The following is a 72,089-nucleotide window of genomic DNA, read 5'->3' on the forward strand; positions in this document are numbered from 1 at the left end:
CATTTAAAATATGCCACAAAACTGTTTCTAATAAACTGTAAGCCATTTTTCTTAGTTTCTCAAATAATAAAATTGCCATAAGCAACCATATACATACTTCGTCTTTGACTTGGCGGCAGAGGCAGCAAGTTATTTAAAATCAATTCTGCTTACGCTGCCAATTCCAACACCTACGATTACAATTAATATTAATTTCATTATTTCGTCGGAACTCATATTAAAGTCAAAAAATCAACAACGCACCATAAATCCAATAAAACAGAATGAATATTTTTCAACTTTACCTCCATAACAATTTTAAAAATATAACTACGCGTGTTTGAGTAGACCTTTTTACCGCTAACGTTTAGATGAAATATTTTAAATGTTTTTATCTGTGTAGTTATATTTATAATTTAAAATTATAAAATTATAGAGTGTATTATTTATTAAGTTCATGTTGATTTTATATAAATAAAACTGCAAATTATAGCAAACATTGTTTTTTGTTTTTTTTTAATAGGCGTAGTGGCAGAGTGTCATTACGAGCCATAAAGCAAATACTGCCTCTAGTTTTTTTTTTATGGATGAATGCCACGATGCTGTGTCACAAATATCTGTGAAATGAAAATTAAAAAAGAGGACTTTGCCGGCCTAGGCCTGCAAGATGTGTATGAAATTCCATTAACGACCTTTTGTCCTAGCCGCACCTGAAACGTCATACTTCGCAGCCTATTATAAGGAACATAACATCAATATTTCATTGCATGTTTGAGAAAATTATTATTTCTGGCACATAGGTCAACCACAATGGTTGAATCATTATTTGTAGTCTCTTTTGATCATATCAGAAGTGTTTTCTAATAATTCTTACTAGCAGGTGTCTATTCAAAATAATCACTCCATGCTTTACTGAAAGTTAATTCCTGAATAATATAGTTTGAGCCTAGATTTGTGCTCTTCCATTTGTGGCATGACTACTGGATATGTTTATTCTTGCACATGTGCAGAAACAATAAAAAAACATTGTTTTCTTTCGGTCTGTTCCCACTATTTTTAATTCTAATAACTATTGAATTTCTTGCATAGTCTTTTAATATTTTAAATGTGGTTTTAATTATAAAAAAAAGTTTTGTATAGTAGTACATAAGGTGGAATGCTATAAATATAAATAATTGCCTTTAGAAGTTTAGATACAATAAAATCCTCAGTCGAAAAATTAACTAAGTAACAATCAAAATAAAGACAAAATTAGTAGGAACAGCAGACTTTTCACAAAATAGTGTACTTACATTGATTATTTTACAGAGTTTCACAGTATGGACAAAGAAATGATACGTCCGTATCAATGAGATTAGAGCAAGAGCGACTTGTTTTATTTAGATTCACAATACGAGACTTTTGGAAAACGATAGATACTTTTGTTCTAATACCTTATGTCAGTTTTACATTATCCTTTCTCCGTGATATGCCCCTTAGTGATCTACAACCGAGTCGACAGCAACACAGGGTTCAGTAGTTAATGTTGTAAATTGATGGTGTATTATTATAGGTATCTCTACTTAATCAGATTTTTTCTTAAGGTACAGCCACAGCCATACCACGTAACAATACACCTATAACAACTATTTGAACTACCGAAACCCTCCTAACCACTCAACCGTCCGGCCCGCGAGACTGTTTTCCTGTCAACCGTCCGAGTTTTTTTAGCGACGCACGCCCCGCGCAGCGCATTCACAACTTTCTACAAAAATTATAACTACACTGCCATCTAATTTTTTTAGAGCTAACTATTTAGTTAGGCTACGTTGTCGCATCAAGAGAATTAGTAAATAATGCCGAAATATTCCGTTAGATGGCTCTGAAATCAATTCATTCTTCCACCCCTTTGGATAGTAAGGTTCCCGCGGACGGTTAAGAGCATATTTTTTTCGGATACTATGCTATCGTCGGACGGTCAAGTGGAGGGCGTCCGTGTCGCGTGGGCGGGTGCACTTTGCGGGTGGCTGCACGCGGTTGCCATTGTAGGTAGAATCTGTCGCACGCGCCCGCAGTAGTAATACTTAGACCAAGAAATGTCTGCAAGTACAACGCAGTTCACACGTCAAGCTTCTATAAAATTATGACGTATAAATAACACTTGCACTGCGTATGCTATTAAAATTTTTGTAGACTTCTCTTGGTCTAACTCTAGGCAACGCTCATACTATTTTGCGTTAACCGCTCACCCGGTCCGTGCAACCGCGCCAGCTAGCAGATGTCCTTTTATGCCCCCAGTTATCAACTATATTTCTCCTAGGTGAAATATGAGTGGACTCATTTTCCGTTGAAATATTTAGGTGTGGACACATTTTCCGTTGAAATATGATGTCCCTTTATGCCCCCAGTTATCAACTATATTTCTCCTAGGTGAAATATGAGTGGGCTCATTTTCCGTTGAAATATTTAGGTGTGGACACATTTTCCGTTGAAATATTTAGGTGATCCTTAAGTAACAAAAGGGTGTTAAAAGTGTTAAAACCCAATGTCTAGACTTCGCCTCGGTGACAGCAAATTCTTAAAATGAAATCAACTCTGCATTCCTCAAACACTGGATAAGTTTCTAGACTTTCTAGCAGTCAACTGTAAGAGATTACCATATCATTTATAATAGGTAATTTATATAGTTTAAAAAATATCCATTGAGTGTAAATGTGGTGTAAAGAAGTGTAAAGCAAATTCGTGCTTTTTAGATAACTAATGTAGATGGCGCTGTATGGCTCTGTACATTATGTGGTAACTTGTCAGACGTTGACCACGAACTAAGTTTGGACTCTATATCGTACCAAAGCCGGGGGCACCATTTTTTCTTAGAGTTTATACTCGTACAATCAATTAATATAGTCGCACCAATAAAAATCTGCAGCGGATTTGATAGCCCACGCAGTGTAAGTGTTATTTATACATCATAATTTCATAAAAGTTTGACGTTTCAAATGACACTTGCACTGCGTGGGCTATCAAAATCGCTGCAGACTTTTTAAGGTATAACTATATTTTGGTTTATAAGCAACTTATTTCGCGCGCTTAAAAAGTTGTGAAAAAAGTAATTAACTGTAAAAAAGTGTTGCGGAGTGCAGAGCTTATTTAAAAATGCTTGATGTTGTCGGGCTAAGTTAGTTCCACCAGGGTCACTGCAGCCGCGACCAGTACTGCTGGGACTCCTGTCCCGGCACGGCGAGCGGGACAGACACGCCGGCGCCTAGGAGGCCGCCTAGCTCTGGAAAATTACAAGATGAGGTCATTAGTAGAGGTAGGTACAAGTTTGGTATACCAATATCGAGATTTACTTTGTTGCATGCATATGACGGGAAGCGCCATCTATTGAAGGTTGAGTCGAGTTTGCAATGTCCCTACTAGATGGCGTTAGTAGTAACAAACTACGCATACTGAGCGACCCAAAGAGGATCTTGGCTTCCGACATTAGAAATCACTACTCTTCTAATTTTGAAACCGATTAATTCACGCCAGTTCTATAGGGGCGTGCATGAACTATAGGGGCCAGCATAGGAGCCGTCAGATTTTTGGCGCGAGGCGTAAATGAGACGTTTATGCTTCCGATGTAGCCCACAAGATGGCACAACCTACTATGCACAAGAAAACGTACATACAAGAACGGTAGAGGGTAGCACTTGTTTTGGCAATGTATATACAAATACAAATACAAAATACAAATGCGTTTATTTCATTACTTTTTACATAAGTTCTTAGGTATAGTGTATAAGGGTTAGGTAGGTAATTAGTCCATCTTAGGTATAAGGAGTAAGTAGGTAAGTATTAATCTAAACATTGTGCAACAAATTGTGTAAGTAATGAAAAAGGTGCGGGTACAGCTTGCTGAATTTAAACCCGCCCATATGTATATGTATATGTATATGTATATGTGCACATGTTTCCGATACAAGCCAAAAGATGACAGACCCTCCAACGCGTACGGTCCCTAATGTCCCTATAGGTATCAATGCCATGTGGTGGCTGCCGGTATTCCAGTTCGTAGCGAGGCAGCCCCTCGGCCCACGTATAGATCTGACCCCTTGTAGAGATCTGACATGGTGGGACTAGCTACAGGTGGTGGGACAGCTATAATAATATGGTTGTTACCTGATGTCGGCGAGGGCTCGTGCTGGTACGGGTGGTTGACGTAATGCGGTGGTTGTCGGTAGCCGAGTTCATAGCGAGGGTAGCCGAGGAACCCGCCCTTGCAGAGCTCCGGGTCCGGTTCGCATACGGGCACGGGCGCTGGTTCAGGCATGGGCGTCGGTCCGTAGCCCATTGGGGTTAGCGGACTGAAGAAATAAATAAGTTAGTTTACAGGCAATTTAAAGTCTTTAAGGTACCATGCAGTTTATGCGTTTAAGAAACGAGTATGAAATAAAAAAACAGTCAATTGTAAGCAGTTTGGTAAAATAATTGCAATCCAAACTTTTAGGTATACCTAAATATCTAGACGTATTTTAGTAGGAAGTGTGTATAAAAATTAAATTAAGTTGGTATCATTATTTGTATTGGCAAAGGTAACATTCCATTTCTGACCGCAGCTGCACTACTGCTCCGATACGTCGATGTTATTGTCAATTTCCATAGTAAAATGAATGATAAGACAATGAATGACAGTAACGTCGCAACAGTAGTGCAGCTGTCGTTGGAAATGGATTGTCACCTTAATATGTACCTACATAAATAGTACCTATATTTGAATTTCTTCAATGCACCTATAGATAAGTACACCAACTTATTGGCGCTTTGAACACGATAACTCAACATGTTTAAGGTTAGCGTTTAAAGGTTTCAAAATCTGCTGCCATTTGGCTCATTGCGCTTGGTGCGCTTTGTACAACATAGTACACCAACCAAACCTATTTAATCCACATACCTGAAGCACTCGGAGCTGCACCGCTGCGCGCGGATCTTTTCAGAACATGTTAGGTTACGTTAGTCAGTGGTAGTAGGTTATTGCTGTGTAGTCATTTGACTTTTGAGGGGGTGACGGCTCTTCCGCATCCCTGCTGCCGAGCCTGCTTTGGTTCGCGCCCCTTGTGGTGACGGCTGTGTGATAGGTTAGGTTATTACCTGTAGGTGTCGATGTTGACGGGCGGCGGGTACTGCGGCTGCGGCGGGTAGCACTCGGGGCTCCGGCGCTGCGCGCGGATCTTCTCCTCGCGCCGCCACTTCGCGCGCCGATTCGAGAACCACACCTTAACGTCGGATTACGTTAACAGGGCGCGCGGGGCGCTAATCATACGTAGAGCGGATCCACTAGGGCAGCAGTCGGCAACCTTTTAGCAGCCAAGAGCCACATAGTAGTTAACGAAGTTGACACGGGCCGCACTTTGGTAATATTTGTGACTTGCGAGCAGACATTGTCGTTTGTCAATATTATATACAAAATAGCCAGGGTGGCTCGCGGGCCGCAACCGAGAGGTTCGCGGGCCGCCTGTTGCCGACCGCTGCACTACGCGAGATGCAGAAAATACTGAATGAAATGCTTTTGGTAAAAAAAGCTGACAGGTGTTTTAAATATATTTTGAGATATTTCATACGTACTCGTGATATTTAGTAATTCTCGTAAACTGAGCTGTCTGGTAACCCTAGGATCGTCGGAGTCTAGAAATAAACCTCTTTATTCTTGAATTATGAAGAAGAGGTTGATGATAATATTAGGTATTGAAACCCCTTCTTAGATCCGCTCTTGTGGAATAAGGAATAATCAAACATCTGTCTTATTCTTCGATGGGCAGATATGCATAATGTATTCCTGTGCAAAAGTGACCTCTATGTAATTTTCAAAAATACTTAATATCGCTAAATATTCAAATCAAATAATAAGTTGGATTATTCCTCATTCTTCAATTTATCTAAATATTTGAGTACTAATTTGAAATTTAATGAGAGATATTTTTCGATATGTAAGGTAATTGAATTTAAAAAGAACATCATTAGAAACAGACTGGGTAATCTTTAACAGATCAGCGTCTTAGTATCAAATTAAGGATTTATTAAGCCATGGGCGGCCAAGTCAGATTTTTATGTTATTTTTTTGGGAGTCGAACCCGGGACCACCATCTTGTGGGCTGTCAATCAGGCTAAAGTAGTCAGAACTCGGAAGATGTAAGTAAAAGAAGTCTTCTCACCTGTATCCTGGCCTCTGGCAGACCGATCTTGGCAGCAAGTCGCTCCCGTGCAAACACGTCCGGGTAATGCGTCCTCTCGAACTCTGAAATGTAAGGTCTACATATAGAAAAATATATAAAAACTAATTGCACATAGGACACACACACACACATTGCATGGGACACTCAGATAGGCCAGAAAAAAATGCACCTATAAATATGTGGTTGTGGGTGTGGATATCCTTTCGCCGGACACTTTCTGTTACCTTGCTGACACACGGCAACAACATAACTTTCTTTGTCCTCAGCAGAAGTGTTCTAAGGATTTAGATCATAGAATAACACCTATAGAATGAAAACCATCGTAATCTTCCTCGCGTTGTCCTGGCTTTTGCCTTGGCTCATGGGAGCCTGGGGTCCGCTCCTACAACGCCAGTAGGCACTATTTTTTACGAAAGCGTCTGCCATTCTGACTTTCCAACCCAGAGGGTAAACTAGACCTTATTAGGATTAGTCCGGTTTCATCACCGAAAAGCTGCTAGTAAATATCAAATGATATTTTGTACAGTCGCCATCAGATATATCAGAGCGGCCAAGGGGTTTACAATATCTGAACACGCACTCTAACGCCTTGACAATAGAGGAGTGTTCAGATATTTGTTAACACCTTGGCTGCTCCGATATATCTGATGGCAACTGTACATAAGTTCCGAAAAACTCATTGGTACGAGCCGGGGTTCTAACCATGCAGCGACTTGATTGCGCCAGGCGTGGCTCACTCCGCGATTTCGTCGCTTTGCTACAGGTAGCTTAAAGTCCATCCGTTCGACCCCAATTTTGGGGTTTGCCATAGGCCGCGCGTGGCGCTGTCGCCACCTAGCGGCCATATCTGTGCTGATCGTGACAGACGCGTTTTGTTATGAGAGCGAGTCTGTATCTAGTACTATTATTTATTCTGTGATTGCGCTAGGCCATCAGCGCTTCACCTATAGAGTGAAGATATTGTAAAATTACCGCGCTCCAAGCTGTCGATCTGCTCGTTAGTGAAGCTGGTGCGATTCCTCTGCAGCTTGCGCTTGAGCCGCAGTCGCGCGGCATCGTCGTCGGCGCCGCTCGAGCCCGCGTTGGAGTTGTCGCCGGACCCCGTCTCGTCGGAGTGGAGCCCTTCTAGGCCTTCCAGTGGCTCTTCTCCTGGGAAAGGAATAAATAACTTAGTTTTACTTTAGACTTCATAATAATATCAGATCTCATTGATTTAAACTTTCACGATTATTAAACATTATCAAACTGCACAACGGTACTTAATGGGACGGCGTTGTCCCCGTGTTCTCGGACCACGATCACCACCACGGGGAAAACGCCGTCCTCGAAACGTCGGAGGTAAATCTTAAAACTTAAATACGCGATTAAGTCCCGTTGTGTAGTTTGACAATATCGGATCTTATGATTAAATGGGGGGACAGCGCGTACGCAGTCCCCACTACCAAAAATTACGCATCCGAGTTATCCACATTAGGGATAATCGCAAGGGTCAACCCAACCGCAGTGCAATGGAAGAGTCTCGCCCTGGGGGAACCGCCTTCTTGATCACGGTATCCCCTATGCCAGGTAAGTATGAGTTCACAACAGTACGCAGCGAGGGTCGTCATTCGTGGAAAAATCTTAACACCGCGATGTACGATTCCGACGCGGAGAGCACAGCGACATCTAGCGGCAAATGTTAGAACTAAATTCCATAAAAGCCGAATGCTATACAGACAGGATATTATGTATAGACAAAGATATTATGTACATATAAAGAATCCTCTCTGTGTAGCAAACCGGATGTTTGAGTCGAATAACACGTTCTTTTTCTCGCTGCCGAGAAAGACGAAAATCAAAATTTCTTTATTCTGCTTCTCTAGATTTTTCGTTCTTCGCGGTAGGCCCTCTGACTATATGTGCCTTAATGACTCATGCAATCGTGAGCCGAGTGAACAATTGAGTGAAAAACCTCTAGTCTTGCATTCTAAATCATTACAAATAAGGTACAAGTAGTTTTTATGTCGTAATCAGATCCTAGACGTCATTTCAAAGGTCATTATTATGAAACGGCGGTAGTTCAAGATAGGATCAACTTAAACTCTCAAAACTTTTTATTATTGTGGAATCGCCAACATTTAACTCCATTTCCTACAACCTACTTAATCATAATCATTTATTTGCACATAAAAAGGGTTTTACATAAAGGTACATAAAGGTAGGTAAGGTAGGTAGGTAGGTAAGGTAGTCAAATATAATGTGCTTAAACCTCGCACTTTAAAATCAAACAATCGGCAAAACCAGTTCCGTGGAATTTGTAATCATAACACCGACCGCTATATCATCAAAGGCGAAAGTTCCAAACTTGCAAGTAATAATTAATTCCCGCAAACAAAGTCGATAACAGTTAAATTTATATGAGTTCGTTCCGTAGTCGGTTTTATCAGGCGGTATGGCCTGTAAATTTAGAACTTTCGCGCGTCGGCAAAATGAGCTACATAACTGTTACCGCGACGATATTTGTGACGTTCTACGGCAAAAGGTACCTTGTGGCGGCTGGTGCTTACGTCGCATAGCGCCGCAATAATATTGGAGCGGCGTTAATAATAGCGTAAGCGCCAACCGCCATAAGGGGTCATCCATTAATTACATCACATGTTTAGGGGGAGGGAGGGGTCAAGAAAATGTGACATATTGTGACATGGGGGAGGGGGGAGGCACAAACTTTGTGACGTCACTTTAACTTCATCAGTAACCGAAAATTTATTTAAGTAAATTATTTTATTCGCTGTACATTTAAATAACAAGTTTTTAAAACGATAATCGTTTTTATTCGTTTAATTTTCTGTCCTAAGCAGTTTTGGTTTATAAAATTACTAATATTTATATCGTCAAAAGTATTTTGATAAAATATTAATAATACTTAGGTACTTACTTAATTCGATTTGGCGATTTCGTCGAAAAAATGTGACGTCACACTAGGGGGGAGGGGTTTGCCAAATGTGACCAAGTGTGACAAGGAGGGGGGGAGGGGTAAAAAACCTAGAAATTCGTGTGACGTAATTAATGGATGACCCCTAATAAGGTACCTGTACCCGTGGGACGTCACATTTGGAGGCCTACTGTCAACCTCTTTGATCGTTTGTTCATCCGTCTATCTCTATCGCTCTTGTATATTTAAGCGATAGTGGTTAATGCTTCATAAATTGCGCCCATAAACATAGTGTTTAATCATAGTATCCGACCGCGTAGCCGCAATAAACCGGGCGTTGTTCCGTCGCTATAATCCTGAGGGCTTACCGTGACAGTTCGACGTGTTGCCTCTCTGTCGCACTTGTAAATTCGTACTTAGGTGTGACAGCGAGGCAATACGTCGAATGTGGTTCGCGGTAGGCCCTCTGTGCCGATGCCGTTAGACCCGCGCTGGTGTAACCGCGAAGGAGATTATGACAATTTGTCCTTAAATCTAGTTGTTTCGTCGCCATAATATCGCCCGTTTCGGGTCTAAGGGTGTACCGCGACGGAGATTATTGACTCAACCAACAACAAAACATTACCTACCTATGACTATGACTCAACTTAAACCTACTTTGTATCTTTAGGCAGGGGAGACCGAGGTGAGTTGTGACAGAGGAGAGTTGTGACATTGTCGATTTTTTGGAATCTATAACTAAAAACAAGGTCGCAATAGCGCGCGTTTGTTAGTTCAAGTTGCGAGCTAACAAACGCACACTGTTGCGAGCTCGCTAACAGTTATTAGATTCCAAAAAATGCGGGGGTGCGCGGGACGAGGTGAGCGAAGTCTCATGCCGTGATTGGTCCGTTCAAAGACACGGACGTCACACAAAGACACTTTTGACTCAAACATGGAGTAAAATTACCGTATGCGTGGCAGAGGGGGTAGCGCGACTATGCTCAGTCTGGAGGATGTTTTGTCTGTGGTTGAGAGTAAAAAAGGGTAGATTTTGTATACCCTTTTTTAAATACCCAAAGATACAGACTATAGGTACTGTACAAATTATTAATATGGCGCTGATGCATTATGACGCTACGCTACGCCCATTACGTTACGCCCATAGACAGTTTAGCTGACCGTGTAGCCTCAGTAAACCAGCGGTATTTGAACATTAAAACACTGATCTTGATTTGACATTAAATGCATCTTCTGTATTGTACGTAGCTAATTCAACAAAATTATCTTAGTTACAAAAATTCACCAGCTAGGAGAAGACAGCTGGCAAAATTGCCAAAACTATTATCAGTATACTTACATTAAAAAAAAGTAGATACTGTTTTTATAACGCGTTCAGTACAGTCAACAACAGAGCTATGAATACAGGCAAAGTGCCAAAAATATGTATACATGACCTTAATGTACAGGCAATAAAGTACTGTATACATATTTTTGTCACTTTGCCTGTATTCATAGCGCTGTTGTTGACTGTACCTACGAGCCGGAGTCTGAATGTGTCCAGAAAGTCCACTGAACTTGACACTTGCAAGAAAAGCGTTATGGGATCATATTGTTTAAACCTGAACGTGTCATCTCTACTAGCCACTAGTTTTCTTGGTGTGTTATGCTGCAGCGTAATCGTACCCTTGAAACGTGAAAAATAATTCTCAGTCTAATAACTATAATAAATAAAAAACCGGGCAAGTGCGAGTCGGACTCGCGCACGAAGGGTTCCGTACCATAATGCAAAAAAAAGCAAAAAGAAAACGGTCACCCATCCAAGTACTGACCCCTCCCGACGTTGCTTAACTTTGGTCAAAAATCACGTTTGTTGTATGGGAGCCCCATTTAAATCTTTATTTTATTCTGTTTTTAGTATTTGTTGTTATAGCGGCAACAGAAATACATCATCTGTGAAAATGTCAACTGTCTAGCTATCACGGTTCGTGAGATACAGCCTGGTGACAGACGGACGGACGGACGGACGGACGGACGGACAGCGAAGTCTTAGTAATAGGGTCCCGTTTTACCCTTTGGGTACGGAACCCTAAAAAACAATAATAGCGAACGATCCGTAGTTTCAACAGTGATATTTATATAAATATTCATTTTCTCAAAGGTTAACTGGAAGAGATCCCATACAAGGCAAGGTATTTAATTCACTCTGTAACTGTGTTTCTCGTGTTTTATTCCTATATACAATAAAGTACCTACCTATATACCTACATACATACATAAATTGACTCCGCAACTTACTAAAACTTAATTACTATTACTAGTCGAATTCCCCCAGAAACAAATAATCTCAGTACAACTGTATATAAACTTGCCGACATTCACAACTTCGCCGACAAATCATAACTCCTCCACACAAATCCGTTTCTAAACAACCGTCGCGATTTTTAATCTACAGAACCGCAAATTCTCAGGCAAATAAATTAAGTTAAAGTGTCAAGATTCCGTGGTACTTGTCTCCGGTGCGGGGGTGAGGCGGCCGGGGGGAGGGGGGGCGTAAAGCGCGTTCATGCGGAAACTGACGATAACGGGGGCCTACCACGTAACCCCGCCACGGTTAAAAATGTATGGCTCAATAATGGAACGGTTTTGGAATATCTAAAATGGTTTGTAGAATAAGTATTGTGTTAGGTAAGTTAGGACGTGGTTAGGATGCAGCTCTACAGAATACAGATTCTTATTCTGTTGATAATTTTAATTGTAAATCTTCCGTGAGATTTAAGTACGTATTTAAAGCGGGTTATCCACGTTTTTTCGATAAAATCTGACTCGACAAGATTGCAAACTGCGTCCAAAATTACACGAGTATTAACTTATTGATAGATAAATAATTTATTGCCACAACAATATCTTTTTAATCTTAATTGACAGACAGACATTTAGTCAAAAACCAACCACTTGTTTGTTTATCTCACGTACACGTCTTAAGGATGACGCTAGACCGGGCCGGGCCCGGGCCGAGGCGCCCGACATGTCATTCTCTATGACGGCTGATCGGTGATCACGTGGTGCTTCCCATAAAACGAGGCGCCGGAAGCTCCGGCTCGGCCCCGGCCCGGTCTCTTCTTCTTCCTCGCGTTATCCCAGCATTTTGCCACAGCTCACATAGGAGCCTGGGGTCCGCTTGACAACTAATCCCATGATTTGACGTAGGCACTAGTTTTTACAAAAGCGACTGTCATCTGACCTTCCAACCCAGAGGGGAAACTAGGCCTTATTGGGATTAGTCTGGTTTCCTCACGATGTTTTCCTTCACCGAAAAGCGACTAGTAAATATCAAATGATATTTCGTACTTATGTACGAAATATGTATTATGTTCCGAAAAACTCATTGGTACGAGCCGGGGTTTGAACCCGCGACCCGGCCCGGTCTAACATGAGTTAAGTTCAAGCACGAAGAACATAAACTAAACGACTAACCTAGTTTTTACAAGAATTGGCATTGAAAGTATGGGCAGTTGTCCAAGAAAATGGAATATCAAAGTAAATTGTGAGCAGAAAATACAGCGGCAGGCATTTGAAGGCGGAATACTGAGAAAACAGAGGTGTATATCAATAAATTGCCGAGTTTACTAATACCGTAAACTCAGGTAACTATAGTCCTTAAGTACAACTATGGTCCAGTTTTTAACGTTGATTCTTAAAGAGCCTTTATGGCCTGTACCCGGTTATATTGATTTCGGAGCTTAGATACACTAATGCTTTTTCTATTTCATATACCTTCTCAACATACTTTGAAAAATATTTTACTATAACTTGAATCTGGACCAATTGTAAACTGTGGATTAAAGTTTCCTGATTTTACGGTATCTTTTTCCCTTAAATATAACTCTAAAATTATTGATATACATTTACCACAAAGAACAAGCTTTTCAGAAATTTTCTAGTTCAGGAGTGGTAGGTATGATGGTATGATTGAAATATTTCATGGGTTTATTTTGCGCCTCGATGGATAACGTCTTGTTCGAGTACTTCGAACACTATTAATTTCCGAATGGTCGAATGGTGGATTCCTTCTAAAGAAATTCTTTTTATTTAATAAGCTTTACTGTAAGTACACATTTCATTTAAATCAGCTAAGGCCATATATTGAAAATAATGATATAAATAAATGTATATAGATACATTTATGTCCTATAAACATGTGTGATGGACTGTTTTTAACGACAGAGACTATAACCTCCTAAGGCCCAGCCATACAAAAGAAAAATCCAGAATTTGCCACTGAAATTTGAACCTTTAGTGCATGGAATAGAGTTGATTTTGGTTTTGTTTGAAAATTATACGAAACAAAACAAATGCGACTCTGTTCCAATTGAATATGATTTAAATCATCGAACTGAATAAGTACTATAGGTAGGACCTTGGACCTTAGGAGGATAATAAAAATATATTTTTAATGCAAAGAATCGTACCTAACGTAAATGTCGAACGCCAACTCGTGGTAGCCGTGCTTTTATTGATGATTTAGAAGTGGTAGTGGTATATAAAGGATATGTATAAATTTGGTTTTCTTACTTTCTTATTTATATCCAGCAATCATACTTACTTTGTGATAGGTTACAATTTTATTCGTTTGAGATGAGGTAGAAAATACGCAATTACATATATTGTTTCATTCGCTATTCACAACAAACTTTGATTAATTAGAACATATTGTAACGTAAACATCGCACTATATTTAACAATATGCGTTCTAAACAGTAAGAATCGAAAACCAATTTACGTATTCCTATCTCATCCCAAAAGTTGTAACACCGCCAATTTCATACCAACATATTTGACAACTTAATATACAATTTGAAACCTCACATCAGACGATGCCTAACGCTACGACATAGGGCATAAAATTCCATGAAAATGTATGACTTGGGGGTAAAATATGATTTGTATCAGGGGCCCATCTGTCAGATGCGAAACATTAATGCTACACGAAGGCGACGTAATGATGTGTAGATCCGTATCAGATAATGGACGTGTCACTATTTATGTCTACTGGGATGACAACAGATAACTGACTAATAAACAGTTGCGGGAAAAATGGCGGCGTCGGCGGTTAAATATGGATATTGCTAAAAGTGGCGCCCAAACGTGGGGCCACGTCGTGTTGAGTTAACTTTGTACAAAAGCTTGAAATTGGCTGTATCATTTCGTGACTACGTTATATGGAGTTAACGTTGTAGGATATACTGAGTATGTCCATGGGTATTGCTTGATGCTGTTTTGTTATTTCATATTTATGACATAATTTAGGTCAGACAAATATTTTTTTAAATCTAATAATAACATAAAATATGACTTCCTGGGAACATACAATTGAATATGGACTTTGCGAAAAGTGGCGCCCAACGTGGGGTATGTACGTATGTGGAATAATTGAATATCTTATTAATGCTTGGAATGACATTCATGACAACGTTTAAATTTGCGTGGACCACTAATGCAATCGATTTTTTTATATTATCATATATTATGATATAGTTTGGAACGAGGCGAGAATAACACTTAATTCTCAAATACGGTATATAAATAAAAACTGAAAGCTTTTTGCAATTAAAGAAAACAAACAACTTTGTTTATTTTCATTGTTTTACTGGCCTAAGTAAACATTTCGAAAGTATTCCGACATCGCATTATTTTTCCCGCTCAACTAAGATGGCGGTGCCAGTAACGGCGGCCTTATCGTGGAAATGTCATCGCTGTGACATGTTTCCCCCAGAGACGCCTCTAATACCTACCTCTGCATTTATGGATATTAACTAATATACGGAATTTTAATTAAATTTTTGTCTTTTGCGTTGAGTAGGTACTTATAATGTTCTTGTTTTTAAAATTAAGAACGGACGTGATATTGACGAAGCTCAGAAAATACGTGTTGATTTTATTTAATTTAACGATGATTTACGATAAAAATGTGTGGCAAAATTAATACTTATTGTGGTAGGTCAAGCAATAATATTTTACAGATCTACTGAACATAACGATAAATAAGTACCTAATAATTTTCTAGTAGTTTTCCTGAATTGAGTACTATGGTCCGACTTGATATGGTAGAGAATTATTGAGGGCGCAAATTTCTACGTAACTGTCACATTTTTTAAGTAAAATGCTTAAACATGTCAACAATTTGGGAAATTTGAAGTTCCATTTTATTTAATTTCTACTATTTTATATCGCAATATATACCTACTTCATAATAAATCATTGATAAGAGAAGTTTAGGTATAACCAATGAAATTCAAAGGTGTTACAAACTTTCCAACTCCATAAACCGGTTCACCGGTGTGCTTTCATAATTGCATAATTTTATTAAACACACTGAAATTCAAACGGCATTTATGAAAAACGATAAGAATTACGATTCCGGACACGCGTCCGCCATTTTGAGCGAGGGCTGGCGTCAAAAAGGTTGTATTTCAGTTCGAGTTCAACCACAGATAAGACATTTTGTCTATGGGAAGGGATACGCAGGTAACCGAGACGAGAGGGTGCATACTCAATGTGTTTAATGTTCATTTTCACAGATAAGTAATCAAAACGGAATTGCGTTTCAATGTACGCAGTAGGTATCTAAGTTTAAAGGGGTTTGATAAAATTATTATTACATAAATGCGGTGTACAGTTTTTAAGAGTGCATATTAATGTATTTGCAGGTTTAACAAAATTAAGCAGTTAATTTAGACTTTATTTGTAGGAACATCAAAATATACTACCCGTTCGTTACAAGTTGACTAAGAAAAGTCTGCAGAGATTTTGATAGCCCGCGCAGTGCAAGTGTTATTTTAAACGTCAAACTTCTATGAAATTATGACGTAATAACACCTGCACTGCGTGGGCTATCAAAATCTCTGCAGACTTTTCTTGGTCTAACTCTATAAAGTATTCACCAAACGAATAAAATACAAAATTTCTCTTTTTATTCATAATCTACATAACAATCACACTTTTTAAAATAATAATTTGCATACATCAGTACCTATATACATCCTAAAACGCCATTCTCATTTTTACCAACATTCAATTAAACCGCAACCACAGACAAAAATGATGAACAAATATCATCGATCCCATAGACACAGATAAAAAACGGGTTTGGGCGGAGTCGCGTTAGTGCCGCCCCGGTTCCTCCCACGCGGTAAACAACACATACTTGATATAGCGACGGCTGTATTCTGGCGGCGGTATAGTACTATTCAAATGGACTGCAATCTGGCTAACTATTTCCATGGAAAAGGTGCTAAATTCTAAAATATCATAGTCTTTTTTTTTCTCTTTATTTTTAGAGCTTGTCACCGAGGTATATCATAGTCTTGAATTTGAGTCTTTTGTGCTCAGAGAAGCTTTGTCAGATCGTGATAGTGGTGCTATTGCTTCTTCTTCTACCTAGCGTTATCCCGGCCTTTGCCAGGGTCCGCTTTCCTACTTGCTTTCCTCCACTTTGCGCGATCCTGGGCGTCGTCTCGTGTGAGTGGTGCTATTGCTTATGCTTTTTAAATTTAGAAAACCCGTAACGATGCGCAGCGTACCTTAATTATAAAAAAAATACCAGGGCCTCCCTTGAAAAAGTTTAGGAACTTAATTACATTTAATTACATATCTACTAGGGGGCTATTTATAAATTACGTCATTTCAAATTATTCTGGGCATCGGATGATGGTAGCATGACATAGGAGGAAAAGGGGGTCATTCGAAGCATGATTTTTGGACGATTTGAGGGGGGGGGGAGGGGTGTAATCGATGACGTAATTTAGCCCCTAGGTCTAATATGAGTAATGCAAATTAGTTGCAAGTAATCGATATACATTTGGTAAGCTAACTTAAAAAAATGCAAAAAGTGAACGCATTTATACTTAACTCGATAAAATGAATTGAATGCGAATGGAACTATTTGCGGCAGAATTGAAGACCAAGACGGCAATATAAATCTTCTATATAAATTTTGTTTCTAATTTATAATATTACTATTTCACTTTGTCACATGTCCATGTGACAAAGTGAACCTACCTATACAAATTTATAATAATTTTTTGTTATATATTTTTTTCCTATTGAAAAAGGCAGTCAAAATTCGATAATACGACAACACGTGCCTTATTCAATATTTTACTCTTAAAGTTATTTTTTTTTAAATTTATTGAGAAAACCAAACAGTCATATAAACATATCAAAAATACAATACAAGATGTACTGCAACAAAAGATACAATAAAAAAGACCTGGAGGTTCATAAATTAATGTTAACTGTGTAAGTACAATTATAACTACTGCATATTAATACCAGATAGAAAAAACTGCTATCAGTACTTAGGTACTAAAACAACTTACGTTTAACTATGGTTTTTAGACTAGTTTTTAGACTATGGTTATATTATATTACATTAGAAAAACTATTTTGAAAATAATACTTTATTTCATTTTGCTTCAAACTCCCTAATGTACCTAAAGAAAATATGGATGAACATTTTTCCTGGCCGATGTGACAGAATACCTTCCAACAAAAAAATATGGTTGTTTGTAAAGTCTGTTTACGGACGATAATTTTGCGACTTTTGCGTTATAATGTCATAAGAAAACGTGGCCGTAACGTTACCATGGAAATCTGTCCACAACGTGACACGTTTTCGTTCATGCTACCGGTGTTCATCGATTTATATTATAAGACGTTATCACGTCAAAAAAAAATTAAATGACCGACATTGTGAAATTAGGACATTATTTATTTATTTTCTTAATTCAATATAGGCAGGTGCCTAATACTTTTAGTCAGTAGGTAGGTAAGCATATCAAATGTTTATATAGTATATATATATTTTATAATCCTGAAACGGGCGTAACGCTTGCGTTATAAGACGATGCAAACAGATTGAAAATATCTCGAGTTGTATCTAAAATATGTCGAATAGGAACACTGTTAGGGTAACTAAGTACTCATCAAACCCATACGCAAATTAACACATGTATAATCGCGCAAAGCCGTAGACAGGGGTTTGGAGCCCTTTGCCGGCGTTTTCATGTTTTATAATCGTGTTTCATGCGTTATTGGCGCCCTTTGTGGTGCGCTCGCGCGGCGGCCGGCAATGCTGTTACATCGCGTTTATGGATGGGTAGATCAAACCTTGGTCTAGACTGCTCAGGTGAATTAGGATACACTAAAATACTGTATTTGGTTAACATTTTACTATGTTCGTTGAGGTGAAATACCTAAGTAATTATTACTATTATTAGGCATAGGCAATATAACTTTTTTACGTTTGGAGAAAATACATAAACAAAACCCAAGTACATTCTTTATTTTTAAAAGATTTTTTTTACGAATAAAATAAAAAAAATATAAGCATGCATTGTTTTACATAATAACGTGTATGTATGTCCCGTATACGTGTACCTCTGAAAAATAACTTTTTATAGATATTTAAATGAATATACTTGAAACAGATATTCAGCTTCCTAAATTCCTCAATATCGTTGTAGTACGGTTGTACTCTGTGTATTACAGGAAGTAAAAAAAATACAGGTAGGTAGGTACATAATTATAGTTTAGTTATTAAACTTAGCTGACAATAAGTACCTATAGTTTAGTTATTAAACTTAGCTGACGATAAGTACCTATAGTTTAGTTTTTAAACCAAGCTGACGATAAGTACCTATAGTTTAGTTATTTAACTTAGCTGACGAATATAATACTATACAGCAAATTGTAGTTCATTATAACCCCGGGTCGTTTAATTGCTCCCTCTGTACACAGGGTCGCCAAATGGACAGTTACACCACGTTCGACTAGGGGCCCGATTCGGATTTTGAAATAGACATCTATTAGATATCTTTTAGACATCACCAAGATACGATAACGATATGTTTAAAAGATCTAACCTGTCAAATTTGACATTTTCGCGATTCTCTACTCTTGAACGATTTCCACAGGATATGACTTAGAGATCCAATTCACATCTAATAGATATCTTACTCTATCTAACGTAAAAGTGACATTGGTTGCCCGAATCGCGCTGGAAAAGAGAACTAGTTGATATCTAAACGTATAACGTATCTAGAATAGATCTAGTACGTGTCGTCTCTTGTGAATATCTTGAAGTTCGAATACGGCATTAGGAAGGTCGTATCTAGATTACAGTGTCATGTTCATACGGCATTTAGCTTGGGTGTGGCTGTCATGTAATTGATCTGTTGCCGTTTTGGTGGTTTGAATCGTGGGGCTAATGCTAATAAATAAATGGGTTGTGTGTAGGTCTTGGAGGATATAACCGAATGGAGACGCATTGTCTGTAATTTTCGGTAAAAAACAGTCTGTCGATTTTTGCGGGAGGGGCACGCCAAATGTAGAGGTAGACGACGTAAAAATAACCATGTCACACAAACGTCAGTCCATGGAATGTGGATGCAATGTGTATGATCATAGAATTTCGACAAAGGGGAACGTTTGTTAATGGCTACTCCGTTTAATTATATCCTCCAAGGTATTAGGTACATCAACAGATCTAACCTACTAGCTAGTGAAGGAGATATGAGTAGATACATGAAATGGGTACCTATGCAGTTGCTACTGTTGCTATAACTATAGGTATGTACATGTACAAGTAGACAATTCGTAAAGCCGGTTTACAATGTTTTGTAAGTACACGACACAATTTGTATTAAAGCTAACTTTCCTTAGTTTATTCCTATAGTCAGAATCAGTAACGGTATCTACACATTTTTTGTCTAGAATATAAAGTTTCCAGTGCGTCACGCACAAAAAAGAATGCCGTGGCAATACGGAAATAATAATTATTATTTTCTTCGTTGTCTGCATCGGAAGGGCTGTAGTGTATATTCAAAGAAAAGGAAAACCCCCAAAAGCTTAGTTCTGAGATAAAAAGATTCGTGCAAAAAAAAATTGCGTTCCACCAAAAATTTTATATCATTGTCAAGGTTCAAGTTAGATATCCATATATTACAAATATCTTTAATCTTCATAATTCCTTAGTAATTAAAGATATTGCAAGCCTATCCAATCCAACATTTTTGTAAAAATGTCATTTGTATAGTCCACAGACGCTAAATTGGATTAGTCCATCAGAATGCACGTGCATACTTCCAGTGGTCAACTCTACCTCAAATAGCCCCTAAATAAAAATGAGCTCTAAACCTCTGTCAATCGAAATTAAACTAACGTTCATCAAACAAAATTTAAATCCATTTAACCAACCATAATTCTGAATCAAAATACCTAACCAATATAGCTACGTATCTATATGTACATATAAACCAGTATATGGATGCCAGGGATGCCCCTTTGATGTGCTTGTACCTACTGTTCGATAGTTATACGTGTGTATACCCTTCTATTTTGGTTGTCTTAGCGTTTGGGCATAAAGGGTGAAACGGGCTAGGTTTTGTTTTAGACGGATATAAAAGGTGTGCTGAGGGATTATGGACTTATGAATTGTGATCCTTTTCGTTTTATCTATGTGACGGTTTTGTAAATCTATTTACAAATTTGTAAGTATGCATATATTATTTCCCTTTCGGTTATTTACTTAAAGTTTACCTAGCTAGCACCTATCATATCAGCTTAATATATTTGGGAGAAGTATTTCATACAGAACAACTTTACTTTAGTTTTTCAATTTCACTATGCCACAAAACATGTGTACCACGTTTTTTTCGTAACGTAAAGTAATCATAATTTTCGTTTTATTTTGTATGATGTTGTAGATTAAATAATATGTGTTTCAGATAACTATTATAAATTCTACAAGCAATACAAAATATGTAGTGATGAATAAAATAAATCCAAAATGAGACTGCTAGGTATTTCAAAGAAGATCATAATTACCTAAAGGAATGTTTCCAAGAACGCAAACAAATACTTAAATTGATATTACCTATTCTACTTTAGACTAATATCTGCAAAGAAATTTGCTACAACTTAAGCTTTAAGTTCAAATAGAATATTACTGGTACTGAAATTATCTATTTTTAGTATGTCCGTTCGACTAGAAAATAGCCTCAAAGAGTAGGGTGATTATGTGGGAGCTGTCTGTGTCCCGTCTGTGCAACTACAGAACTTGCACCATCCTACTAACCCGGGGTTAACTGGTCAAACCTTTAACCCAGTGTCAAATTGTACTGGTAACTATGTTAACTCCAGGTTTAACCGGTTAACCCTGAGTTAGTGAAGTTTTGTGCAAATATTAGTATAAGATTAAAACTAATTGCTATACCCTGTCCGGGTTCATGTTCACATATGTGTGTACCTTGTATACTTATAATGTTGTACATGATTGCATTGATTAAATGATTAAATATCCAGTTTTTACAAGCCTCTGCTACTTTGTGGTACCTACCGAATTTCTCCTAAAGTGCGATTTGAAGAGCGAAGCGATTTTTTGGCGGCGCTACTTTTCATACCTGGAGTGATTATTAAATTCTTATTTTGTTGAGGTATATTTTTTGGTTACATTAGGATTTTTTTGCTGTTTTCAAGAGCTCCTCATTCTGGGCGGAGTAAATACGAAATCAAGACTTATCCCAAAAAAGTCTGAAATTTTCCGTTTAGTTACCAAAATACCATACGTTTTCGTAACTCAGAAGGAGATTTTTGGGACATACAGTGAAATTGCACTTATATTGAGCAGAATCAGCAGCTTTACCGAAACCAAATTTTACTGAAATCTGACGAAGAAAAAACGACATCAAAACAAAAATCCTTGAAAGAACCTTGATCATTAAGTAGGTAACCAAAACAAGTACCTATCATCAAAATTACGATAATACAGGAAGTTGCCAAGAAAAAGCGGCCATATTTCCCCAATCTATAGCGGAATATAGAATATGTCCTAAGTCCTAACGCTCCATTTCACACCACACACACAATACTTAAGACAATAACTCAGACCCAATAAATAAATATTCAACGCGCCATACATCTCACTAATTTAGTGCAACGGGACCCCATAGAAGGCCCCGCGGTTATATATCTTGTGACATTTTTCTTCGCCTTATCTGAGTTCGCCAGACCCAGACGGTTATCCTTCTCCTTTTGGCTACGGTTATCCTGTATATGTCGGCCCCTTTCTTGTGGCATTTATCACGGGGTACGTTAGTTAGTTTTGGCTGTAATGGATTTATTCTGTCTTTTGACCTGCCGTTGTGCCGCTGAAAGAGACTTTGGTTTTACATTAACCTTGAGCGTTCGGGAAGTTTCTTCGTTTTACGACGGTTCTCATTATAAAACAATATTCACTTTACATAGGATAAAAATATCGTAAGGAATTAATTACCCACTTAGTAGATTAACTGTCAACTTTATTTTTATCTCGTGTTTTTCGCAGTTACTGTAATAAAAGTATCGAAACATAGGTAATTAGGTACCTACACAATTATTTAATTTATAAAAATGGTAAGGTTTATTCAAAAATGACTAATACAATTTTATAGGTACCTACATAAATATTATAAGTATACCATTACTGCGAAAAAGTAAAGAAAATGGCCATTAAGAGACTTCGATCTCGTTATCGAGTACACTGAAAAGCAATGAAAACGTCACAATGCATTGAAATTTTCTTTAAAGTTTGTGACGAAATGGAATTTTAAACACAAAAAATACTTGTTAAAACGAAGCGCAGACAGTACCCACTCAAATAAGAATAAATACAGCAGTCCGGTGTTCCGGACACTCTTAAACACGCATAAATAAATTAACATTAAAATAACGAGCGGTCCCGTGTCCCGTCCCCTCGGAGGGGACGCGAAAATAAAATTAGTTCCGCCGCTATCGCTGTAGGACCCTTAACTGGAGCTCAGACGGACCCGCACCCTTAACGTTTAGTTAAATAAATAGTTGCATATTTGAAAGATTTTCTTTTTGAAGGGATGGTGTCATTTTTAGTAGTGTTATGATCGGTTTGAAAATGAATCGTGACTAATTTTTTTTGTGCAATTTTATTGTACCTACATGGTTGTCTGCTTATTAGTGTCTGCTTATTACTTTATTAGTAATAAAAGCATTGATTTTTTTTTCAGACTTTATAGGTATTGGGGTTAATTTTATTCTTAAACTAACGTTTTAACACTTTGAACTCGGTCAGTAAAAACGTTCTAAATTGTCCTTTCCACGTCGTCACGTTTACGTTCACTATGTAATCGTACCTATGTGCGTGACGCTCCGGAAAATATTTTTTTAATACGATATGTCCAACGGGTAACTGTTTAAAGCAATATAAAGATAGCGATTCTAATTAAATAAATATCAATAAGTTACTTTATAGGCAACGGTAAAATTGGAAATCGCCCTCCAATACCTACCTCTGATAATAATCCTTATTTTTTTTGTCCAATTCCCAATGTTGGATTTTGAACTTCGAAACGGCAGCAACCTAATTAAGCCATCGTTTCAACGATTTGCTCACAGACCACAAAGCGCCCCTAATCTAGCTACAATTGCTACAAAGCAGCGCCTCGGGCGAGCTCGGCCGTGACACTTCGCTGGATGGTGGGCAAACATTGTTGCAAACGGTAACCAGCGAGTCAATATTGCAGAAGCTAGGCCGTTGAAAAATCAGCCAGGCTGTTTTGGAGATAATTAGGAATTTATTATTTCATGAGTAGGTAATCATTTCTATCTAGTTGGCAAGATAAGTGTCAGTCATAAAGTTTTGCTGCCTCAAGTTTCTAATATGCCGCGTACCTACAGACGTCGTAAACAATAAATATCAAGAAAGACTGGGCTACAACCGCGAAAATCGAAGTTCACAAATTGCGGGCATCTTTCTCTGTCACTTTAATTACGCCTTTATTGGAGTAAAAGAGAAAGATCCCCGCAATTTGCGAATTTCGGTTTTCGAGGTAGCCCCTCTGGGCGTCATGACCGCGTGACGAGCCTTTAGCACCACCCAGTGAGAGAAAAAATAGCTTCTAATTCATCAGTATTATAGAAAAGAATCATCCAAATGTAATGCGCAATTCAGTAAAATATGAACAGTATGAATTTATCATAATTATTACCTCAAGTTTCCAATGGGCGGGCACAGACGTCGTATACGTCAAGACTGGGCGTCATGGTCGCTGAGCCGTGCGAGTACCGGCGCTTTTACGGGGAGTTGAATGCTTAATAACCATGTGCGGTTTGAGAAGGTTTCGATATTTGAGCTACTTACATTAATGTTGTTACAATTACAAAAATTGTAAATGTACAGATGCCTACTTAGCCATTCAATTCTCAATATCTTCAACGACAGAGATATAAATTATCTACAAACCTAGACAAATTCTGCTAAAATAAAAGACATAGGTACTTACCTATATTTTTAGAATCAGTCCAAATATGTAAAGTTAATTTAAACGAGGGTCGATATAAATGGGTGTCGTGTTTCGGAGGTTCCGGGGCAAACTGCCGAATCCGACACAAAAGCTGACGATTCATCGGAGCCACGACGCCATTCTGTTGTGTCGTCTAAATAGTGTTTAGTTTTTAACTTTATGAAAATTGTATGAATGTTAGTCTATAAGGTACCTATTTATAATATGGGCCTTGTTGCCTGAATCAATATTTAAATATTGATTCAGGCAACAAGGTACAACAAATAAATAAAATATTTTTTATCACATTTAGGTAATTTTGCTGGTTAGGTTCGGTAACTTTGAATTAACTTTGCTTTGAAGTTGAAAAAATTAATGTGTCATTATAATTAAAAATCTCTCATTAGACCATAGACAAATAGCCTAGGTACGATGTCGTGTGGCTAGGCTTTATGCACTTCCACGGCGAACACACGGCTCGTGCACACAGAAGTAGCGTTGAGCTTCGAGCCGCGTCTAGCACTTGAGTGCTTGTTTTCGTCGGAAAAAACACTTATGAGACAAGCATTTTCATGGTCAACCTCACCTCAGCCGTCAAACAAGGGGTTTAATTAGGTCTTGAAAGTGTAAACAATATAATATTTTAAACTTTCGCGTTTTCAACACATATTAACTCACATTATAGACGGGTCTAACGCGAGTCTTTGTTTGAGTTAATAGGTGTAAACAATGATGTGGAAAATAAGATTAATTCATTTGTACATTTTAAGACTTTGTTGTTATTATGATTATCACTTTTGTTCATGTTGTGGAAATAATTATATATTATGTTGTTTATTATGAAAACCGCCGTGTCGCCGAAATAATTTTTAACTTGAAAGATTTTTAGTATTGTATGTATGTTAGTTTGTAAGGTATGTATCTAGGCCCTTAGTTGAAAATGATAAATGATATTTTTTTTTATTTATTGATTTTTCAGACATCAAAAAACAAATAGACATTGATTATTTGTAGTAAACTAAACCTTGATCTTGTTATCTGAATTAAATATTAAATAAATAAATAAATAAACCGCAAGTGCGTGTCGGACAATGTAATCTAGAGACTTCTGTACAAACATAAAAAACGTATTTAACTGATTTGCAAGACCGAAGTGATCCCATAAGTGTTCCGTAAACAAAGTTTTGTACGGAACACTAAAAATGAGGAAAAATCACATTTTACTTAAGTGGATGGTTTGCCGTTGATTGATTAATTGATTATATATATGTAAGTACCTACACAATGGGAAACTTTCAACTGTTTTACCTTTAAGGTTTATGAAACTCTGACAGACAGACATAGTACGATCCAACAGGGGAGACTAGAAACAGGGTTTCGTTCGGTTGGCACCCTCCCACGGAACCCTAAAGACTAAGTTTACGCAAAGCACTTTGACTGAAAGATCAAGGTTATCTCTAAGATAATCAGTTTACGTTTACCGAAGCCGTATCGAAATTAAAAATTCCACAACTCCATTGCAGTTTGTGTGGGACCAGAAAAATGTTCAAAGCTACCTAATTGGATACACAGAGAACCGCTACAAAGGGGGATGTTTGAGATAAAAATGAAAATTAAATCTTCCAACTGGATGGGCAGAGTAATGTTTTTGACGGTACTGTAGGCGAGGCTTCCCCCCAGGGGGTGGGGGGGTGACCGCAAATCGACTATCAAAATGCTGGTGAAAAAAGTTGCCGGCAGACGGCGTGACGGCGATCGTGTTGTTTTTGAGCGTGGTTTGGGTGTGACGCCATTTTGTGGTGGTATCCGTAGGTAGTTTTATATTTTATGCGATCACATAACTCATAATTTAAAACTAATAGATTATTTGTCGCTACATAGTTGTTTCAGTAAAATACATGCGAACAAGCAAAATTTTAAGTATAATATATATAATTCTTCAAAGTATATCGCATTTTCAGTTAGGAACATTTTTCACTGATTGCTGGTTTACACGTGTCATATTATGAGACCGGTTTACACGTGTGGCTCGCTCTTATCGTTACTTACTACATATGTACTTCTAAAAGTAGCACTCGCTGCGCAAAAGGAAGGAAAAGGGAAGGTCTATCTATACTATAGGTATGTATGTATATCTATATTTTGTATCCAAAAGAATAAGGGTGGCAAGCCGATTTCTTGATATGGTAACTGAGGTGCAGTAGCTGCCACTACGTTACATGAGTCGAATTGTGGAACAAAATTCACGCGCGAATGTGCTTTATTTTTCCAGCGATCTTTTATGAGAAGTATTTAGAAAAGTATTTCTAAGGCAAGTAGCCTATTTAGCCAATTATAAAGTTGATCCAAAAATGTTTTATTAAGCTATGAGCTTCATCACATATGTTCCTTGAGTAATTCTAAGCATTTCAACCCTGGGAAGCAATAAGAAATGTGCGTCTACTCGGATTTGTAATGGATTCAAACTTTCAACCCCTTTTTAACCCTGTTAGGGGATGAATTTTACAAAACGCTGAAATTACTTTTCCTGTCTTTTAATAATATCACCAAATACATGTTTATTCAAGTCCCGCGTTCGAAATTTTTTTTGATATCCATACAAACTTTCGACCCCTTTTTCACCACCTTATAAAATTTCAAAAATTTCAAATTGGGGATGAATTTTCAAAAACGCTGAAATCGCTGAGTTTTCTTGTATTTTAATAATATAGCTTTTTACTAAGTTTCAAATTCCTATCTTAAAATATAACTTGAACCCCATACAAACTTTCATCTCCTTTTTAACCCCCTTAGGGATTGAATTTCTCAAAATTGCTTCTTATCTCTTGTACAATTTATAAATGTAATCTAGAGTGCAAATTTCAACTTTCTATCTTTTGTAGTTTCGGATCTGCGTTGATGAATCAGTCAGTCAGTCAGGACACTTGCATTATACCCCACCGACTAGACGCACGCTTCTTTTTGCCTCCCAGGCTAGAAATGCTTAGAATTACTCAAATATCAGATGTGACGAAGCTCATAGCTGTATAAAAAAATTTTGGGTCATGTAGTGCAGCGATACATAACTGATTCCAGTAATTGGATCACCGAACATCTGAATCCTCTGTAGGTAAACTGACCTTTTTTCAGCCTCACAACGATAGGTCGTGAGCTGATATTTTTCTGCTACCTTGATCAGGAAATTGGCTTTACTTCCTGGTGAGTTGGTTGGTAGTTGGAGCCTTCTCTATTTAGGAAATTAAATATCTACATAAATATGTAATTTAAATAAGGTGGTGGTACTAATGCTCAACACGGTCCCAGTACATGTCATCTTAAAACTTAAGTCATTGTCAATAGAGGTGACAGCAGGGTGTCATCTATTGGGAATTAGCATGTTGAGCAACTCTCGCTCGCGGCCATTTGGACTGGGAACCCAGCAGTCGTATATTGTCGTATTGTAGTAAGCTGGACGTTTGGTACACTACGGCACTAACCTTTCTTCATCCCCATATCGCCATTGCACATCTGAGGCCCTGGAGTCAGACGTGAAGCTGGTAGGGTGGGGTCCTGGCATCGATCTGAGCCGGCCAGGGCGCTCGCGGCCAGTTGGACTGGGAACCCAGCAGCCGTATATTGCCGTATTGTAGTAAGCTGGAAGTTTGGTACACTACGGCACTAACCTTTCTTCATCCCCATATCGCCATTGCACATCTGAGGCCCTGGACTCAGACTGTGAAGCTGGTAGGGTGGTGTCCTGGCATCTATCTGAGCCGGCCAGGGCGCGCGCGGCCAGTTGGACTGGGCACCCAGCAGCCGCAGTCGCTCATATACTGGCGTGTTGCAGTCGGTGGGGGGAGGCTGGGAGTTGGTCTTCTCCTTCTGCGCGGCGAGGTTCCGGAGCACTCGGTTGATTGAGGATACCTGGAGATATTTGGTACTTTGAGTATGGTGTTTATAAAGATGTGAAGAATGAAAACGAGTCACTTTGTATTGCAATGTCTCTTCGTATACTCATTGCCCTTGACCTACTTGTGGCCAACAGATAACTATGTCACCTCAAACAAGTTACCGTTCTTCAGCACGTCTGCTTTTACTCTGCCAGCTAACTTAAGGATAAAATTTAATGTGTGTAGTAAAATAATGATTCCATTGAAAATATTCTCGAACGAATTCCATGGTAAGTACTTATGTAACTTAGTTGTAAGCCTATTGCATATAATTATTTGTAGGTAACCAAAATCCAATAGGGTAAATGTTTTTGTAATCCTTAATCACCAAAAAGAAATGATTAATTTGAAAAATGAATTTGTTTTTGTGCAGGCATAAGTTTTGTTTTATTTGCCTTTGACAGATCCTTAGTAGACACGACACGGAGATCTTTGTATCGGATGTCGATAAGGGCGCTGTGACGACATCAGATCAGAGAGGCGTGCTTTAAATTGATTATTAATTTCAATCGGAGCCTGGCAGAATGAGATGCGCTAAGGAAAAAAAAGAGACATAAAAAATAGGATGTTGCTTTATGATATGGGTGTTTTTTTTATAAAATTTGGAGTTATATTTTACAATATACAAATTGTTCATAGAACATATTGAGAGCTAGTCACAGGTTGAACTAAGTCTATTTCCAAATTACGAGCAAGGTACGATTAGATACATTTTATGACAGGCACCTCAAACTCGTGTGGAAAACATTTAATACGTAATGTTTGGTTTTTAACCGGTATTTTTTTTTCACAGTATATTTAGATGCTAAACTGGTCTATCAGTTGGTTTTCAGCCACCGAATCTCAGTAGTTGTATGCATCTTAGACAGCTGTCATAGTTTCATAATTATGACAGTAATGACACGACCACATCGATTCAACTGCACCATCAACGACGCGACGCTCATTTCCTCTTATCAAACCGGTTACTACAGATAATAAGTTTGATAGCAACATATTTCGACCACCCAGCGTAAGGGATACAGAAATATCAAAAATGTCGCCAACTGACAGCGCCAAAACGGACGTGTAACGTAAGTTAGACGTAGGAAGGCCGTAAGACGATAGAAGACGGTAACCCGAGCCGCGCCGCGGTGGTCCGCGCCGCGCGGTGACTGGCAGCTGACGCGATGGCCGATGGACCGAGAAAGCGCGTTCGAACGAGGCTTAAAAAAAGTTTTCCTTCGTTGTCTATGACGATGGTTGACAGTTTTTAAAGTTTTTTTTATTATTTGTTTGTTACGTTTGCCGGTATTGTGCGTGGAACAGGTTATGATATTGTTTAATAAAATACGAGCCTTTATTTGTTTAATTACTATAATTAGGTATAACTATATTGTCGAGTTTAGGAATTAGACACAGGTGTAGGTACTAATTAAAATAATTTTCTTCAAGAGGCAACGTATTTCCGCGCATTAGTAGGTGCGTAGGTATGAGGATTGATGTGCTGTAGAAAGGATAGATCAACATTTTATGTGTAGATATTTTAAACCCGATAGTGTTAGGTATTTGCAAGATCTTGAAGGTAAAAGAGAACGTTGTTGTTATATCAGTCAGTTCAGATTGTCAGAGATCGAATAAAATTTAAAGAAGTCAAGAAAGATTTGTTCGATTAGAAAATTATAACAAGCTAATAATTAATAGTCGACAAACGGACGGACCTTTGCCCCGCGGCGTTCAAGTAGAAAAATTGAGAATTTCTAGAAAGGGTTGAATCTCGAATAAATTTTTCACGCTGATGGAATGGAAATTTTTAACAAGCAACCACCATGCTTGATAGCACGATGCGCCAATTAAATGTTTATTATCAATTGCCTTTCAATTAACAAGTTATCGAGTAATTACAAAATAGCGGAGAACAATGAGTAATAAATAGGGCAGTATTGATTTCAAAGTTGAATTAATTTTAATGTTTAAAAGAGGTTTGAACGCGCACAGAAGTCTGGCCATGTGTGAAACGCGCGCACTGGCCGGTTGTAAAAAATAAAAACTCCACGCAAAGTACAGTCCTGTAAACAGTCGCTTAATTCGAATTACACGCACGGATTGACTTGTTTCCACGACCGTACTTACACCAATTAGTAAATAACCCTTAAATTTGTTTATATGTAGAAATTAAATGTATAAAGAAGTGAACATAGACAATGTGAAGCCAACAATGTGTGCATGCTCATACGTTTTAGTGTTTTTGTGGTTGGTTCACGGCGCATTAGTTTCGGTTGCTATAATTCGGTTTTTGAGATCGGTAGCTGGGAAAATTACTACTGATTGCACTTTAGTTCTTTTTTAAGGATTGTTAAAGGATTAAGTACCTGTACATGATACCGATGTTCTTTTTAGAACTTATTTCCACAGGGATAATAATCTTTTTTGTCCGTTTCCATGGTTGCATCTGGGTCATCCTTTAAAACCATTATTTTATAGGATTTCAATGTATGTGAATATGATTGTTGGTGCCAATAAGATAATTGTAGATATAAACCCATTTTCTTAGAAGCCTACTTGATTGGTAATTAGTAAAACTGTACCTACGTCTGTTATCTCGTCTCTACCGGTAGAGAAATAAATGATTCACGTCATCTCTGTATAGTACATTTTAATAATACAATATCGACCATACACAAGTAAAGGAGCGTTGTAGGCTAATCTGGCTAAAGGGTTAGCTATACCAATAGTGAAACTATTTCACATCTTTATAGCCAAAGCGTAGCAGAGGCGTTCTAGGACGTACCTACAGGTAAAAATCTAAAAAAAAAAGTTATTTTTTTTACGAAATCCTCGATGGGCAAGTACGACTTGCATTTGGCCGGTTTTTTAAGATGAGAGCCACTTTTTTGTATGTATGGAGCTTTTTTTTGGTTAGGTATACATTTAATTACATTATTAAATGACTTGCTTAAATTTACCTAATAATGAAATGCAAAAATAAACTTTCAGAGGTGTAAACAAGGCATCACGTCCTTCATATGTCGTCACAGTCTCAACACTTGCATATCCAACTAAATTAAATAACGCCATATTTACCAACAAAACTAAGCGCAATCAGGACTCTCGCGATCAATACGCGCCCTTTATTTGCGCGTACTTTACAAGATGGCTCGAAAAAATCGCTAAGCTTATTGAAAAGTATTCGCGCCCTGCCTTCACGGGTTCTGAGCAAATATAAGATAATTTTGCCGCTTCACCTCACCCGGTATTTAGGGGCACCTTTCATACTTTTTACGGCGCTTGACGGTACGTTTTTGACGTAATTTATTTTGTATTCAAAGTGCGCTGTCGGAGGTATTGCGTTCGAGATTCTGTTGAAATGGTAAATAATTATGGCCGGTTTGGGTGACGTGTTGTTTATTAAGTATTTCATTTTGTATTCCTTGAATCATTTTTAAGTAGGTAAGGCCTTGGTCAAGTTCGGAATAGTTTAGTTTTCCCGTCAGGTATTGAAGCTATTTATCTGAGTTTCGCTTCATTTCTGGATAGATTTAAACCCCGTTAAATTGTAGGTACAGCTTGTTAGGTCAGTTGGCAGAGCAATGGGCTAGTGATCCAGTCGCGAGTTCGAGTCTCGTCCGAGACAGTGAATTTTCCAGTTTTCTTTTATTTATATGTACAGCTGGTTAGCATCAAATAGTGACAAAGTAGCCATAATATATAATAAAATATATTTAATGCGGATTGTACAAAAAATCATACACACACAACTTTTGATCAAAAGCACACACAACTTTTGAATATAAGAGAAATGTTGTATCGATGTGCTTGTATAATAAATCATACACACACAACTTTTGTTCAAAAGCACACACAACTTTTGATCAAAAGCACACACAACTTTTGAATAAAAGAGAAATGTTGTATCAATGTGCTTTAAAATTTTATTTGCAATGTCATCGCTTTTATGGGTATTTTATTGTTTATATACCTTTACAGGCACGTATCATACGTAGTTTTAACTCACGGTTATATTATACAGTCTGTCCAATAATCGTCAAAATAAAAAAAATCAAAATTTGCTGTCAAAACTTTCTCTACTAGACGAAGTTACTGCATTCCTTTCCAGATTTTACCGTAAAAATGAACTCCTGTTAAAACGCTCTTACAATACGAGTATAGCAAATAAAAAGCAGTACATTACAGGCCTGCATTGTGCGCCCGAGGGCACAAAGCGACCTGCTGCGTATTGTGTGCCGGCACTTTGGGAGTCAATATTTTGGGTGACTCTTAACTTTGCGCCTTGTCAGCTAACAACTGCTGCACTTCTATGATTATTCTTTTGTTTTTGCGCTTTTTTTATCGCTGATTGGATTGGCGGGATGTTCAGGTTGACAATGCGTTGTGTTGGCAATAGGTGCCATTTTGTTTTGATTAATATTTTCAATCAGATTTTGCTATGCAAGCTAGATCTAATAATTACCAAGAGTAAATAAATACAAGAGGGTAAATATAAATCAAATTAAAATACCTACGGACTTTAAAAAAAGGGAGACGTTATAATTCGTAAAGAAAATAGTGGCACATTTAATTGAATAAATTAATACGACATTCATCCTTTTATAATATTAAAATTCACAAACCATTGAATGATTAATAAACAAAGCCACACCGCCTCAAGATCTCCGCCTCCCCGCCCAAACTTAACATGACAAGAAATCAAAACTGCACTTAATTCGCACTTTTCCCACGGAATTTAAAGTATTATATTAATTGTCGATTTACTATTGTTGGCAATCAAAGAAATGGGTCAATAAAGAGTATTGTTTGATTGAGACTTCGGCAGTTTGTCAATACGGGCTCATATTGTAGGTAGCTCCGGGGGGCGGTGTGTCGCCCCCCGTGTAAGACTAAGGTGTACAACTGTATTCAAAGTCATTTGAGGGTGAAATGATATGCAGCGATTTATTAGGTGCTCTGGGTTCTTATCGTGTGAATCGAGGTACAGCTTTGTTGGGACATGCATCAATTAAAATGAGGCGGTGTGGACGGTGTCTTGTGAGGCAGTATTTCGATTTATATAACCGTTAATTTTATTGTTGACTTTTCAATGTTGGAGGTGTTGGCATAGCCCCCTTTTAAAACTTTTGTTATGTAGGTAAAGTGCCTATTGTAAAATTAAGAAAACTAATGAAATGGCAATTGTAAAATTAATAATTAACATTAATAAGAAATCTTTGATAATACCACGAAAATACCGTTAGATACTTTAATTCGATTTATTTAACCGTTAATTTTATAGTTGACTTAACAAAATAGTACCGTTAGATACTTTATTTATCTGTATTGGATTAAAGCCGTCACTATATCCATTTTTACCCAAATCTTAACAATGCAGTCAAGTGAACAAAAAAACTGGAAAATATCCATTCCATTGTACCCGGTGAGGCGTTCAGCGATTCTTGTTATATTTGTAAATAATAAATAAGTGTGATTTTCCCGCCGTAGCCGCGCCTCAGCCGGCAGGACGCGATTTTCCACTAGATGTGTTGCCAGAATAATAAAATCCGGGGAAAAATTCGGACCGAACGGCTGGCGTCAAATTGATTATTGATTTATTTTATATTTGTACATTTTTGTTGGGGTCTTTGTGTATCTAGTTAGTTTATTTGAATGTGTAAGATTCGTGACTATAAATAAAGGATGTACATATTTTTTTAATGGGGCAATGAGGACACTTACGAGATTCTAATATGCTGTTACTCCAAAAGGGTCTTATAAAACCTTCCTTAATGTTTAATTAACAATGTTTGTTTCCAAAATCTGTAACAGTAAAAAATTATTACTTAATAAGTTTGGTAAAAGTTAGGTTTTGTAAGACCATTCATGCGTAGCAATAGAATCTTAGGTAAGTACATTATAATAAGCGATTTTGGTATAAAATATACTTTCTTGTAAGTTTTAAAGACTGATGAAAGAAATGACCAATGAAGATGCATGATGAGTGACTATACTATAAAAAACTATTAAGAACAAAATTACCCATATGTAAAAACCAGAAGACTTTAAATTCTCTCACATAATATTTCTAGCTTGAAATGATGCATTTGGCTTCTTCGGATGTCAACATTAACATCTTTCTTTCAAAAATAACATAACCAAACGAAATATCAAACTCACCTTTATTAATTTAAATAACAATACGTCATTGTTTACCAAAAGTCACCATATTGGTACAATACTGAAGCGAAGGGTCACTATTAAATACCTACATCTTTGAAACTCAACCAAATGGCAAGAGTCAATTGTGTTTACTTGGCGAGGCGGTCGCAGTCAATAATAATTCTACTTTAATGGCGATAATAGTGTATTATTATTATTAAAATAGAATAATAGTGTGTTATTACGGCACGGGGATGACGCTTGAGTGGTTGTGAATGACATTCAACGGTTTTTATTTTAAGTACATTTTTTCTTTTGCTACTTTTCCATTGTGCTGATTCTAGTTTGACGCGTGCTGCTGAGAGGGAATTATACATTTAAATGGAATCATATTTTATGTGAATTATAAAGTTGTGTCTACATCTAGTCCTTGCTTTAAGGATGACTCACGCTAGACCGGGCCGTGCCCGGGCCGAGGCGTCCAACATTGCATTTTCTATGACGGCTGATCGATGATAACGTGGTGCTTTCCATAGAAAACGAAGCGCCGGAAGCTCCGGCCCGGTCCCGGCCCGGTCTAGAGTCAGTTATCCTTTATTAACAGACGTTTTAGAACTTAAAAAAAGCCCTACTATGAGAATTTCCGAGATGATTGCTAATTAGTGATTATATTTACAGATCCGAGTGAAAAATACACCTCTTTTCAGGCGCTATGGAAGCAACAGATTGATCGTTTGAACAGTATAAGTATTACGTGCAGTGATTATGATTGTTTTTTATTATTTTGTAGGTTTATGATTTCATTATAGTAATAAGTATTTATTTTGTAAATAGTATGGTTTAAATTTTCTGTTCCAAAAACGTCTCTTTTGGCCCAGTGGTTGATTGGTAGAGAATGCCTTGATATTTTAATTAGGTACACCAATTGTAGTTATTATTGTGTGTGCAATACAGTTTTAATAAAGAATTAAATATTTGTAATACCTATATTTCTAGTTTATCAATATCGAGAAGAAAAAAATCAAAAACATTGACGCATTGCTTGTGATTGCCTCAATATTATTTCAATTGGGATTGCCAATATTATCTGATAGTCTCGAATCCCAGAAGTAAGGTGATCTAATTAGACTCAGGAACTATATTTGCATTTATAGCAGTGGATAACAAGACAACAATTGCAAAAACGAAACCAAATATATGAATCTTTGAACACAACAGACTCGCAACTCATCCCCCATCGTAATCCGTTTCAATTGAGATTTACAATTGACAAACGTATTGTCAATTCCAATTGATAGTCTTGAATCCCAGAAGGTAATCTATTTAGACACAGAAACTATACTTGCAAATATAGTAGGTAGTGGATAACAAGACAACAATTGCAAAAACGAAACCAAAGATAAGAATCTTGACGCGGTTATTAACGAGCAACACAACAGATTCGCAACTCATCCCCCATCGTAATCCGATCCGAGCACACTTGCGGCGACATATCTCCTATAATTACACCCATAATCACCGAATTAAATCTGCCATCGAAATCAATGAAAAAAACTCATAAATATGCATCAACGATACACTGTCATTTTACCACGCAGTTACGGAAAGACTTATCTCTGTATAAGTTGCGTAGTGACATACGACGTTTTGATTTAAGGAAGATTCAGTCCCTCGAACAACAGTACAGACAAGAACATCGTTTAATACACAAAGCAACTGTGGAGTGTGGACGTCGCATAAAATTATAATAAATATCAATAGAGCGAGACGAACTAAACCTCAATGCGTTAGATAAGGACAGTGGTCACTGCATTGGCACAGTAAATCGTAAAGGTGACAATGCACTGACATGTCATTTAGGGGGCTTCTCATGTCGTGGGGTAAGGACGTCATAACTCATGGCCGAGTGGGGAATTTACGGCTATGGTGATTTGCGTGATGTGTTTAAATGTGATAAATAGACGCCTTAATGTGTGAAATCGGGATTTTAACTGATTTTATATTGAATTGTAAGGGTCAGGACATGGTTTTAATGAAATCAGTATGACTTGTTATTATTATTTTTTGTGTCTGTTAACAATAGCTAAAACTAGTATTTTGGAAATAGAGTTAGACCAAAAAAAGTCTGCAGTGATTTTGATAGCTCACGCAGTGCAAGCGTTATTTATACTTTCATAAAAGTTTGACGTTTAAAATAACACTTACTGCGTGGGCTATCAAAATCGCTGCAGATTTTTCTAGGTCTAATTCTAACCTTATTTGGTATTAGCTGCATATGTATCTTGCATATTACAGTTAATACAATCTATGTACAACTTTTTCTTTATGGTCAGATTATGTGCATGTAGAATTAAATACCTAGTTAAATACAATTCAAATCTCCTTGTAAGTTAAATTAAGCATACCTACTGTAAATCTCCTATGTAAGTTAAATTAAGCATACCTACTGTTATTGTACTTTAATAAAATAAGTAACAATCAAATTGCCCGTTAGGATGAAAGAGATTAGTTGGTTGCGTGGAAGCGTGCTGGGCCCATAACCTATTATTAATAAAATACGTGTATGTTAACCGAAGACTATTTATTGTGTGACAGAACGACATGACAGCAATTCATATCAAAACATATTTAGAACACCACAGTTCCATATTTAAATCAACACTGTAGATGGCGCTGCTGAATATCAAAAAACTACAAAAAACTTATAAATAAAGAAACAGACAACTATAGGTAGCTTTTTCAAGCTTTTTTGTCACCAAATCGTAACCCTTTGCTACGCATCTACGGCGTAGCGACGCTACGCTTACATTATTCATGTTGTCTCGTTCTTAATGCCATATTTTTACATATTTATACTTGCAAAATATGAAACAGTCGTATTTTTTTAACGCCGAGTTTGTTGCCCTTTTATTTGACTCAGCGCAGGCAGGAATTGATTAATCTGTATGTTAATTTGTTTACCGAAAGTTTGCTTTTTTAACATTGCAAGAAAATGGCATAGTCACTCTATAGTGTCATTTGTGTTCATTGTATACAGTCATTTCATGTTTTTTTTTAATATACTATATTTCACGGGCACCTAACATGTTTTACAATGTCTAGAGGAGTGATCTTATTTATCGAATACGTAGTACAATTTTGCTACGAGTAGAAACTCAATTTAAAGACGTGGAGGCGTATTTTGTTATGAATTTGATCTGGATTTGATATGATATATTATGTGTGCAAAGTGGCAAAAATGCCATTTCTTCAAAACGTTCCAGATAAGTTACCTGACATTACAATCAGAATGCCTCTTGGTCAATTTACAGTCGGTTCTAATAATGTTGGTAGGCCCTTCAATATAACGTATAGTACGGAAAGGCCCGACGTTACTCCGATAGGCAAATGCCAGCATAAATATGTACAGTCTGCATGTAACTAATATGGCACGGCCGGCCGGCGGTCAGCGCACATAGCGAACATGTATATTGGACGTATACGTGCAATATTATGTGGACGTAGATATACGTACTATGTGTAGAAATACGTAGCGATACGCGTCTATTTAGCGCTTTATGGTGAAATTGTGTTGTATGTTGGATACTTGTATTATATTAGAACAATTAGAGTTAAGTTATTCAGTTTTACACAGTTTTAGACAAATAAATTTAATTTGTAGGCATTTATTTAGGAGGTCCGTTTATTATTTGGGATGTCGATAAAAACATCCAGTCTATTACCCACCCCCCCTATATGTAAGAGGTGTCATTAGTTACCGCTAGAATAAATGCTTATTACATATTTCTAAAATTAAGTTGATCATTTTGGATCGTGTTGAAATCAAAACTATGTTAGATAAACAGTCCGCTAAAGGACTCCTACAAATAATTAAGACAGGCCGACATATCAAACTATACTCCAAGAATAGATTCCTGCGGTTTCAGAATAGTTCAGGAATTAGGAATGCAAATACCGTAATGAATGGCTCGACTGACTGGCTAAAAGGCCTTTTACATCAAAGGTCGTAAGCGCCACAAACTGGCCTGTCGCTTACGACGTTTGGAACGGTCGTATGTTGCGCATTACCGATTTTCGGCACAAACCATTTGCCAACGCGTTTTGCGCTGCATATTGGTTGCAGAGGCGATTTGGGATATGTTTCCTGTTACAGACGTGCCTAATAAATCCCTTGTACTGACATTAGTAGTTTGTATTGGGTGCGTTTCGTTGCGATACGATTACCAATAGGTAGGTTTATCTATAAATGACTGAATTATTTTGAGTCAAAATGCTTTTTATTACCTTTTTTTACTAATCAAACTAGCAAAGTATGTAACAGTTTGATTTACTCATTAAAGTTATTAATTTAGCTGCGAATTGTATACACTGAAATTTGAATACCTACTTTAAAAAGAAACGGCTAAAAAATAATACATTTAAGTAAGTTTGATAAGTTTAATGCACAGAAATATTTAAATCCACAAACATAATTACGAAAAATTGTTTATCAAAACATTTATTTTATATTACTAATAATGTTTGAAGTAGTAGTAGGTATTTAATATTAATTTAGTTTTTACTCATTTAAACATTGTTTAATAACTGTATTAAGATAATACCCCTTTCTTAAAAATAAACCTAAACGATTTAAAAAATTAATATGTCATCAAAATACGAAACATAAGTACATACTTACCTAATCTAATTTCTAAATAAGGTAATAACTATGAAGAAAAAAAACAACCTTTAAATAAATGCATAAAAACAAATAAATCGTACAAACATCGCAAATTTCCGATAAACGATCGAAACCACAAAATAAATTCGCTTAAAAAACCCTTATATCATCGACATAAAGCATATTTTTGCGTAACTCAACAGCTACGAATAATGGTTGTATAGCTACATGCATAGCATATGCATACAGAGTGGATTAAAATTAAAACTCCGTAAAACGCACAGCATATGCCGGGGGAGTCACCCTAGAGGGGTGTTGCTCAATCCAAAACAGCCTAAGCTTTGCTCTTATCTGCTGTTCTGTTCTGATTTTTAGCAGAGCATTGGCGAACGCGGTAAGGACGTATAGTATGACTGTAGATATGACGTCAAGTTCTTACGAATTCTTATATATGTAGTTATCCATAATGTAGGCGCAAAGTTGCAGAAAGTTACGCATCTACATAAAATCGGCGCAAAATGGTGAGAACTGCAGATTTTGTCGGAAACCTGTGAAGTCAAAGAATATTGAAACCTTTCGATATTTTTACATGAGTTAATGAAATTTTTCGTATTGAAACCAAATAGGAATATTTTCATTTATTTCGCAATCTTCTTTTGTTTTTTATATAGGTACTAAGAGATGATGGTAAATGACGCGAACAGTTACGCTTGAAGCAGGTATGGTGAAGTGGTTCGACCGGGGCTAAAGCTCATCTGTTCAGTTCAGTTTGAGACTTACTCCTTTTTAAACCCAGCTGTTAGGCTAAACGGGATTCACGGCAGACTTCACTTATTTGCGTTCTAATGGGAAAAACGAATGAAACTCGCAAAATGGATTAGATGGTGATTAATGCTGTATCGGGCATTTTAGTGATTCTGACAGGCGATGGCGAGATGACTGCCTTTCCACTGAGGCAAAGATGAGCGGAGATGCGGGAGTCAACCAATAGCATTGATTGTTGAATAATTTTACGGTTTAGACTCACTTGTTTTTAGTCACTCGCGCGACATGTTTCGGAGAGCCTAGGTCTCCTTTCTCAAGCACTAACAGTTCGAGCAGTGTGAGCATTGATTGTAATTTTATTTACAACGAAAGTTATTGGATCCCGTACGCGTCTGCTTATTTGCGCCTAATAAAGTGCAAAGGCGCCCTAAGGAGTTTCGAAAATACTCACTTGAAATTAAACACAAATAGCTTTTGCAATTATACTATCAAATTGAATGCGATTGTAGAAATATGTTGTGTGAAACCATCATCATCATCATATCAGCCTTCTACCGCCGACTGCTGAAATTAGGCCTTTCTTCGAGTACGCCACTTATCTCGGTCCCGAGCCAATCTCATCCAGAAGTGACCCGCAATCTTCCGGATGTCATCCACCCCTCCAGCCAACGGACGCCAGGTACTCATTTCTACTCCAGGTATTCCTTTGTATGAAATATATTAAGGTAAGTTAAGTAGTCTGTATCAAGATAGTGTTAAGTTTACTTGTACTTACTTCTGATACCTTTATTTTGACGAGCCAGTTATCTCAACAGTCTAAGACGGTTCACAAAGCCTTTAGCATGTCACTCACAACCTAAACTAACAATTAACTCAAGACAAAATGAAATTCTCGAGACGCCATTATCAAAGAAGGCCTAGCCGTCCGTTTGAAGTGCAGCCAAGCGCGAGGACCGTAGTGTTCAGATGTTGGGAGATTAAATATGTATTTAGTTAGTTAGATCGAAAACACTGGTTTAACTGCAGTGTTATGTAGATCGAGTAATCTGTGGATATCTCTGTTATACCTAATATTTAGGTACGAACATGGAACAAAGCGTGAGCGGTATAGGACTCGAAATGTCGGGGTGTATTTTAAAATTCATCATCATCATCATCCCAGCCATAAGACGTCCAATGCTGAACATAAGCCTCCCCCTTATGGGGGGTGAATGCCATAATCGCCACGCTTGGCAGGCGGGTTGGCGATCGCAGTCGAGTACCTACACCGAATTTGAGAGACGCTGCTGCCCGTCCACCGGTGGTCTTGGACGTAGTTTAAGGACATAGCCATAATTTAAAAATTGCATGTGATATAATCATTGAAATTTGTTTTACAGTGAAACCTGGATAAGTGAAACTTCAAGGGGACGAGGAGATTTGTCTCACTTAAAGAGGTTTTCCACTTACCCAGGCTCTCAGTTAGCCAGGTACAAATAAATTTCTGTCTCATTTACAGAGGGTCCCATTAATAGAGGTGAGAATACAGGATATATCTCAGTTATAGAGGTGGTCAATAAGGTATTTTGTAATTATCTTTAAATGTTTAGGTAAAATAATCATTGTCCCTAAATATTTTTAAGTCTGTTTAAATATTTCTTATTGCGTCTTAGGAATTTATTAAATGAAAATTTGTTTATTCTTGTTACTTATCAAGATTTCAGCTTTCGTTTTGATAGTTTTAACTACATAAAGTAACTAAATGAAGCTTGAAGTCGTTTAGACACAATTAAGCAAATGCGGAATTTGTGGATAGACTATAAGAGTTAGTAAGAATACGGAAATAGATCAATAAAGTCCAAGTTAGAGAGGCCATAGATTGACGTTATCTCAGATACAGAGGTAATTCGTATAAAATTCTAAAAAAACAATTAGGAAAATGTAATCTTATAAATATAGTCTCAGTAAAAGAGGTAAAATACACTCTCTGTCTCAATTGTAGAGGTAAATGTGACTATAAAATCACAACAACTAATCCCAGTTATAGAGGTTCGTTTTATCTCACTAACAGAGGTAATTCAGTGCTAAAGTGTCGGGACCGTGCCATGAGTCCCAGCTATAGAGGTTTCTCACTTATCCAGGTCCCACTTAACCAGGTTTCACTGTATATTATGGATAATTCGAGTCCAGGGTCGAGTGGAGAAAACGAGGGGAGGTCTTTGCCCAGCAGTGGGACACCAAAGTAGGCTTAAAAAAATTTATGTATAATTATCGCGGTAACCGAAATCAATATCATTTAGATACTTTGGCTGACAATTTTAATTCCGCAGGATAATAAATATTATGGGTGAATTAAAAACATCAGTTACCTACAATAACATACCTACATAATAAATACTTTTCCTGTATTGCGATACAGCGGGGAAATGCTGCCAGCATCTACGGCACCATTCCGCAGGATAGTTTGTAATTATTTATTTTTAGATTAGTTTTATTTATTTATAGATTTAGTTTTTAAGTTTTGTAGGTTAGTTATTTAATTATGTTTTAAGTATTATTTTTGTTTATAGGTATTAAGTTTGTATGCACTAATAAAAATCAAAAGTATTAAGTTATATTACTTTTCCTGTTAAAAAAATATTCGCGGTATCATACGTGTATCGAAATGAAGAAAATCTAAATTGCCACGTAAATACAGAGAAACCCATGCTCAATTTGTTTCGGTATTTTACTACTAGGTAGAGTTTTGAAACCATGAAATATGATATATGGTTCAAACATTTTTAGAGCACACAGGTGCACCCAAAACTAACAATAAACCTGTTGAAGCTATCATCGTCCATCTGCCTATACCCCCGTATCTCACGAACACTCGGTCATTATTGCAGCTTAATGCCCAGCTTACCTCGCACGTGGCCACTTTCATAATAAACCCTGTCAAAAAACTACACTAAAAACTAACCTATAATGTAATAAAGATAAGGTTGAAAATAAAATAGGCTTAGAAATATTATTGGAAGTGCGATTTATCGCGCTCGAGTTGCGCCGGCGCCGATCTCGCTGTTTTTTATTTGATTCTGTGAGAACGGGAATATGATGGACAGGTTTAGGTTAGTGTAGCGTGATTTTGAAGTTAGACAAGTGTTAATATTTATGAATGGAAAGGCTGGACTAAGAGAGAAAGAAGCATGTGTGAAGAAAAAGAAGAAATTATTAACTAATAGATATATCCTGCGCGCTTTTAAGATAAAGATAACGTCTAGATTTGGGCCAAAATAACTATGGTTCATACATTTAATATTACATGTATCTGGGTCTGTATTCCTGTATATGAATGTGTTTGCTGAGGGGGGGGGGGGGGGGAGGGGGTCAACTATCTCTGCAGCTGTCTATGCGTATAATATGCCTTGTAGAAGTACAATCGAACAATTGTGAAATAATAGTGTATCATAACATAACGGAGCTGCAATAAATAGTATAAACTTCATATTTTCAGCAATATTATTTTAAAATGCTTTTACCTACTTCGTTACTAGATTATAAAATAATACAGTAACATTATATTGAGTACCTACATTGTTTAATATTATAAGAGCTAATAAAATTACAAACAAGTCATTCTTTTCATAAAATTTACTAAATTCAATATCAATAAAATATCACAACGAAACATTAATTAATTCAATTCAAACCAACGAATTCTAATTTTATAAACCATAGACAATCCCGACTTTATTAACAACAAACTGGCAGCTAATAAAACGTAAAGAGGTATTGTATCGTCCCACGTGAGGAGACAGGGGTGCCACGGCACAGGCGCGTTCAAAATGCTTACCGAGGGCAGCCAAGAGATGGCGGAGCTAGTCTATGCGCGCTAACGAACTACGCACTCTTATGAGAATCGAGGTCATACTAAACTGGTCTGTCTAAGCTTTTGATAGAAAGAAATGGGAATACACGACACAGTTTATTGGATCTAAACCTTGTAATTAACTCGTTGTGGATTATGAGAGGGTGAGATTACATGATCACATATTAGGGAAGCCGGGACGGGGAAAAATGTTACGCTGATAAAATCGTTGATATGTAGCTCTGGATTTGTTGATACGGTTGTTTGTTTGTACTTTTGAGATTTGCATTTGATAAATTCTGTTTGCAGCTAAATATGTACTCGTAACCGTGTCGATCTAAATACCTAAGTAGATATATAGATGCATATGCAGGCAAAGACGACGTCATAACTTAATATTCCATAGGTACATCAGAACAATAGACTGTATATATACGCTTTTGAATAAAAAAAAACCCCTCCGAATACCCTAAAGGCATGCTTGCTGGTGACGTCCGACATTAAAACCACATGACTGCAGAACTTGCAATTATGTATTTATTTACTCTTCCGATTACACTCAACATCAATGTAAGCCTTAAATCCTTCAAATTGTGGTATTAATTTCCCTCCAACACTTCTTATTTTTAAGTAACATTTCAAACATGTATTACCGAACGAAAACTGACTTTAACTCAATAAGAAACAACGGGATTTCGCTTGTAAGTATACTGACTTTATGAAACTGTGCGTTGCCAAACGAAATCAAACTCTAGACAATTGCAATAGAGTTTATTTTGAAATGAGTGTGTAAAGAATAGGGTAGATGTGCCGATCACGAGCCACACTCACGTCACGTGTCTGCCACGCGTCATCTCCGATAATCTTCTTTACCGGACTCCTTTGTTACAATTTGTTTCTCCCGATATAGACCTAGCTACCCCTGCGAGATCTAAATCTCTGATATGAGCCGTAATGATATTTTAAATCAGTGTTGCAGGGTTATTGGCTTGCTTTATTGCAATGTTGCTGTACGGAGCTAACTTTAAAGTAATCAAAGTTTCGAATTGTATAACTAGGGGTCAATACGTATCAAGTTAAACTATTACGTTACAATTTATCTCAAAATAAACGGACTCTGTATATCTATGTAATTATGGAAGTGTAATAGACGTAAATTCTAATAACAATCTAACAGAAATATGTTAAGTTTTATATCAAATTCCTGAAGAATTTCAGACGAAATAAAATTTACCGACTACAAAAACAAGGAGGAAATTCTCAAATTCACCGCAATCTTTTTAAGACTGAATTTTTTATTAATAAGTTAACAATCAAATAAAGCATTCATTATTGATACAGATGCTTCCAGAACTTTTCTATGCATCAAAATCATAATTCGCACCTTAATTTAATTTTAGTAAAATTAGAAACATTTATTCGATATATACAAAAAAAAGTAAAGAAAAGCACACATAATAAATGCAAATATGACATCGAAAAAAAACAACAGCATCACTGCTCGTTACCGACGTAAAAGTGACAAGAAAATATCGCGACACAATGAAATAAAGTTGTCATCCCCAGCCGAGGGTAAGCGTGCTAAATGCATTAATTTGGCCTGGATTTAGTGGCCCGGAAGTGATTTGCTACGGGAACGCATGTCACTATGCGATATGACCCTACTATTGACCCTCTTACCCTAAATTTCACCGCCGTTCAAAAATAAACTTTTTACAATTACATTAACATTCAGTTTCGGTTGTCGAGTATGGTATTTACAGTTATATTGTTTAAATGCTTAACAGGGTTGAATGTCGTTACTGCTTTTTAGTTAAGGGTCGTTACTGTTAAAAGTTTAACGACAGATTTGACGCTGTGTTATTAGGTCCAATAGAATGTTTAGGAAAAATTACTATCAAATGCTTGTCCGAATTATAAAACATTTAATTTTAATTTATGGTTAAGTGTACGAGTAGAACGCAACCATCATTTGATTGATAATATACATCTAAGTATGTAAATTTTTTTTACCTACCCGATGTAAAACATTTCCTGAATATTATTTTATAGGATTATGAACTTGAATACCTTCTGTGAAAAATTTTAATCGCGAGATGCACTTTTAATGTCTATTGAATTGCTTTCAACCGCTGTTAAAGTATATATCCCGGTATAAATCTTCGGACGCAATAGTAAATAACATGCCTACTTATTGAAAGGTATGTTACTTACTCAGTAACTACCATTCCTCTCAAAATAGTGTATTAAAAGTATTAAGTACACCGTTTATGTTAAGGATACTTGAGCCTAATACCGGCCTAAGCGTCCTTACTAAGTAGTTGTCGGAAGTATCAAAATTGTGGTATTTGTTTGTATTTCAACTTTCTGGTAAAAAAATGAACATTATGAGTAAATCTACATATGACCCATACATGTCCTTACGTCATCACAGCTGTACCATCCAATGATCAGCCGTGTCTCGCAGCGCCGCGCATACATTAACCTAAAACAGAGCCTTACCTCACGTCGCCGTAACAAAATGAGACGGGTTAACCTTCCCAATCGATATCTTGACGTTAATCTATTCAACCTTAAGCACCCTCTTATGGCGTACCTACATAAACACAATATCATCCAGACCTCGATAAATACGAAGACATCAAACGCTCCTATACATACCCACAGGTATATAAGCATATCTCCCCCGCTGATAACTTAAAGACTTTATCCCCTGTACAGGAATTTTTACGGTAACAAAGGCCTTCATATTTTCTTTATTCATACCGTGTCAAAATCGCCCAGCTTCCCCCTTCGGCGACGAAAAAAGAGATAGCCTCCCAACTCTTTCGTTTTCATTAAAAAAGGTATACATCCATCCCGTTTCGCCCCTCTGTTTCGGTTTTATGTTTTTCGCGATATTCTGAGTACCTACCTACTTAATGCGCTGGTTTTTTTCTTGGAGAAAACCTTGGGGGGTGATGGCGCGGATTTCTTAATTAATTTATGTTAAGTATTTTGCAAGGGAGATGTTTGTGAAAGGGCTGGCTTCGCCGAAATGACCGTGACGCTTCGTTAATGGTGCAGAGATGTATTTTTATGCCGCGTTAAGTTTTAGGGTCTTTTAATTATAGGAGAAGATAGCTCACGAAAATTATGATTTAACATTTGTAGCTTCATAAAACGGATAGTGCGATTATGGTTTTTATTTTAAACAGGTAAATAAGTGTAAATCGTAAACACATTTTTAGTTCTACTTGGCTAGAAATTTATAAAAATAAATGAATAAACAACCAAGCACAATTTTATTCTCTCAAAGAATTTTATGACGCTGCCTACACTAGAGAAATCCATCGCCATTATTATAAAAGCATCATCCTCTACATTCGAAGACGATATGTCTAAAGGATGTCCCAGAAGGGAGCGACCCCGTATTCAAAAAAGGGAAAAAATGAAGAAAAAAAGTTATAACGTCATATTGTTTTGCCACGAAGTGGTGGGGAGAGGGGGACAAAGGGGGACTGTATAGTGCCAGGGAAAGATAAGGCGTTATAGCCCCGATGTAATAGTATAGGTAGGTATGCTATTGTGCCGGTCTCTCGCCCTTTAGTATTTTCATACTTTTCAAAGGCGCCCCGTAGAAGCGCTATTTTGCGATTTAGACACAGGGGCGAGCTAAAGATGATTTTGCGAAAATATTTTTGCTGGGAAATGTGTTTTCGGATTTAACGTTGATTTAAGTTGTGGATAAAAATATATTTTTGCTTAGTTGACTGACACTGTCTTTAGAAGATAGCTAATTATTTTAGTTGCTCATGATTATGATGCTTACATAATTAAATAATAAAAATAACCCGTACGTCTGTTCTCGTATTAAATAAAATTTCTTGAAGTTATGAATCATATAGATGATACATACAATTTCTGTTAAAAATTGCATGGGTAGATTATGAATATTATTTATTCATAGTCTCACTTTTAGAGTTCCCTTTTACATAACAATTTATTTTTACAAAACTACAACATTAATAATCAGTTACTTACGATATTTTTATATAGGTATGAAAATTAATAATTTTAAGTAGCCCGGTAGAAATTTCAATAAACAAGATCCAAACTTCCAAGTCTTTCCGAACATTTGTAGAAAACTCAAGATCTCGGGCTCAAATATTTCAGCATTATTTGGCCATTCAGCTAAGTTTAAACCGTTCAGCTAAGTTTTTATTTCTATTTTATTTATTTCCACACGTAGGTCACAGTCAAAGAATTTTATTTTCGAACCATTTTGTACCTTGTCACAGTGACAATAGTATGAGGTCTCCAGCGACTTTCATATTGATTGTCACTGTGATTATACCTCGTTTTTTTAGCATTAGAAATTAGGTAAACGATCTTGACGTGTCTTTTAATTGAAAAACAGATTTTAAAAATATGTAAGTTACGGCAAATATGTAACAAATATGAATCTAATACGATCATTTATATTCTTCTGCTTTCATAAGTAGTACCTACTTATGATTTTTAAAAAGCGTTTTTCAATTAAATGACATGTCAAGATCGCTTACCTTCGTTGAAGTTCTTTCTAATGCAAAAAAACGAACTATAGGTACGAAATGGGTCGGAAATGTAATTTTTTGATCGTACAATTATCATTACAGGCTGAGCCCAATGCGGTATGTAGCAACAATATGAAACATCGTACACATCTCACACTAAGTCTACCATTTGTAAATTTTTGGGGTTCCGTATCCAAAGGGTAAAAACGGGACCCTGTTAACAAGACTCCACTGTCCATCTGTCTATCTGTCACCAGGCTGTAACTCATGAACCGTTATAGCTAGACAGTTGAAATTTTCACAGATGATGTACCTATTTCTGTTGCTGCTATAACAACAATGACTAAAAACAGATATTTAAGTGCCACAGACTTCGCTGGTTCGGTCACCTACTCAGAATGGGAGAGGATCGTGCTGTAAAGAGGGCGTTCTGGGGACGACCGTCAGGTAATTGTCCGGTGGGTAGGTCCAGGTATCGCTGGAAAGACAGTGTGACGGCGGATCTGCTTCAGCTTCGCGTCAGTAACTGGTAGGAAGCTGCGCAGGATCGGGACAGATGGCTCGTTTCGGAGGCCAAGATTCTCTTTGGATCGCTGAGCCAAAATAGTTACCGCAAAACGGGGTGAGTAGGTTTCGCGGGGAGAGGTGGGTTATGAATGGGGAGAGAAGGTTTGAGAGGGGGGTGAGAAGGGATTTTAAGGCTACTGCTACAAAAATAATGTATTCCAATTCAAAATGGAGCTAGCTAGTAATACGCATAAAAAAAAAATCGATCCAACAATCTTCCAAAATCACCTTTGTAAGAAAACCCCTCTCACCCCAAATACGAGACACTACGGGGTGAGGTGTGTTTTCCTCTTTATTGTCAAAGCTATGAAATGGAACTACCCAACATAAAATAAAAACTAAAATACAAACGTCCGGAACACTTATTATATACACCATTCAGTTTTCATATGTAAAAATAAAATGTTATCGAGGTTTGAATTTCAGTTTTGACCCTACTCACCCCATTTTACGGTATTAGTTAGTTTTTGCCGTTATTTACGTAATGGTACGGAGCCCTTCGTGCGTGAACCCGACTCGCACTTGGCGGTTTTTTTTTGTATTTTGCTCAATAAAGTAATATAAAAAATATTTATCTCCCCGAACTGTAAAGAAATAGTAAAGCAAGGTACTCACACTAGGAATGTTGTCGGACGTGCAGACGCCCTCGCTCAGGAGACGGTCCCTGATCTCCCAGGCGAAGATCGAGGGGCACTCCCGCTTGTACTGCGCGATCTTGGACACCACCTCCGCGGTGGCCACGCGCGGCTTGGAGCCACCGATGGCGCGCGGTCGGATCGACCCCGTCTCGTAGTACCTGGGGTTTCAAGGTGATTAATATTTGAGCCTTTTTAAGTCTTACCTATTTGTGAGATTGTCTAGAAGACTATGAGGGGTAGGGTAGGTAATATAAGAGTTTAATAAGAGTGGGTATGGGCTGATAAGTTAAACGTGCTAGCTCGACATGCTAATGCCCAATAGGTGACACATTGCTGTCACGTCTATTGACAATGACTTACTTAAGTCTCAAGATGCCATGTACTGGGACCGCGTCGAGCACCAGTACGTTTACCTTACATGTTTGTAGCCGAAATATCTTCGGGTCAAAAATCAATTGGTTGAAATTTGTCGTCCTAGGAGTATTCAGCGCGGACGAGAAAAATTGAGACTGACATAGTTATAGGTGCATTATTTAAAAGATGTGAATGACCCTTATGTGTGTGATTAATATGATTAAATTTCTTGGCACACTATACTGTCTAATCTAAATACCTAGCTTGAGGTCATTAACTGAAGAAGTGTCTTAGTTGGGTACTTGCTTGTTGATATTAACGAAAACCTTCTTTTAATATTTTTTTTTATTTAAACGCATGATTACTGATTGAAAAGTTGAACCAATATTTATAATATTAACCTAGTACCTGAATTTGCCAACATATCCCCATTTCCAAGTCGAAGTGAAGACTTAACAGTCAGGTATTTGGTTACGCCTTCCTCGAATATTCGCAAGCAGCATGGTTCGTGAGGGTGGCCAGTGACCGGTGTCCGGTTACCGCGCCATCGGTGATACCGGCGTTTCGGTGTCAGCTGTCGACGGTTCATTTTTGTCGCGAAAGTAAAACGGTTAAAGAAAGTGGTATAAGTCTGCGTTGAAATTGTATTTGAGAGACATGTAAAAATTTCGAGCTCTTTCGAAACTATTTCCAGAATATATTTAATATACTGCTATTATCAAATTATTACAAAGTGCAAAGTACTTTTGACTAAAGCATAATATAAGGTTACGTTAAAGGTTAGTAAGTGCAAAAAGAATAGATAGTATAGAGGGGTCCTGTCATAGTAAATGTTGTAGTCACTGTAAATTTACCGTCATCTATCGACACACGACTATAACTCAACATAAACACGTATAAAACTATCATAAAATGAATATATATGGATAAATGATTTTATTATTTTTATATCATTTTGACCCACGTTCATTCACTGATAGGTATGTGTTAAAATTGTTAAATATGAAACGGTGTCGTCACGCCATCTAGCCCAGAATAGGCCAAAGGTGTGTGCGCCATCTATGCGAGCATGACTTTTTCTTGATTTCCGAGGCACGTTTGTTTCTTAGACTTTATTCATCTTATACGAAGTTACATATGTCTTTGGTAAGTGTTAATGTTAAAGTTAACATTTTAGGATTGCTATTTACACAGTCTGTCAACTGTTATTCGGAATCCTTTGCATTATATTGAAAATAGTAGAAATTAAATAAAATGGAACTAAAAAAATCCATACTAAATTGAGTCAAAATTGTGACAGTTACCTACGTAGGATTAGGAAGTGGCACCCTTATTTATTTTCTACTATTTTATGTCGCACTATAGAAGAGATAATACGCTCATAGATGGCATTTACCTAGATAAAGCTACAGCCGGCCTAGCCAACGTTACAATCGCTATCGCTTCGACAACGAAAACCATTATGTCTCTCTATCACACTTCCATATTAGTGCGACAGTGACAGTTGCGTTTCGATCGCTACGGAGCGTATAAGCGATCGGCATCTTGGCTACGCGGCCTGTAAGTACATTTCACTTGAAACGTGTTTCTAATTAAACCGAAGGGCTGTTTTTGCAGGTTATGTTATTTTATTTATTACGTCGGATGTTTGTTAACGAATTCTTCAAAATAAATTCCTACTTAATTCATGTGGAATGGATTTAAGTGTCTGAGTGTGTTATTACTTATTATTTGTTCAGGTTTCGTTACAATTACAATCGATTTTTAGATTCACTTTTATTTTAATAAATAAAATTAGTTTCGCTAGAGAAACTAGACGTCATCTCTGAGACGAAAAAAACAGTAACGGTAACCGCAACAAAATTAATCGACATTCAATCATTTCAAAAATAGAACCGTTTCAAGTTACTGTCACCCAAAACCAACCTTCAACGTCACCTTGACGTTGTCCGCTCCAATCCAGTCGAGGCAAATCGATATTAACTATCATAAACTCTTAATAAGACTTCTACTTGTACTTGTAATTTGGACTCTAGATTAATGCGCCTACGATTGAGTTTGCAGTGTAGGTATGTGTTAGATAAGAGGTAGTTAGGCTGGGTTTTAGTTGTCAGGGGCTGTAAATGGCTCGTGTAATAGGTAAGCCTGCGGTTTCAGCGTGCGGCGTGCTAGTGCGGTCGGGACCGGTTAGACTGAGGTATTTATTTCAACTGCATTTTTGGAATAGTTAGGTGTTGTGTTGCTTGATCGGATAGATAGTTGCAGAAATAGAGGGTTTCTAAATAACTGTCGCTTCGATATTTATTTCTAACGATATTACACACAATGCGTCTAGTCTATAAAGTGTGCCAAAGAAATTTATCGAAATAATTTTTATACTTACTCACATAATATAAATGCTACAGGTTGTTGAAAAATAAAAATTATTTATTACATTTTGAGCATTTTTACTACATGCAAAGGTCAATTTCAAAATGAAGTTAGGATATCTCGCAAAAAGTAGGCAAAGATCATTTTCCAAAATACTTACCTATTGCTTACCTGGCCTGTCTGTCTCTGTCTTAAAGTAGTTGATTTAAATAGATGCAGATTTCGGATGTTGAATAGTAAGAGCATTTAGACGATGCGAGAACTCGTATGGGAGTTTCATTACATTGCGGTTTTTGATCGGTCGGTTGAATTGGACGTAACCATTGTCCGCAATGTAACTAAAATAGCATGCAAGTTAGCGCGCCGTCTAAATCAGCCCTAAGACATGCTCTGATATTTTTTGTTTAGTTATGTATCTCAAACACCCGTGACCAGATCAATGCGGTAGTACGTACTTGCATGTATCGAGAATAGAGACAGACGAGACATAAGGCCAGGACCACAACCTTCTGCCTCGTGGAGTCCGGCAGCGGCCTGCCTCCTACAAACACCAGGTGCAACTTATCTGCCGAGTATCTTGGACACGCAGCCGTTGGAGACCTGCAGGATGCGGCTGATGTCGCAGGGCCGCGCGCCCGAGTACGCCAGCTCCACAATCGTCTGCCTCGTGGAGTCCGGCAGCGGCCTGCCCCCTACAAACACCAGGTACAACTGACCTGCCGAGTATCTTGGACACGCAGCCGTTGGAGACCTGCAGGATGCGGCTGATGTCGCAGGGCCGCGCGCCCGAGTGCGCCAGCTCCACGATCTTCTGCCTCGTGGAGTCCGGCAGCGGCCTGCCTCCTACAAACACCCCGCCGAGCTGGTTAACACCGCTGTGACCTGCCGCACCATAAGCTTGCTTACTCCAATTAATCAGCTGTTCCAATTTTGCTTACACTAGAGGCAGGTGAGATGCGATTAGGAACATAGGCCGTTCTAACCCAAAATTATATTGATTTGCAGCAATATTGTCAACATATTTTGGCTTAGCACGGCTATTTTATCAGAACACTAGCGAATTTTGTCCATGGTTAAGGAATTCCCGTAGAGTCGGACCAAGCTAAGTCTGCGTGGCATTTGCAATGACAAAGTGTGGCTATGTCATCGTTAGTGTCAAATTTCTATGTAAATATGACGTTTATATGACGTTATCAAACTGCACAACGGGACTTGATCGCGTATTTAAGTTTTAAGATTTACCTCCGACGTTGAGCTGAAGGACGGCGTTGTCCCCGTGGTCTCGGAGAAGACTGTCAGTCTTTTATAAATCAGTCTCAGTCTTCTCCGAGACCACGGGGACAACGCCGTCCTCGAAACGTCGGAGGTAAATCTTAAAACTTAAATACGCGATTAAGTCCCGTTGTGCAGTTTAATAATGTTTAATAATCGTGAAAGTTTAAATCAGTGTTTATATGACGGTTCCTCACTTCTGTTTAAGTCGGTGCAGAGTTAGCTTAGACGGACTCTATAACGACGTTTTTCTAGCTGCCTCTACGAACCAGAGGGAACTAAAACGTCGCAGTCCTAATGGCTCCTCTACACGATGGGCCAACGCCGGCCACTCCAAGGGACGCATTTATGCGTTATAGAGAGCAACTGCCGTATTCAAACTTCAAGATATTCACAAGAGACGACACGTACTAGATCCATTCTAGATACGTTATAGTTTAGATATCAACTAGTTCTCTTTTGCAGTAGATGTGAATTGGATCTCTAAGTCATATCCTGTGGAAATCGTTCAAGAGTATCTCTAGAATCGCGCAAATGTCTAATTTGACAGGTTAGACCTTAAACATATCGTTATCGTATCTTGGTGATGTCTAAAAGATATCTAATAGATGTCTTTTTCAAAATCCGAATCAGGCGCCAAGTGATATTGCTATCTCATTCTACCACATGGTTGCGTCCCTTGGAGTGGCCGGCGTTGGCCCGTCGTGTAGAGGAGCCCTAAGGCACATGTAGACGGTGCGAGAACTCGCATGCGAGTTTCGTTATTCGCTGATTTCGTTACATTGCTGTAAGTACTTATTTGTTCGATCGGTTAATTTACAGGCATATTATTAAAAAAAAACTTTTTTGCACATAAAATTATAAGTACAAATGGCGGACCTAATGCCATATGGCATTCTCTTAGGCATATTTTAATTTTAATAACAGGATATAAATTAGATCAGATCCATATCTAATCAAAATCTAATTCATATCCTGTACGCCTGTTAGTTGTACCTTACGGCCCGATTCGAACTTTAAGATACGTCAGTTAATAGATCTAGAAACGATATGGATTAGATGTGTCAGTGTCAAAATGACGTTTTGTTTGAAGATACGTCACATTGACACTGACATATCTAATCCATATCGTTTCTAGATCTATTAACTGACGTATCTTAAAGTTCGGATCGGGCCGTTAGTAGTGATCAGTGTAATTAAACTTACTTGCGAGTCCTCGTCCCGAGGTAGGTATCCATATCGACATTTCGCGTAGGTATTTAAACCTATAGGGGAGACCGAGGTGAGTTGTGACAGAGGAGAGTTGTGACATTGTCGATTTTTTGGAATCTAATAACTGTTAGTGAGCTCGCAACAGTGTGCGTTTGTTAGTTCGCAACTTAAACTAACAAACGCGCGCTATTGCGACCTAGTTTTTAGTTAATAGATTCCAAAAAATCGACAATGTCACAACTCTCCTTTGTCACAACTCACCTTGGTCTCCCCTACCTATCAAATATGTAAAGGGCAAACATAAATACAAAAGGTTTCGATTTTAATTTGCATTTAGATTCTCACTATGTTGATAGGTACAACTGTTTTAACAATAAAAATTCCGATAGACTCGGACATTAGGTACCTAAATATATTAAAATGGGTCACTCACGTTTTTAAATATAAAAAATACAAGCTCCATTTGAAACTCTTTGTTATGAATCGAAACTTTGTTATGTCGACGACAAAAACAATTTTCGATTTGAAAAAAAAAAACGTGAGTGACCCGTATTAAAATTTTATATTAAAAATCAGAATTGGACTATGTAATGAAGCTTTAGATATAGGTAGTCACTTATATTAATAATTTGCACAACAAAGCACGCAAAAAAACGGACTAATTCTCACTTAATACAATTTTTTACCCTATATACCTAATCGGAAATATACAGTATGTAAATTAACAAAAAACATTAACTCAAGCCCGTTAATGAATGGGTCACACTGAGCTACTTTTACTATGGCAACAACCCCGAAATCGCAAAAAATAAATTGACTCTTCCATAGAAAATTTCAATGCTAGACCAATAAAATATATGAAACAACCAAATTTTTTTTCGCGATTTCGGGGTCGGTGCCATAGTAAAAGTTGCTCAGTGTGACCTACACATTAACGGGTTAGAGTGAATGTTTTTCGTTAGTTTACATACTGTATAATAGAAAACATTTTATAGCTTGTTATAATACCTTGCAATTCTTTAAATATTGTGAAGTCATAAGGATTTTTGAAAGTAAATGAAAATGGAGTCGAAACTCTTGGTGACTTGTTCGGACAGAGGCTAAATATAAAATAACTTTTTTTGCGCGCTTCCTAGTGCAAGGTGTTTGCCAGGAATATACGTACGGATATATCTGTCAGATCTGTCTGGTAGATGTCTGTTGCGGACCGATCTGTCAATGTATGGCCAAAATTATGCATAGATATGTCTTCGGTAGATCTATACACAGACTAATCCATGCCTAAAGGATGACTCACCCTAGAACGGTCCGGGTCCGTGCCGAAGCGCCCTACACCTCGTTTTGATGAACGATCAAAGGGCCTACCGTGAACACCGAACTTCGCAAATTGCGGGCATTTTCTCTTTTACTCCAATTAAACCGTAATTAGAGTGACAGAGCGAAATGCCCGCAATTTGCGAACTTCTGTGTTCGCTGTAGGCCCTCAATGTTCACAGTTCTACAGGCCCTCAAGTGAGCATGTGTAGTTTTATGTAAAAAACGAAGTGTCGGAAGCCTGGCCCAGGACCTGGACCGTTCGAGCGTGAGCACAGAATAGTAAATCGTATTACATATCATACAGAACGGCCACGCACCGCCCAGACTCGCATTTTACCTCGCCATGAATCTGGCGGACTTCTGGCGTCCTCTCAGTAAAGCGACTTACCCTTGATACACAATGATGTAATCTCTGTACAGTCGTGCCGCGCACACATATAAACGCAAATGGTTTTGATGTATGGCGTGTCTGCCCTACGACGTGAGTCATCCTTAATTCCCGAAACAAAAAACACATCTTCCAGATGGTCTGTACGTATATCCCTAGCAATAGTTTCAGGTGATCATAGTATGGGATGGTAATCACCATTACCTTTACCTTTGTGCGCCAGGTCGTCCATGCGGTCCAGCACCCCGTCGGGCGGCCACGGGCTGATCGGGGGGAGCTGCTGCGCGGGCAGCATCGTGTACACCCCGTATTCTTCTATCTTGCCGCCCTGCACACAAAATACAGATTTGAATCATCAACTTCCTCGCGTTTGTCCCGGGTAGCATTTTCGTTAGTCATAATTTATTTTTCTCAAACATGCAATGAAATATTGATGTTTTGTTCCTTATAATAGGCTGCGAAGTATGACGTTTCAGGTGCGGCTAGGACAAAAGGTCGTTAATGGAATTTCATACACATCTTGCAGGCCTAGGCCGGCAAAGTCCTCTTTTTTAATTTTCATTTCACAAATATTTGTGACACAGCATCGTGGCATTCATCCATTAAAAAAAACTAGAGGCAGTATTTGCTTTATGGTTCGTAATGACACTCTGCCACTACGCCTATAAAAAAAAACAAAAAACAATGTTTGCTATAATTTGCAGTTTTATTTGTATAAAATCAACATGAACTTAATAAATAATACATTCTATAATTGTATAATTTTAAATTATAAATTTAACTACACAAATAAAAACATTTAAAATATTTCATCTAAACGTTAGCGGTAAAAAGGTCTACTCAAACACGCGTAGTTATATTTTTTAAATTGTTATGGAGGTAAAGTTGAAAAATATTCATTCTGTTTTATTGGATTTATGGTGCGTTGTTGATTTTTTGACTTTAATATTAGTTCCGACGAAATAATGAAATTAATATTAATTGTAATCGTAGGTGTTGGAATTGGCAGCGTAAGCAGAATTGATTTTAAATAACTTGCTGCCTCTGCTGCCAAGTCAAAGACGAAGTATGTATATGGTTGCTTATGGCAATTTTATTATTTGAGAAACTAAGAAAAATGGCTTAGGTACAGTTTATTAGAAACAGTTTTGTGGCATATTTTAAATGAATGTAACTACAAATTCGTCAACACTGTGGAAATTATACTTATTTACTCCATGCATAAAGCAACGATGTATGTGAAACATGATATCAACATGAAAGACTATGTAAACTTATGTGACGAAAACGACAGTCAGACAAGGCGAAAAAATCAAAGATACATGAAAATATACGGGTAGTAAAAATACACGACTCGTGTAAAACTTACGCGTGATAATGATATAGGTACGTGTTGGTTATATTTTGGGTGTAGTTTACTTTTAGTTTTTTTCTATAAATAAAACTTGGATTTCGTGGATTTTTTATTTTATTTATTTCATTGCATGTTTGAGAAAAGCACTATACATACCTCGGCGGGAAATGGGGTTGCCCGCGCTCAGACCTATCCGTCTATATGTCTTCGGCCGGCAACCCCTTTCGTCCCGGCCTCTGTAGTAATGTACTATTTCTCAGAATTACCATAAAACAAACCTAAGCTAACCTAACCTACCTATAGGATAACCTTACGAAAATTCTGAAAAGTTTACGGTTTGAGTTTTAGGACTAATGATAATATGACATACAATACATTATGACTTAAAACTTTATAGGAAACAAAGGGACGCTGTTTGCCCGGCTTTTCGCCACGGCTGACTGGAGCCTGGGGTCCTCTTGGTAACTAACTAATCCTAGGAATTGGAGTAAGCACTATAGTTCTACGAAATCAAATATGTTGAAGCGTATTAAGCAATTCACATATGGTAAACAATTAATTGTCAAGAAATGATTGTCAAGAAATCGACAGCCATCTGACCATCCAACCCAGAGGGGAAACTAGGCCTTATTGAGATTAATCATGTTTAATCATGATGTTTTCCTTCACCAAAAGGCGACTAGATATGAATAGGTATGCAAGCAAAAGAGTATCTATCCTATTAATAATATTATAGGGTACATCGCCAATTATTAGCCAGTTTTCAATTACTGGCCACCTATACTAAAATGAATTCTGTGTATAGGTGAATAGAACTCATTTTTGTAAGAGGCGGCCAGTTATTGAACGAGTGGGTTGTGGATAAATTTCAGTTACTGGCCATTTTCCTTATACTGAAAATGAGTTTTATTTATCTGTAAATAGAATTCATTTTTGGAATAGATGGCCAGTAATTGAAAACTGGCTAATAATTGGATTTTCGTACCTTATATACTAAAATGAACTTTGTTCACCTATAAATAGAAATCAAATTAAGTGGCCAGTAATTGGGGGGTGGCTAGTAATTGGCGATGTACCCTAAATGAATTATTGTAAAACGGGTCACTCACGTTTCCTGGACATATGTATTTCGCTTCATAACGACAACTTGAACCATATCGACCAATTTTCGGCATAAAAAACGTGAATTACCTTTTTAATATTTTTAATAAGTCTGAGTCTCACAGAAGTTTTGTTATTAATATTAGGTATTGATTGTCAATGTTTGTAGGTATGTTTTGGATGTTTGTTCCTCCATCACGCTGAAATTACTTAACGGACTTCGATGAAATTTGACACACAAATAGTTTATAATATAACCTTGAAGACTGGGATACTTTTTGCCGGAATTCATCATCTCAGCCATAAGACGTCCACTGCTGAACATAGGCCTCCCCCTTGGGGGGTGAATGCCATAATCGCCACGCTTGGCAGGCGGGTTGACGATCGCAGCCGAGTACACCGAATTTGAGGGACGCTGCTGCCCGTCCACCGGTGGTCTCGGACATAGTTTAAGGACATACCCGGGTCCCGCCGGAATTCATACTGTACGTTTTATACAAAATTATAATAAATAATATAACTAAGTAGGTAAATATTAACTCTCAAACAGTTACTCGTATCTCTTTAAATGGTCATAAACCTGCTTGTTATGTTCCTTTAAGGGCGAATTTTTGCAAATAGACTTATTATTATTTAGAGTGCATGTTTTGATATGCATAAAGGATGCCGAGAAGCACTGAATCTTTGGGAAAATGCAGACTTGGTAAGATGGGTAGGAAATCCAAAATTTACACTTTTGAGTTGTCGGAGAGACATTTGTAAGTATATGAAACATTTAAAACGGGTCACTCACGTAATTTAAGTCGAGTCGGTGTATACACGCCACACTTGTTACAGGTGTTGCTCCAGTTGACGATCCTTAAAAACTTATCGAATCATGTTGAGCAATAGTCGACAAATTGCGTGAGTGACCCGATTAGTATGTACATTGTGTAATAAGTTAACAAGGGCTTATAAAAAACAAAAGATTTTAAAGTTACCACTAAAATTTTGTTAGATACAGAACAGAAAACATCAAGGTCTAGATTTTATGCGGTACCGAAACTTCTTTATCGTATGGGTACATACGTTTTTAAATGAGCATCAAATATACTATGTGGTGAAAACTGTCCTATGTCCTTGACTCATGCTATCTCCATACCTAATTTCACCTAAATCGGTTAAGCGGTGGGGTGCAATCACATCTGTCAGCATCGAGCCGCATTTTATATATGAGAAATTGCTCGTTAGTATGAAGATGCATACGCATGCTTTCGCCTTCCCGCATGCGTACGCATCTTCATACTAACGAGCAATTTCTCATATATAAAATGCGGGTCACTGCTCATGCGGCGGGGTATCTTCATGATTCCACCCTTAAGCGTGAAGAGGTAACAGACAAAGTTATTATAGCATATTTAATATTATTAGGGGTTCAGGATAGCTGTGGATAATAGTTATAACTTAATTGTTGTGCATATAGCTACGACTAAGTAGGTAGCGATTTTATTACATAGGTTAATAGAAAAGGAGTAGCCTTGTATGCGGATATTGAAGATATGAAAAGTGTAATCAGAAAATTTGGCTTTAGACTGTATCTCTGAGTTTGTCCGCAGGGGAGCTCTACTATATGTATAGATCCTATCAAATACTTTGCAAAATAAACACATATAATGTATAGATAAATACTTTATTAACACACGACTTAAGGTCCCTGACACTTAACATATTACGTAGATAGATTTGCGAAATGCATCCGTATAAAGCTTTGAATGGGTGTCATATCATTTCGCATCGTTATTATATATATTTTATGGCGCAGCCAACATCCAAGATCTAAATATGTTATTTTTTTAAAGAATTATCCACACAAGATTTAATCAGAAATTAAATTGCAATCATGCATTCGCCCGTGACCAACGCCAGTGTTTCGCGACCGGTACTTTCAATTCTTCATTAAAATGGTATCAACGTTGCTACATAAATGCTTTGTAATATTTTTTATACTAAAGTGCTGCCAAGCCGACGAAAATTTGGGGTGGGGAGAAAACATTACCAAGTTGTATGAGTTGATCTCAAGTGCCGTTAAGGATGGTATTGGTATGTTCCTTATCCACTTACACACAGCTTAATATATTAGAATAATGCATCAAATATTTTACAAGCTTATTTAACCCACAATAATCATATGTATTTACCATCAAGTGGGATAATTGGAGAGAAAGGGATAATTGTAGATAATTTTGTGTTTGGTTGACCCTAAAAATTGACCCTAAGACGTAAATCCTGATTCAAAGATTGTAAAAAAAACAGTGATGTCAACCACGTTTAATAATTGAAAAATATTTTGTCTAATTATTATTTAGTTAATCCTCTGGTCCCCAATTACCCCTCATGATGGTAAGTTTTCTTAAATTTGCAAAACATCTGTTTACACTCCTTGATACTGATGGTAGGTATTAAGGTGATAGTCCATTTCCAACGACAGCTGCACTACTGTTCATTTTACTATGGAAAAATGACAGCGACGCGTTCAGTACCGGTAGTGCAGCTGCGGTTAAGCCGACCACTGACTAACAGGCCGCCGGACGATATCGGCCTGTCAGTTAGAACAAAAATTTGACAGTTTCTAACAACTGACCTGCCGATATCGTCCGGCGAACGGTTAGTCAGTGGTCGGCCTTAGAAATTGAATGTTACCATTAGTTTGAGCAGAAATGTAGTATACTCTGGAACTTTGTAATAAATCTACATAACGAGCTTAAAGTTGGGCTTGTCCAAATCGTCTTAATGAGTATGTACTTAACGGTCTTTTAAGAAATAAGTAGTCGCCGTTAAGGCTTGTGCCCTAAACACAATACTTTCTTAACGCTACACTATATTGAATCTAATTAATTACTAAGAGCACAAATAATATTTGCAATTTATCGTGTTGTATCGTTGGGTATCTAGTTAGGAAGAATTACTTGGCATTCAATTCGCACGCAGCTTTGAAACAGTTTATAGGACTAGTTTTAACGCTTTTATGTCGACAATACCGGTCATTTTAAAACCTTAACCATTTAATCAACAGATCTCAAAACTCCACAATTAACTAGAAGAATATTTGTAAATGACTCATTATATCAGGTACACCTGAATAAACTTAAAGATGTAAATGGATTTAAAATGCATAATATTGTTATCAAACGCAGCGGTCCAGACATTAATTCAACAATATATATTAATAATCCATTAGAAGCTAAATTTCCGCATCCTTTCATATCTTTGGAAGAATTTAAAAACACGTTAGTGCAACAACAACTTAAAGACAGGGATGCGTTTTTGAGATCGAAAAAGAAAGCAGAATACAGTAAAATGTGGGCTGATATAAAAGCTACGGCTAAATTAAAAACAAGATCCACTTTACCAAAACGAGCTCGTCAAGACGAAAATTTAAAAAAGAAAACTGGTAGTAACTTAAGCAATACTAATAATAGAAGTAAATCGGAGATTGAGCAAGAGCATAAATCAAATACAACACATGTTAATGAACTAACAACAAAAATTAATACAGTTAATAAGTCTTCTACCGCATACTTCCGTGTTAAGCTACTCGATTTAGGAGAACAAAATCCAACAACAAACAGTTCACCTACGAATAAAGCCGACGAGAATAGCATACATTCAAAAGATATGAACGTTGTAAAACAATCAGATACCACAAAACCGAATAATATCAATAAAGAACAATTATCCATTGTTGAAGATTCAATCAATACTACGGAACATATATCAAGCACAATTGATGGAACAACTATTAAAGAAGAATTACCTGCTAGTAATGATAATCCTGCATTAAGTACTATTGATGGAAAAGTAGCAAATATAGTAGGAGAAGCGACTACAAATGATGATGGCGTGTGGAAGGGTGTTGAAGAAAAGGAACAGACAAATATGGAAGATAAAAGTGAAGAAACGAGAACCGAAGAATCAACAACCGAACCTACTACTACTACCACCATTTCTACTACTACTACAACTCTACCTACGCCCACTACTACTAGAGAGCGATGGAGTGTAAGTAAATTCGCTATAAATTGGGTAGGTAAGTAGAGTTTGAGGAGAAATTTATATATATATTTGACATTTTTTCTATTATATTAGTCATTTAAAAGCTCGAGAAGATACACTTCTTGGTGTAAAAGTAAAAAAATGGACATCAGCGGCATACATTGATGAACATGAACTTTAGAGCTACTGTTAGAAACTGTCTAAGCTAACGAGTTAGCTTGGTCCGACTCTACTTGTTAATTTGTAAGAGAAACAAAGTCTAATGAACTAGGAAATAAAAAATATACCTATGTAAGTTAATAAACGGCTAAATAGAATATTAATAAGTTTTTAATAAGCGGATACGTCCATGAGACCTACAACATTCTTTTTTAGGGTTCCGTAGCCAAATGGCAAAACACGGAACCCTTATGGATTCGTCATGTCTGTCTGTCCATCCGTATGTCACAGCCACTTTTTTCCGAAACTATAAGAACTATACTGTTAAAACTTGGTAAGTAGTGTATTCTGTGAACCGCATTAAGATTTTCACATAAAAATAGAAAAAAAAACAATAAATTTTGGGGGTTCCCCATACTTAGAACTGAAACTAAAAAAAATTTTTTTCATCAAACCCATACGTGTGGAGTGTTTATGGATAGGTCTTCAAAAATGATATTGAGGTTTCTAATATAATTTTTTTCTAAACTGAATAAGTAGTTTACGCGAGAGACACTTCCAAAGTGGTAAAATGTGTGTCCCCCCCCCCTGTAACTTCTAAAATAAGAGAACGATAAAACTAAAAAAAATATATGATGTACATTACTATGCAAACTTCCACCGAAAATTGGTTTGAACGAGATCTAGTATGTAGTTTTTTTAAAACGTCATAAATCGTAAACCGCAATTTTATTATGTTACTTGCTGCTACGACGGAACCCTTTATGGGCGAGTCCGACTCGCAATTAACCGCTTTTTTACATTAACGGAAAATGAATCAAGGCAAGACACAAGCGGTTAAAAATTTACGTATAAAATTTTGTAGAATATAAATTAAATTAATGTTTTTCAGAGACCTCGCGTGCTTTTGGGGGATAAGCCGGAAGGCGCTTCATCAACAACTAGTTAAATATTTCATTTGTCTAATTCTAATTGATGCTGTAATTAACAATAGGAACAATAAATTCATCCGTCCTATTTATTTAATACTCTCATACTTATTGCGCTAAATTGCTGATCAGATTTAATCATAATTTGAGATTGAATAGATACATTTTAAATACCTATATTCATCCTGTCCTAGCCGGTTTCGGCCTCGGCGACTGGATTCACTGGCTAGTGAGAGCGACGATAGTGAGCTCTCAGGTGGCTGATATAGCCTATTTTAGCGGTGAATGTACGTCCACACTCACAATACCTATATTAAAATGGGTCACTCACGTAAGTCAAAGTTTGCTCGACATGTATTGTGTTGCTTCGTAACGAGAAGCTTCAACGAGAGCACGCGTTGGCTGACCGACGCAGACTGCTTCTCATTAAGAAGCGAAACATGTCGATCAATCTTCGATTTAAAAAGGCGTGAGTGACCCGTTTCAATATATTTAATATGTCTGTATCTCACGGAAGTTTAGTTTTAGTTTAGTTGTTAAAAGCAAATGGATATATTTTGACGATGCGTGTTGCGGATGACATATGTGAAAGTATACATTTTATTTTGACGAAACCTGAGGTGGATGAGCTATCTGTATGGTGACGAAGACTGCGCTGTGGATCTGAAGGTACTGTTATTATCATGTTTCTTTTTTGTGGGTCAATAAATCAATGGATATCTCAAATGGTACTTACATTTAAATTGATTCAGAAATTATAGAAGCAGGCTTTTAATATACCGTTTGTATTTATTAATAACTAAACCTACTAAAATACATTTTAGAATAACATAGAGTTAAATTATGTTTGACGGGCATTGAAGTGTGTTTTTAAATAAATGACACCTATAGCTTATTCTGTATTTTTTATGAATAATACTTATTTCTATTTTTATCTCATATATTTTACGAATATATTAAGATTACCTATCACTTTAATATTAAATAATTATATAATTTTAATAAAGTTTCTTCTTAGGGCGATAAATATTACAAAATAACTATTATTAGTTAACTAATAATAGTTTTATTAGTTAACTAATAATAGTTTTATTAGTTAACTAATAATATTGTAATATTTATTATTTATTTAATTTACTATTAAGAGGAGCAGGGAACTCTGAATTTAAGTATTATAAATTATACAAGTACCTTTATAAATTAGCGCCGAAAACTAAAGTTACTTACTGAACTTATTTAACTGCTTTCCCTTAAGATTGGTCGGAAAACACTTTTACTTAAGATATTTACGATGGGTATTAAGTAAGGTACTTTTAATGGTGTTTATTTTTGTCTAATAAATCTTAATAAAATAGAAATTAAAAAGCTATTTTCAAGTAGGTACCAACATTTTTGGTTGTGGGGAACACGATACATAATTAATAAAAAACCGGGCAAGTGCGAGTCGGACTCGCGCACGAAGGGTTCCGTACCATAATGCAAAAAAAAAACAAAAAAAAGCAAAAAGAAAACGGTCACCCATCCAAGTACTGACCCCTCCCGACGTTGCTTAACTTTGGTCAAAAATCACGTTTGTTGTATGGGAGCCCCATTTAAATCTTTATTTTATTCTGTTTTTAGTATTTGTTGTTATAGCGGCAACAGAAATACATCATCTGTGAAAATTTCAACTGTCTAGCTATCACGGTTCGTGAGATACAGCCTGGTGACAGACGGACGGACGGACGGACGGACGGACAGCGAAGTCTTAGTAATAGGGTCCCGTTTTACCCTTTGGGTACGGAACCCTAATTAGGCTCTCATAATTGGCAAGACAATTAAAATATATATTAATGGGTCACTCACGATGTTATTATCGCTCGTGAGTGACCCATGTTTGGAGACTCACAGAAGTTTTATAGGTAATATTAGATAAACCCTAATATCTAAGTCCTGGGTGTTGTGCAGGTATGTATGTAGGCAATAGCCTACCTGTCATACCTATATGACACTTATAGGAATACTAAAATTGTTTTAATAAACCGAAAATTTCGATTTTTTGGAGAAATTTGGGATGGAAAGTCACTGTTCTTGGTAGCTATCTAAATGAAGATTCACTTACCTACATGTAATTTACTACATTTTAATTAATTAACCAACTTATCAAACAAGAAATGCTTACCTAAACTGACTCCTTAAAATAAAAATCCAAGTTATTGCAAAAGCAATAACTGAAACAGACTTCAACTGGCGTCCACCATCACTTAAACTTTTTTTTAAAAGTTCACAGGACTCGTGCCTTCGTCTTCGCGCCAAAAAACGTCAACTGTCAAACGGGCCGCATCGCGCGCTCCCGTACAAAGATACCACTTCACTGATTACAAAACACAATCTCACGTGGGGCTTTGGGTATAGACCTTTATAAATATAAAGGGCCCAGCGACAGACTGAGACGGAAATATAACAGTACCACGTAAATGAAAGAGCACGCAAGACCGCCGAGTGTCAACTCCTATTGTAAGCCGCTTACTGCATTTAGGATTGCTCATTTGTGCGAGAGAGACGGCTTTTTATGTGTGTTCTGTTTTAATTTATGCCCCGCCCATTCCTCATATTATCCCCCCAGTGGTGGGGCGACTTGGCCAGTTTTAAATTATCTATTATAATAAAATTATTTCGCGAAATAAGGGGTTAGTAACGATGGTGGTATTTAATTTATCGCTTTAAGTTTCTTATCGGCGGTGCGTTTGGATTTAGTAACAGCTTACCTATTCGGTTTATTTTGTGACAATTAAATCCTATTAACAATCTTTCGGACTATGTTATTATTTATTACTTCTAAATATTGATAGGTAGTTTTTATTATAATTGTAGCTAATTTATATGAAATAATTGTTTTGTAAAACATAATTTTGTCTACCTCAATATTTGTAGGCATGCCGCCTACTTTTGACTGCTTTTTTCTTGACGAGCTTTAGAAAAAGTGCTTGACTGGCGGGAAAATTGCAAACTATGCAAACCGGTGATACAAAAGTTTTATAGATGCTCTGCCATTGCTAGACAGATATTTCGTTTAGTAATTCCACTTTATATATCGGGTGTGGCCTGTAATACGAGCAAAAAATTAAACTGTAGACTGTACTCCTCATACTGACCAACATTTGTCCAGCAACATTTAAAAATAACTTGTGTTTTGATTTTTAATACATTTTAAAGTTTATTCTAAGACGCAATGTATTGCAAATTTTGTCAAGCAACGTCAATTACAAAATGATATGGCGTGGCGATTGAAGATAATATTTATAATTCATAATTTTTAAAAGTTGTTGAACAAAAGTGTCACCGTTTGAGGAGTACAATTTATGTTTTAATTATTTGCTCGTGTTACAGGCCACACCCGGTATCTTGTATGTAAATAAATGCTAGATATTAACGTTTAAGAAGGGAATTTAGTTTGTCAAACAGACTTTTTATACTTATAAGATTACTAAAAAAACTTAATTACTGTCAAAATGTATATACCCAGATATATCATATAACCTATAAATATAAACATTTGTACCTGTATGGGCTACATATAGATATGTCAGTTCAAACGTGTACAAATTTTAGAAACTTTTTAGGGGAATATGATTTTGAAACAAGTACGTATATCACTTTAAGATATTGTAATAAAATAACTAAAGTAAAACCCGACACCAACCCGAGTATTTAAACGGTTTAATTCCTAATAGGGTTTCAATTTAATTAGTGTTTGTGGTCTCTTTCATTTCACACTAACTACACCACTACCCGTTTTCCGTCCTCTTTACACCTCTCATCATATTCACATAGGTTATACATTCAAAACGATACCAACTCTATGCTTCACAAATAAAGTCGGTTTTGCAAAAGCTAGTTCGTAAGGGATCTGTCAACATTTGCGGTCGGATTTCGGCCAGACTCCCCCGCACAAACCGTTACTCGCACAAACATTGTCTTTGACCAATGGCGTGTGAGCGCCGCTCTTTTTCAGCCAATCCAGGCGTTGAATATATTTGTTTTCGCGCGCTTTTGGATTCGAATTCCGTTCTGTTGTTCTATTTTTGAAATCGGGACGTGTAAGTAGTTGTTTTGCGTTTGTGTTATGCGGTTAATTGTTTTGTTCTTTGTTTCATTCAGATGATGAATATGTGTATGATATGTTGAAAATAATCTTTAGTAAAAACCAGACATCGTAAATTTTATTGCATTTTCGGTGCAGCGGAGTGGTGTTAACGGATTGGTATAAACAATTTTAACCCTGATGATTAATTAGCGTTAATTACGTTAATAATATTAATATTAACCTTAATTTACCACATAAATTAGAATTATCTATACCGATTCCGTTAACACCACTCAGCTGCACCAAAAATGCTATAAAATTTACGATGTCTGTTAATAACGAACAAAAAAAAAGCAATCTAAACTTTGTGTACTATGGTTAGGTAACTATGTGTTAACCGCAACATACTTGAATACATTGGTAGTGACGTGATAACATTAATTTAAGGCCAGAATCATGTCAACATTGATTATGTAATTTAATTCAATTCAATAGTTTATTTTAGTCATGAAGCTCAAGCATAATACCTAAAATGAAACGAGCTTTATTGGTTATTTTCTTATAATTAACTAGCGACCCGACTATTTTATTTTTAGTTGTTTCTACATGGTAATGTTATGACAAGTAACGGGTTGGCTTAAAGTAATGAGAATTTTTGTTTTCGGACATAAAAACAAAAAGACAATGGCCATGGATTTCTGGATGTTATATTGAAGAACTATGCAATATCCAACATTAGAACCAAATTCAATAATGAAGTAATTGGCCTCCCTTGTGTTAGTTTACTTAACATGCTTCTGACCGTTTGCTTTTCACTTTGGACAAACTACCAAGTACTCTCTGACTGATCGTTTTGTAATTACACGGTAAAATTTATTTTATTCTATAATATTTTGCCTACTATCGCAATATACATATCAGAGTATATAATATTTGGCAAAATTCTTCGATTGATTTAAGTCTTGGGGATATTCTAGGGTTGGAAACGTTAAGTCGTTTTTCCGCGAGAGCCTAAAACCAGTTAAAAACGTCATTGCATACATTTTACCAAAATATGATACATAAACAATTTTCTCAAAATATCAATCAATTGCAGATTTCATGAAAATTTTTAGTCAGTTAGCAATTGTGAATGATGGCATGATATAGATAACAAGCTAATATGCCGAAATAATTAAAATTAACGGCAATAAAACGGTTATGTAATGTTAATAAAACGTTGTCCAAAGCATGACGCAGAGGGTTTGAATACCGTTATGAGAAATCGGATGTGGGAGACGTTTATTGTATATATAATGTTTTCTTGTAATTTAAAATATGCTCTTGTTTGTCATTGTAAAATTTCGAAAACCCATAGCTATTGTCTTTTTTTTAATATTTCCGCAAACGAAAATTCTCATTACTTTAAGCCAACCCGTTATCTATATACATATACCTATGACACTTACCTACGCAAAACATACGATAAAATTACAGTAAGTATCTTTCACGCGTATTCGGGAAACGAGATAATCACAAGATCTAGAAACGATGTAGAGATCAACTAGATTTACATTAGATATCGACTAGATGTGACTTGGATATCTAAGTCATAACTTGTCGAAATCGTTCAAGAGGACCTCCAGAATCGCGGAAACGTCAAATTTGACATATCTATCTTGTCGAAATCGTTCAAGAGGACCTCCAGAATCGCGGAAACGTCAAATTTGACATATCTATCTTACAAATATCTTTAAATTATCCATATCGTAACTTGTTGAGGTCTAGTAGAGATCTCATACATTTTTAGAATCGAGCCGTTTAAGGATGACTCACGTTAGACCGGGCCGTGTCCGGGCCGGAGCTTCCGGTGCATCGTTTTCTATGGAAATCATCACGCAATCGCCTGTCATGTCATAGAAAAGTAAGCGCCGGAAGCTCCGGCCCGCACACGGCCCGGTCTACCTTTAAGGGGCCCACTGATTAACAGTGTGCCGGACGGTATCGGCCTATCAGTTAGAACAAAATTTTGACAGTTCCGAACAACTGACCGTCCGGCGGACTGTTAATCAGTGGGCCCCTTTAAACATAAAAATATATACCAACCGGCAGTACTCTGATGAAGCGGTGCGAGTAGCTAAGTGGCAAGTAAAACAAAGGGCCAGTAAGCCTGTTAGCCGCTCAAGTGGAGGGGACAGATTTGTTAGGCTTACAAGTATTGTTACAAGTTCCTGCTTAGCCTGGGGCTTAGTAGGACGCGGTTGAAATGCAGTTGTGTTAAGAGAGCAAAAGGGGTAAACTAACCAAAATTTTTTAGATTTTTTTTATATAGGTAACAGGACATTATTAGAACAAGTGCGAGTCGGACTCGCGCACGAAAGGTTCCGTACCATAATGCAAAAAAAAAAACGGTCACCCATTCAAGTACTGACCACTCCCGACGTTGCTTAACTTTGATCAAAAATCACGTTTGTTGTATGGGAGCCCCATTTAAATCTTTATTTTATTCTGTTTTAGTATTTGTTGTTATAGCGGCAACAGAAATACATCATCTGTGAAAATTTCAACTGTCTAGCTATCACGGTTCGTGAGATACAGCCTGGTGACAGACGGACGGACGGACAGCGAAGTCTTAGTAATAGGGTCCCGTTTTACCCTTTGGGTACGGAACCCTAAAAATTACAGTCCCACAGTAAGCTCGGTAAGGCTTGAGTCGTTGGTACTTAAGACAACGATATCTTCGGTGCCTACATACAAGGTGTAACAAAAATAGTGAAGATGTATTCATCACCGAAACTCCTATATTTCGTCTTACATACAGGTTTAGAAATATTAACAACTATGCGTATTTCAGTTAAAACAAATTTAACCGTATATATTAAATTATATTAAAACGGGTCACTCGCGTAATTCTAGTCCTTCATAGTTACGTGAGTGACTCGAAGTAAAAGCACCGTGGCCCGTGGCGTACTACGCACCGTGCATTCGTTGCAGATGTTGCTCCGTGTTGATGAGCCCAGATGAACCTCGAAACGGACTGAAATATGTCGAGCGATAATCTTCTAAAATTACATGAGTTGCCCGTACGAATAATATAAATAATTTGAAAAACATACTTCGTTAACTTTGACGAGTTCCTTACTTTAAATTAAGTTTGGTTATATTTTAATACGTGTTTCTGTGATTATTAAGTTATGAAATTTTGTCACAATTGTTTTTTTGGCCAATTCTTTTGAGAGTCATTATTTAGTTGTTGCCACAACCGCGTAATTAAATGATGCTTTATTTAACTATCTTACCTAAACGGTTGCTTGGTTGCTAAGTATCAAAATAGACCTGACAATGTACACTTTTTTCACTTTCGACATTATCTTAAGTCGTAACAATGCATTTAGCTTATTATTATTTCATAGTAACTATGATTATCCTTATCTAACTAACATCCATGTAAGTTTCGCAACCAACAGTAGGAACTATCTGATGCGCATAGAAAAAAATAAACGAATAAAAACCCGCTTCTTTGTACAATTCGAAGTTGCAATACCTTACTTATACCTAGGTATATTTAGGATCAGAATTGAAAAACCAGTGATGTTTCATAGGAGTTTGTGAAAATTCGTATTACATAGATACATGGGTTGTTTCACAAAAAGGCAGCGAGTGCACTTCCTTGGATGCAATTAATATGCAAATTGTTATGCTATTGTATGCGTTGATTGTGTAGGTGCATAGTTACTTTGTTTTGCAATGTTAGGTTAGGGTTCCATGGGACCTTTGATTAAAAACCGTACTAGCCATCGGTGGAATTATCTTTGCATTATAAATTACGTTGTTATTTCTTTCAGGCGTTATTGTGTCAGCAACAATAAAATTATACCTACGTCTATGTTAGTTACCAAATAAATACAGAATTAATCATCAAAACAAAATTTATTTCGATTATTTAGATGTAGATTACCAAATTTTTAACACCTAATCACCTTATGAAACAAAGTCCCCCGCTACGTCTGTCTGTTTGTGTGTATGTATGTTCTTTCGCGATTTTCTCAAAAACTACTGAACGGATTTTCATATAATATGCCTACTTG

General features: G+C 37.0%; 2 protein-coding genes and 1 non-coding gene across 3 annotated transcripts; 1 reads left to right on the top strand and 2 right to left on the bottom strand.

The window, feature by feature from the left end:
• Positions 1–3,088: 3,088 nt before the first annotated feature.
• On the bottom strand, positions 3,089–56,705 carry LOC134670945 (paired box protein Pax-6-like). Its single transcript, XM_063528778.1, has 9 exons — positions 56,592–56,705; positions 52,909–53,035; positions 49,446–49,626; positions 28,079–28,319; positions 7,143–7,319; positions 6,150–6,232; positions 5,089–5,213; positions 4,120–4,304; positions 3,089–3,238 (listed from the first exon to the last, which is right to left on the bottom strand). The coding sequence occupies exons 1-9, from the start codon at positions 56,674–56,676 to the stop codon at positions 3,150–3,152; spliced, it is 1,293 nt and encodes a 430-aa protein (XP_063384848.1). The 5' UTR covers positions 56,677–56,705; the 3' UTR covers positions 3,089–3,149.
• LOC134671018 (U1 spliceosomal RNA) lies at positions 7,583–7,744 on the bottom strand. The gene has a single exon (XR_010099159.1). It is a non-coding gene; the product is annotated as a U1 spliceosomal RNA (small nuclear RNA).
• Positions 56,706–60,731: 4,026 nt separating the features above from the next.
• LOC134670918 (uncharacterized) lies at positions 60,732–64,113 on the top strand. The gene is made up of 3 exons (XM_063528751.1): positions 60,732–60,915; positions 61,889–62,874; positions 63,920–64,113. The coding sequence occupies exons 1-3, from the start codon at positions 60,777–60,779 to the stop codon at positions 63,974–63,976; spliced, it is 1,182 nt and encodes a 393-aa protein (XP_063384821.1). The 5' UTR covers positions 60,732–60,776; the 3' UTR covers positions 63,977–64,113.
• Positions 64,114–72,089: the final 7,976 nt, after the last annotated feature.

Source organism: Cydia fagiglandana, chromosome 14 (genome assembly GCF_963556715.1).
Source record: "Cydia fagiglandana chromosome 14, ilCydFagi1.1, whole genome shotgun sequence".
NCBI classification, from domain to species: Eukaryota; Metazoa; Arthropoda; class Insecta; order Lepidoptera; family Tortricidae; genus Cydia; species Cydia fagiglandana.

What these genes read in the sequence shown, in the direction of transcription:
- LOC134670918 (XM_063528751.1), top strand. Translation starts at nt 60,777, where the DNA reads ATGGTATCAACGTTGCTACATAAATGCTTTGTAATATTTTTTATACTA. An exon ending in TGCCGTTAAGGATGGTATTG is followed by an intron (nt 60,916 to 61,888) that starts GTATGTTCCTTA and finishes TTTAATCAACAG; the next exon opens with ATCTCAAAACTCCACAATTA. An exon ending in CTACTAGAGAGCGATGGAGT is followed by an intron (nt 62,875 to 63,919) that starts GTAAGTAAATTC and finishes AATGTTTTTCAG; the next exon opens with AGACCTCGCGTGCTTTTGGG.
- LOC134670945 (XM_063528778.1), bottom strand. Translation starts at nt 56,676, where the DNA reads ATGCTGCCCGCGCAGCAGCTCCCCCCGATCAGCCCGTGGCCGCCCGAC. An exon ending in CGTCCGACAACATTCCTAGT is followed by an intron (nt 28,320 to 49,445) that starts GTGAGTACCTTG and finishes AAATATCTCCAG; the next exon opens with GTATCCTCAATCAACCGAGT. An exon ending in GTCAACATCGACACCTACAG is followed by an intron (nt 4,305 to 5,088) that starts GTAATAACCTAA and finishes TTATTTCTTCAG; the next exon opens with TCCGCTAACCCCAATGGGCT.